Raw genomic sequence first — 72,089 nt, forward strand, 5'->3', positions numbered from 1 at the left:
CTTCCACAGCTTTTACTACATAAACAGATTCCTCCCTTTAGGAAAAAGTGAAAAAGTTCCCACCTGGAAAAAAAAACCCTAACAGATTCATACAGTTCTGAATCATCAGAAAATATAACACCAGAAATAGGTTATGAGCTACTCTTAAGTCTTTTAACCTAAATAGTATAAAAGAAAGTTACAGTGTTAGCTGAAAGAACACACAGGTTTCTCATTTGTTTTAATGGGTCTCAAAATTCTGTAACAGATTTTGGTCAAGTTGTTTCCATTAAAAAGTACTTATTTTAAAAACTAATAACTTAAAAACTGCTGTGCACACACAAAAAAAACACAAATGGTCCATAAAACAGTCTCCTTTCTTTCTGAAGGTTTTATGATGCACTGTAATCATTAACCAGTCCTTTACTATTAAACTTAAGTGGCCAATTGAGACAAACAGTTCTGACACCATTTTTCCACTACTGATTAAGACTGAGGTGGCAGGTGTTGGGGATAGTATTCATTTAGCCTTCTGAGCTTTCTGGGCAGACTTGGTGACTTTGCCAGCCCCAGCTGCCTTCTTGTCCACTACTTTGATGACACCAACAACAACTGTCTCATGTCACTAACAGCAAAGCAGCCCAGAGGAGGATAGTCAGAGAATCCCTCAATACACATGGGCTTATCAGGAACCATATCAACAATGGCAGCATCACCACATTTCAAAAACTCTGGGCAATCTTCCAGCTTTTTTACAGAGTGACAATCAATCTTCTCCTTCAGCTCAACAAACTTGAAAGCAATATGAGCTGTGCAACAATCCAGAACAGATGCATATCCAACACTAATTTAGCTTGGATGGTTGAGGATAATCACCTGAGCTGTGAAGCCGTCAGCTTCCATTGGTGGGTCACTTTTGCTATCACGCGCCACATAGCCTTGATGAACATCCTTGACAGACATGTTCTTGACATTGAGGCCCACATTGTCCTCAGGAAGAGCTTCATTCAGAGCTTCATTCAGAGCTTCATGGTGCATTTCAACAGGCTTTACTTCAGTTGTAATGTTGACTGGAGCAAAGGTGACCACCATGCCAGGTTTGAGAACACCAGTCTCCACTCCGCCCACAGGGACAGTACCAATGCTACCAATTTTGTAGACATCCTGGAGAGGCAGACACAGGGGCTTGTCAGTTGGATGAGTTGGTGGCAGGATGTAATCCAGAGCTTCAAGCAGCATGGTTCCACTGGCACTGCCACCTTTATGGGTGGCTTTCCATCTCTTGAACCAAGGCATGTTACCACTTGGCTCCAGCATGCTGTCACCTTTCAAACAAGAAATTGGCACAAATGCTAAGGTGTCAGGATTGTAGCCAATTTTCTTAATGTAGGTGCTGACTTCTATAACAATTTCATTGTATCTCTTCTGGCTGTAGGGAAGCTCAGGGGAATCCATTTTGTTAACACCAACAATCAGCTGTTTTACACCCAGTGTGTAAGCCAGAAGGGCATGCATGCTCACAGGTCTGCCCATTCTCGGAGATATCTGCTTCAAACTCACCAACACCAGGAGCAACAATTAGGACAGCACAGTCAGTCTGAGATGTCCCTGTAATCATGTTCTTGATAAAGTCTCTGTGTCCTGGGGCATCAATGATGGTCACATAATACTTGTTGGTTTCTAATTTCTACAGGGAGATATCAATGGTGATACCATGTTCATGTTCAGCTTTCAGTTTATCCAAGACCCAGGCATACTTGAAGGAGCCTTTCCCATTGCAGCAGCCTCCTTCTCAAAATTTTTGATGGTTCTTTTGTCGATCCCATCACATTTGTAGATCAGATGGCCAGTAATGGGAGACTTGCCGGAATCTATGTGTCCAATAGCCACAATCTTAGTGTCAGTCTTTTCCTTTCCCATTTTGGCTTTGATTTAGTGGTGGTTTTCTTGACACTTGTGTTCTGGCATAAAACCCATTGCAAAAAGCTGTTGTGAGATATTTTTAATGCAACAGTAAATGGGATTGTTTTCTTAGTTTTCCTTTCTGATAGTTCATTATTGGCATACAAAAAAATTCACTGATTTCTGGATATACATTTTGTATCCTGCTACTTTACTGAATCCATTTATCAGTTCTAGTAGGTTTTTTTGTTTTTGTTTGTTTTTTTTTTTTTGGTGGACTCTTTAGGGCTCTCTGTATACAGTATTATGTCATTTGACAATAACAGTTTTGCTTCTTCCTTTCTAATTTGGATGCCTTTTATTTCTTCTTTTTCTCTGATACCTGTGGCTAGGACTTCCACTACTGTGTTGGACAAAGTAGTGAAAGAAGACATCTCTGACTTATTCCTGATCTTAAGGGAAACACTTGTATTTTTTGCCTTTCAATTTGATCTTGGCTATGGATTTGTCATATATGGTCTTTCTTATATTGAGGTACATTATCTCTGTTCCCAGTTTGATGAGAAGTTTTATCACAAATGGGTGCTAGATTTTATCAAATGCTTTTACTGCATTTATTAATATGGTCATGTGATTTTTATCCTTTATTTTTGTTGTATGGTGTCTCATGTTTATTGATTTGCAGATATTGTACCAACCTTGCATTCCCAAAATAAATCCCACTTGATCATGGTAAATGATCTTTTTAATGAATTGCTGAATCTGGTTTGCTAATATTTTGTTGAAAATTTTATCATCTATGTTCATCAGGGATATTTCTTTACTTGTAGTGTCAGAGTTTTTGTTTTTGGGAGTTTATTGATTACTGCTTCAATTTCATTACCTGTAATCAGTTTATTCAGATTTTTACTCTTCCTTATTCAGTTTTAGAAAATGGTATATTTTTCAGAATTTATCCATTTCATCCAGATTGTCCAATTTGTTGGCACATAGTTGTTTATAACATCTTCTTAATCTCCTTTTATTTCTTCAAGTGAATTGTTACTTTCACTCTTTTATTTCTGATTTTATTTATTAGCGTTCTCTATTTTTTTCTTGATGAGTCTGGTTAAAGATTTGTTAATCTTGTTTATCTTTTCAAGGAACCAGCTCTTGGTTTCATTGATCAATTGTAGTGGTATTTTAGACTCTATTTCATTATTTCTGCTGTGATCTTTATTAAATTTATTGAGGCTTGTTTCATGTCCTAACATGTGGTCTATCTTAGAACATGTTTCATGTGCATCTGAATAAAATGTATATTCTGGTGCTTAGAATTGAAATGCTTTAAAGTGTATCAATTAAATCCACTTGGTCTAGTGTGTCATTTAAGGCCATCATTTCCTTGTTCATTTTCTGTCTGGAAGATCTATTCATTGATATCAATGGGGTGTTACAACCTTCTACTATGACTGTATTACTGTCAGTCTCTCCCTTTATGTTAATCAAACTTTGCTTTACATATTTAGGTGCTCCTATATTGTGTGCACAATTGTTTACAAAAGTTATATCCTCTTATTGGATGCTTTGTCTCTTATTATTGCCATTCCCTTTTCTTCATTGCTGCTTATAGAGAGAGGAAGAGAAAGACTAAGGAAAAGAGAGAAACATTGATGTGAGTAACATCAATTGGTTGTCTCCTATACATGCCCAGACCAGGTATTGTACATGCCCAGATTGAGATTGAACCCACAATCCAGTTTTGTGCAACAATCAGGAATTGAACTCACAACCCATTGGTTATGGGATGATGGCCTAACCAATGAGCCACTCTGGCCAGGGATATTGCCTTTGGTATTTTTTTTCATATTGTGTCTGATTTCTTTTTTTTAGAAATTATTCAATTGTTGTTCAATTACAGTTGTCTGTGTTTTCCTCCCACCACTCCCCCTCATCCAACCACACCTCCCTCCCTTGCTTCCACGCTCCACCTTTGTTTTGTCCATGTGTCCTTTATAGTAGTTCCTGAAAACCCTTGTCTCATTGTCCCTCCTCCCCCAGCTATTATTAGAATGTCCTTAATTTCAATGCCTCTGGTTGTATTTTGTTTGCTTTTCTCTTTTGTTGATTATGTCCCACTTAAAGGTGAGATAATATGGTATTTGTCTTTCACTGCCTAGTTTATGTCACTTAGAATAATGCTGTCCAGCTCCATCCATGCTGTTGCAAAGGGTGGGAGCTCCTTCTTTCTTTCTGCTGCATAGTGTTCTATTGTGTAAATGTACCATAGTTTTTTAATCCACTCATTTGCTGGTGGGCACTTAGGTTGCTTTCAGCACTTGGCTATTGTAAATTGTGCTGCTATGAACATTGGGGTGAATAATTTCTTTTGGATTGGTGTTCCAATGTTCCTAAGATATAATCCCACCGATGGAATTGTCAGGTCAGAAGGTAGTTCCATTTTTAGTTTTCTGAGGAAATTCCATACTGTTTTCCACAGTGGTTGCACCAGTCTGCATCCCTATCAACAGTGCACTAGGGTTCCCTTTTCTTCACAACCTCTCCAACACTTGTTTGTTGATTTGTTTATGATGCCTATTCTGACCAGTGTGAAGTGGTATCTCATTGTGGTTTTAATTTGCATCTCTCTGATGGCTAGTGATGTTGAGCATCTTTTTCTGTGTCTCTGGGCCCTGTGTATGTCCTCCTTGGAGAAGTGTCTATTCGAGTCCTTTGTCCATTTTTTGATTTTTTTTTTTTTTTGTCTTTCTGGAGTGGAGTCATGTGAGTTCTTATATATTTTGGAGATCAAACCCTTGTCCAAGATATCATTGGCAAATATGTTTTCCCAAACAGTTGGTTCTCTTTTCATTTTATTTCTCTTTTCTTTAGCCATGCAGAAGCTTTTTAACTAGATGAAGTCCCATTTGTTTATTCTTTCCTTTATGTCTCTTGTTTTAGGGGATATATCCATGAAGATGTTGGTGGATGGAATGTCTGAGATTTTTCTGACAATGTTTTCCTCTAGGACTTTATTGGTGTCACAACCTACATTTAAGTCTTTTATCCACCTTGCATTTATTTTTGTGTATGGTGTAAGTTGGTGATCAAGCTTCATTTTTTTGCATGTAGGAGTACAGATCTCCCAACACCATTTGCTGAAGAGGCCATTCTCGCTCCATTTTATGTTTCTGTTCCCTTTGTCAAATATTAATTGACTGTAGAGACTTAGGTTTGTTTCTGAGGTCTCTGTTCTGTTCCGTTGGTCTATGTGCCTGTTATTATGCCAGTAGCAGGCTGTTTTAATTACAGTGGACTTGTAATACAGTTTGGTATCAGGCATTGTGATCCCTGCTACATTGTTCTTCTTTCTCAAAATTGCTGCAGCTATTCATGCTGCAGCTAGATTTATGGTTTCATATAAATATCTGAAATATTTGTTTTATATCTGTGAAATATGTGATGGGTACTTTAATAGGGATTGCATAGAATCTATAAATCACTTTGGGTAGTATGGCCATTTCAATTATGTTAATTCTTCTGATCCATGAGCATGGTACATGGTTCCATTTGTGTCTTCCTTAATTTCTTTCTTCAGTGTTGTATTGTTTTCTGCATACATGTCTTTCACCTCTTTGGTTAAGTTTGTTCCTAGATAGTTTAATTTTCTTGTTGCTATATCAAATGGGATTTTTCCCCCTAATTTCTGCTTCTGCTATTTCATTGTTGGTATACAAAAATGCCTTTGATTTCTAAATATTGACTTTGTATCCCACTGTTTTGCCAAATTCATTTATTAGGTAGAATAGTTTTTTGATGGAGTCTCTAGGATTTTCTATGTACACTATCATGTCATCTGCAAACAATGACAGTTTTGTTCCTTCCTTTCCAATTTGGTTGCCTTTTATTGTTTTTTTTTTTCTTGTCTGATTTCTGTGGCTAAGACTTCCAGTATTATGTTGAACAGGAGTGGTGAAAGTGGACAACCTTGTCTTGTTCCTGATCTTAGTGGAAAAGCTTTTAGTTTTTGCCCATTGGGTATGATGTTGGCTGTAGGTCTCTCGTACATGGCCTTTATTATATTGAGATATCCTGGTTCTATCCCCACTATGCTGAAGGTTTTTATCATAAATGGGTGTGGTAGCATATGAAATGCTTTTTCTGCATGTATTGATATGGTCATGTGATTTGTCTTTCGTTTTGTTTATGTGGTGTATTATGTTTATTGATTTGCAAATATTGTACCATCCTTGCATCCCTGGGATGAACCTCACTTGACCATGGTGTATGATCTCTTTAATGTATTGCTGGATGCAGTTTGTCAATATTTTGTTGAGTAATTTAGCATCTATTTTCATCAGTGATATTGGCCTGAAGTTTTCTTTCTTTGTTATGTCTTTATCTGGCTTTGGGATTAGGATGATGCTGGCTTCATAAAAAGAGTTTGGGAGTCTACCATCTTCTTGAATTTTTTGAAATAATCTGTGGAAGATGAGGGTTAGCTCTCCCTCGAATGCATTGTAAAATTCTCCTGTGAAACCATGTAGTCCAGAGCTTTGGTGTGTTGGAAGGTTTTTGATTACTGTTTAATTTCATCAGGTGTTATTGGTCTGTACAGGCTTTCTGGTTTGCTTCATTGAGTTTTGGAAGATTATATTTTTCTAGAAATTTGTCCATTTCATCTAGGTTTTCAAATTTCTTGGCATTTAGTTTTTCACAGTAATTTCTTACAATCCTTTGTATATTTCCTTGGTGTCAGTTATAATCTCTCATTTTTCATTTCTGATTGTGTTTATTTGGGTCCTCTCTCCTTTTTTCTTGATGGGCCTGCTTAAAGGCTTGTCAATTTTGTTTATCTTTTCAAAAAAACTTCTCCTGGATTCATTGACCCTTAGAATTGTGCTTTTAGCCTCTATGTCATTTAATTCTGCCCTGATCTTGGCTATTTCCTTCCTTCTACTTGCTCTGGGCTGTCTTCTTGTTGCCTGTAAGTGTAGGATTAGGTTGTTTGTTTAAAATGTTTCTATCTTTTTAAGGTAGGCCTGTATCACTATGAACTTCCCTCTCAGGACTGCCTTTCCTGTGTCCTATAAGTTTTGGGTTGTTGTGAGTTCATTTTTTTTTGTTTCCAGAAACTTCTTGATTTCTTCCTTGATATCATTCTTGATCCATTCATTTTGTAATAGCATGCTATTCAATCTCTATGCTTTTGAGTGTTTTCGGGCTCTTTCCTTTAGGTTAGTTTCTAGTTCCCATCCCTTGTGGTCAGAGAGAATGCTTGACATGATTTCAATTTTCTTGAATTTGTTGAAGGTTGTTTTGTGTCCTATCATGCGGTCTATCTTTGAAAATGTTCCATGTGCATTCAAAAAGAATGTGTATTTTGCTTCTTTGGGAAGAAAGGCTCTATATATATCAGTTAATTCCATTTCATCTAGGGCATTGTTAAATGCCACAATATCTTTGTTGATATTTTGTTTGGAAGACCTGTCCATTTTTGACAGTGGGGTGTTAAAATCCCCCACTATAATTTTGTTGCTGTCAATATCTTTCTTGAAGTCCTCTAAGATTTTCTTTATGTATTTGGGTGTTCCTATGTTGGGTGCATATATATTTGCAATGTCTATGTCTTCTTGATGGATTCTTCCCTTTAGTATTATGAAGTGACCTTCTGGGTCTCTTTTTATGGCCCTGTTTTTGAAGTCTATTTTGTCTGATACGAGTATTGCTACCCTGGCTTTTTTTTTTCCTGTCCACATGCTTGGAATATTTGTTTCTAGCCTTTCACTTTCAGTCTGTGTAGGTCTTTTGTCCTGAGGTGGGTCTCCTGTAGGCATCATATGTGTGGGTCATGTTCTCTTATTCATTCTGCTGTTTTATGTGTTTTGATTGGGGCTATTCATCCATTTATGTTTAAGGTTATTATTGATAGGTACCTATTCATTGCCATTTTTTGTACCTATGTTCCTCTCTCTTTCTCTGTTTTTCTTCCTGTTCTTAAAGCAATCAGTTTAGCATCTCTTGCATAGCTCATTTGAAGGAGGTATATTCCTTGAGGCTTCTTTTGTCCAGGAAGCTCCTTATTTCACCTTCCATTTTAATTGGGAGCCTTAGTGGATAAAATAGTCTTGGTTACAGGCCTCTAGTTTTCATTACTTGGAATATTTCTTGCCATTCCCCTCTGTCTTGGAGCATTTCCATTGAGAAATCAGCTGCCAGCCTTACTGGGGCTCCCTTGTATGTTACTTCCTGCTTCTTCCTTGCTGCCTTTAAGATTCTCTCTTTATCTTGGAATTTCACCATTTTAATTATGATGTGCCTTGATGTGGGCCTCTTTGTATTCCTCTCGATTGGGACTCTCCATGTTTTCTGGACTGGTGTGGCTTTTTCTTTCATCAAATTAGGGAAGTTTTCCATCATTACTTTTTCAAACATGTTTTCTATCATTTGGTCTTCTTCTTCTCCTTCTGTTAGTCCTATTATATGGATATTATTACATTTCATGTTGTCCTGCATTTCTCTTAACTCCTCTTCATTATTTCTGAGCCTCTTTTCCTTTTCTTGCTCATTCTGGGTGTTTTTTCTACCTTGTACTCCAGCTCACTGATCCAATCTTCTCCTTTATCAAGCCTGTTTTTGTTTCCTTTTACTGTGTTTTTCAGTTCAGAAATTGTATTCTTCATCTCCTCTTGGCCCTTGTTGATAGTTTCTATTTCTTTTTTCATGTTGATGTAGTTTGCAGTGAGTTCATTGTAGTTTCCCTGTCATTTTTGGTAATTCTCTGTGAGCTCATTTAGCCTCCTGATAACCACTGCTTTGAACTCAATATCTGATAGTTGACTTGTCTCTATTTCATTTAGCATTCTTTCTGAGGCTTCCTCCTTTCCTTTCATTTGGGGTTTGTTTCTTTGTCTTCCCATTGTTTGTGAGACTCTTCTTGTTAGCCTCTGCTTTTTAAATTGATCTGTTGTGACTCCCTGGGTTTATGGTGTGAACTTCTATGGTAGAATACCTGTAAGATTCAGTGGTGCAGTATTCTTGATCTCCCAAGATCACTGGTCTTGGGCTGTCATTTATGTTGGCTCTGTGTATGTCTTTGCATTTTGATTATTGTTGGATCTTTGTTTGGTGGGTCCTTCCCACCAACTGGTTAACTGAGGGTGACTCCACCCACCAAGTCTTGTATTCTTTTGTGAGGGTGTGGGCATATTGTGCTGAAGCTTGTTCTTCAGTGTGTACAAGGTTTTGAGGATAATCTCTTGCTCTTGTTCAGTTGTTTGTTATGAGTAATTTCTCCACCATTTAGTTGTGTTTCTAGATTGGTTCTGGCTTGAGATAGTGTGGCTTCCACTCCCTCCTTCACCTTCTTCTGTTGTTATCTGTTCGTTGTTCTTTTGTTGGTGGGTTTCCTCTTCCAGAAGGCATCCTGGTTTTCACAACTTCCCTACTCTTTTTTGTGATCAGCTGGAGTGGGAAGGCAAAATGGATTAGGATGGCAGGAGTCTATTTTATGATATTTAAAGTACCAGCTGGTAGAGAGGATACAGGAAATCTTTTGGATATGGATAGTGTTAACTGAGATATTTCACACAACTAGGCACTTTTTAGAAAGGGTGGGAAGAAAAGATTCTTGTTGAGGGGGGGAAGAATTGTTAGTTGAATCTAGAAACCAGTTAGCTTGTGTGAGGCCAGATTATGAGGTAAAGAGAGTAAAGGATAAAAAATAGGTGTAGTGTGTGAGAGAACCACAATAGTAGTAAAGTTCAGGAAATAGTGAAGCATGATAAGATTTGGGAGGGGTGCTGTGTAGTATTTAAAATTGTATGGAACAGCTATTATTTACAATAATAATGGAGGAACAGTCATATGACAGAATCTATGTGGTCTGGAAAACAAGAATAGGAAATATAGTACCTAGAGTAGTGTGCTAACAGGACACAAGTGAAGCTTAAGACAGTAAGTTATCAATACACTATGAAAGAGAGAACAAGGGAAACCAGTCAAACAATGCAAATTCACCAGCAAAGAGAAGAAGATTAAACAGGAAGAAGAGAAATAAAAAAATACTATTAAAATGAAAGATATAAGAATAATGAAAAAATAATAATACAGATATACAATAAATTGCACGTTCTTTGGAGTATGAAAGTGAAATTTGTCTCACTGTCTCAGCTGGACCCCTCTTTCGGTCCAACTCTTGTCCTTTCACATTTCCAGGTTTTATTGTGGGAATTAAAAAAAAAAAGGAAGGAAGGAAGAAGATACAAAAAGGGAAAGAAAGAAAGAAGGAATAAAGAAAGAAAGAACAAAAGAGAGGAAGAAGGAGTTAAAATAAAAAATAAAAATAAAAAATAGAGAATTACTTAAAAACAAAAACAAAAACAAAAACAAAAACCCCTCCTGCTGACTTCAAACTAGCCAAACCAGTTCTGCTGATCTTCCTGGCTCCAGCAGGCTGAGGGGGGATTGGTTTTGCTTTACTCTCTTCCTGATTGGCATTTGGCATTCAACCAGCCTCCAGTCCAGTTCCCCAGCAGTCTCAGGTCCCACAGGTTCGGGTAGCACACACTCTCCCGGGGGTGTCAGGTGTTAGTGCAGGGCCTTCTGTGCCACCAGGGGAGTCGGGCATGGCTGGGTGGGGAGGAGGCCAGAGCAGCTGCTGGAGGAGAATTCCCCAAATCACTGCCAAGTGTCTGTTTTTTCATTTTTTCTTTTTGAGAGATTCCTCATGATCAAGCCTGCCGCTCCATACAAGAGCATGTCCTCTCACACAGCCTGCCTCTCCAACTAGACCAGGGACTATTCAGATCAGGGCCCTTCATGGCCCAAATCTCAATTCTTCCCAGCTGGCATCCACAGTCACTGTGGGTGCTCACAACCCCTGTGTGTTTGCGACTTCGTCCTTGTTCCCCTCTCTGCGACTTCAAGCAACCAGGTCTCTCCCAATGCTGCCCAAACCTTGTTTGGCAGGGGAGGGAGCTGTTGACTTGGCTCTCTCTCAAGAATCCTGTCGCAGACCAGGTCAGTGCTGGACCTGGGGCTGCAGCTGCCCTGGCCCCCGCACTGATCCCAGGGACCTTATTGTCCTGAAGCACTCTCCTAACTGTCTGATTTTTCAATGTCTGCTACAGTTTTTAGCCTCCAATCCTCTGGATGCTGGGGTACTGTTGGCTGTTTGCTCTGTTCTGCAGTAGATCAGCTAGGTGTTTCACCCATGTGCAGGGGGAAGTGGACTCTGCTCCCACCTATCTCACCACTATCTTCTGTCAACTCTGTTGTAGGGTTTCTTGGCCCTTTATTGAGTGGCTGACTGTGAGGATCAATCCCAACCTCAGTATATGAGCTGCTCTGCAGGTGCTGATCACACTAAGCAGAATTTGCCACAGTAGTTTCTGGTGCCAGCCAAGATCTCCCATTGGACCCGCCACTTGTGAAGTTAATTGGATATATGTTCAAACAACATCAGAACAATATCCAATTAACTTCACAAGTGGCGGGTCCAATTGTTGTTTGAAGCTAGCTACTGCATATGATAGTTCTGGGTCTCTTGGCGGGGGGACTCTGGTGCAGGTCAATATTAAATACTGCCTATGGCTGTCCATTGATAATCTGTTTGGAGCAACAAAGTGACCCACAGCGTGTATCTGCTTCCTGGGCCTTGAAGTGCATGGAAAGGACCAAGCTGCACACCAAGGCTGGCTTCTATGAACACTGAGCCTATGGACAGGTCAGCAAAAGGCCTAAGGCACACTGAGACCCACCTCCTCTACCTTTCAACTGCCTTCTAGGCTTAGTCACTGAAAGAGCCTCTGGGGGTACTCATGTTGCATGAGGTAGGTTCTCAGTGAGTCACAAAGTGATAATGGTGTTGACCAGATCAGTGCAGGTTCAAACTCAATGCCAGTGCTGGGTATGAGGCTACTCAGCAAAAGTTCTAGGGCATACCAAGTCTAGCTGCCTTTGCTTGCAAACCTTTGTGCTGGGGCAGGGTCTCAGGGAGTCAGTGATGCAGACACCAGCCCGCAGTGTCCATGGCATTATGGGTGAGACAAGACACATTCACATGGACTACCAAGTCCTGTGGAGGAAAAGGGAAGGCATGGCTACTCTCTCAAGGGGAGAGCACCCCGACCCTTGCCTTGACAGGTTTTTATTGGCTTTCAGTTTGCACAGGAATACAGGTGAAAACTCATTAATCATTGTCAGGCAGTAAGGATCAAACAATACATAGCATACGAAGAACTATGAGGGCTTATTCTGAGTCAAGGTCTGTTAACTAAAGGGCTACAAAACTTTGGGAAACAAACTCATTTCCTGCTTGGACTCTCATCATTTAATTGAGAACATTGTTAGCAAAGCATGCTTCACAGGATTTTATGTATTCTTTCTTAAGCCTAATCACCTGGGGAACCCACCCTTTCCAGCACAGTACTGCACTGCTCTCTGTCATTATTTTAGGCTTAAGTCAGGCAGGAGAAGTAAGGCAGCTAAGAGATTAAGAGACTTCTTGCAGACAGAACAAGGACTCAGGCTATGTCAAAGCTGAGGGGCAAGGATCCATCACCCCCTTTTGCTATAGCCCCCCAAGTCCTTCCCTGGGGCCTCCCCATGATTGTGCCTGTCCTAGGTTGTTCTCCCCTTGGGGATTCTTACCTGTCATTGGCTAACTGATCAAGCATTGGGGGCCAGGCAGGGTAAAGTAAAAGGAGCAGAAGCAGCACCCCTGCCAGGGAGATAAGCTTTGTCTCTTTAGTGGCTTATGGTCCGAAGGTCACTTAGTCAGCCTTAGCCATAGAGGGTTTATAGCTTCTGAAACCAGGCAGGGCAGTTCCCAACAAGTCAGTATTGTGAAGCCAGATATCAGGCCCAAACAGACCAAGATTTGGCCATGTGATGGGAAGGCTCTGCACCAGTCAGGCATGCAAGGGAATTGGCCCCCTTTTCAGAATCACACAACTCAGTCATTCCAGATTCTTCCTAGAGCCTGAGCTCAGCATGGTGAGGCCATGGTAGTCAGGAATGTGGACTAGTAGACATTCTGTGTGCTAGAGGTGCTGATATGGCTTTTGGGAAGGTGGGGCATATGGCTCCTGCCCCAGAGCCTCACAACTCAGTCTGTCTTGAATTCTAACCACACATCCTCAGTAGTTTGGGGACCCCAGGAGGTGGGAGAGGGAGCTAGCAGATCTCTTGTGAGGTGGAGTTGCCAGTTGGATTCATGGGAAAGCAGGGGAAATGGACCCTACCCCAATGCCACACATATAGTCACTGACACCCCCTGATTCTGCCTGGTCCTCTATACCCCAGACCAGGGAGCTGATTCTTCATCAAGGCATGAGCACTGCCAGGTGGGGCAATAGGGTGTACACAGAATAGAGTTATGGCTTTCCCCTAAGCTGATGCTGTAAGGAGGAAATTGCTGCATCCAAGAAGTATGGCATCAGTAGTGTGGGAGAGCTGGTCAGCACAAGGATCCTGGGGGCTGTCCCTTCTTCTCTCTCCCCATAACCACAAACCCCACTTTCTCCTCATACGACTCTAATTTATTCTGTTCTCTCTCTGTCAGAGCCCAGGGTGACAGGCTGTGAAAGAGGTTTTGTATGTTGTCTCTTTAAGAGGGCTCTTTAAGAGTCTAATGGACTGTTGTCTCTTTCTGGCAGGCAGAATCTTTACTGATTTTCACAGCCATGTGTTAAGAGGGCACCTCTTCCCAGCTTTGGTGCTCTGGACTTAGGAGCTTGGCATGGGGTTGAGACCCCATGCTCCTCAGGGGAAACTTTGCAGCAGAGATATCCCTCCAGAGTCTCAGCCACCTCCCATGGGAGCAGGGCCAACCCTTTCTGCATCTCTGACTTTCTTATGAGTCTCAATGTGGCTTCTTCTGTAAATTCTTGGTTATAAGACTTCTGTTCAACTAATCTTCAGTTGGTTATTCAGACTGATTGATCTATGTATTCATTTTAATTCCAGTTTGATCCTGGGAAGAGATGAATATACCTTCCACCTTCTCTGCCACCACTGTGGATCCCTTTATTAACTTACTTATATAATAAACCTATGGGTTATGATTTTATCAATGTGTTGTAATCTAACATTGTGTGTATATTTCAAAACAGAGATGTAATTACGAAATCAATTATTTGCATTACTTCAAAAGGTGCAATACTTTTTTTCATTTATCACTGAAATAAGTTAGCAAATAAGTTCAAACACAGCCAAATGGCAAACAAATTTACTTGAAACTCATGTAAATGGTACATCCTTGAAAAGAGGAGAAGGGTGAAAGGTTTATCCTTTTCATAAGTTTCACAAAATACAGGGTGGGGCAAAAGTAGGTTTGCAGTTGTGAGTACATGATACACAGAATTTATTCTTATATTATTATGTATTAATTTTTGTGTTTTATTTATGAACAACTGCAAATGTAGTTTTGTCACCCCCTATACTGGACCCACTCAAGTGTGAAGAGAAAGGAACTTTAAAAAAGAATTACATGTTATTTAATACAACATTTACTATTTTACTTCCTAATAACACCAGATGGGGAATGTGTTTTCCAAATGAGATCTAGAAAGTGAAATAAGCAATCAACCCATCCTTCTCTGCTAAAAGGCTGTCAACTCATTAATTTTAAAAAAACATACACAAAAAACAACACAACATTAAAAACTGTTCCATATATCCCCTAAAAAGAAAAAAGAATAAAACCAAAGTCTACTATGTATCCAAGATTACTCTCTAGAATGTAACTAGAAAGCAGTTTAACAATTCAAGCCAAGAATTTATTTATCAGAGTCATCACAAGCTTGCCTTCCTTTAAACAAACTTTTGAAATAAAACAAAAATGGTATTGATCACTTTTCTTACAATTCATTTACTGGACATTAACTAGAATTTAGACTGAGGTAGGAGGAAGAGGGGCCATCCTATGGGCCTTGTCTCACAAGGGCACAAGTGGGTGGGTACAGGCATTTGTCAAAGTTGCAACAGCAAATTTTAATTTTTAATCTTTAGTTTGATTTAAACATTGCTTTTAGTAGTATGCCAACACCATTGGCACAGAAAGGGGTCAGGAGTGACATTCAGAGCAGCACAAACAGTGGTTATATTATTTTGGAAACTTCAGGGCAGCTAGTAAGTAGTGTTTTGTCACACACACATACTCTTTGGGTCTTACTGTACAAGTGAAGAACACTCCACACACGTAACAACTTCAGGCCACAAACCTACTTGTCCGCGGTCTCCAGATGACAGGGTGTTGTTTGCTCTTAGCAAGTGTCTGAGTAGTAGAGGGATTGTTTGAAGTCAATGACAGTCCCCACAAGAAAGAAAGGGGTCTTTGGACAGTGGTGTTCCAAGTACCCACTTTTTTATTCTTAGGTGAAGACAGAGCACTGAAAAGCAGACTAGGGATGCATCCGTTCACGGACTGGCAAGAGGTCATAATCTGTCACAATTGTCTGGACTGTAGTATCAAGAAATCTGAGAGCACACAGCTGTCTAGCCATCATAACTGCCTGCACAGCAGTTATGTGTGGCTAGTATACATTCAGACAGTATTCTTGTTGTATAGGCTGCTGGATGACCTTTCCCTCCTATGGCTCTTTCACTGACAACACAGTTGTTTGCTTGTGTTGCTAAAGTATGTCTGTGTCTGCTTTACATGTTGACCTCAAGTTCTCCAATGAGGGAATCGGCAGCTATGTGTGGGGTCTCTGCTGCTAGACAGTGGCATCCCACAACATATTTAGATGTTCACACTTTTCTAGATTTGGACAGCTGGGGCCTCTTCAAGCTAGCTATTTTTTTGTCTTTTTTTATATTTTTGCATTTTCTGGAAAAAAAGTTGTGCACTTCCTAACTCAAAGATGGAATCACCTATTTCTCTAAGGAGCCCTGGTTCATTTTAGTGAAGGATGATATCTAGAAACCAAGTTTGAGCTAGTAGCATTATGTTCACTGCTACTAGGTCCTTCAATGGAAGGAAGCAGAAAATGTATGTACACACACATGTTAATGTGCACACATCTATAATATCTGTAGCTATCTCTGTCTCTATGTATTTATGTATGCATATATATTTGTGTATATGTATATATGTATGTATGTATGTATGAAAAATTCTTGAGTTAATACCAATACATCTAATTCCCATTCAGTACTAGAGTTATTTCTAGTCTTTTCCTTTCCCATGTGGGTAAATCCTTTCTCAACATGATCAGAAGGTTTTTCAATCGATATTTAAGTTGTAGGGAGAAAAGTTAAAACTGCAAGCCTAGATATTATTGATGCAATAACTATCACATGGAAATAAATTAGGACTGGCTTTCTGTCACTTGTTCATGTACAGGTCTCCTCTAAGTGCAGATACCTGGTGGCATCAAGATGGCTCAGAGTTGCATTTTTGAACAGAATAAAGCAGGGTTTGCTAGAATGGGATGTGGGGCAGTTTGGCAACAGCATGCTGAGATACAGGAGCTGATGAGGGCGAGGTCCTCTGAGGAAGGGACTCTGTACACTCATCTTCAGCATAACCCTGGAATGTTCTAGACAATGTACACCTAGAAAAGGCATCCTGCTTCTTTCCCTGTTGGGGGCATCATTCATTATCTGATAGCTGGTTTTGAAGTGAGGTTTATCAGAGTTGCTTCTTCTGGATGCATTTCCCCCCTGCTTTAGGTTCTCTCCCTCCCTGTGATGCCAGATATTCAGGGAGCACCAGAGGCTGAGACCCTCTGGTCTCTGTGAGGACTCTAATGGTGAGGAGGTTAGAGTTTCTGGAGTCACATTAGAGAATCTAAGCTGGAGTTAGAAAATGTTTAGCCTGTTGGTTGGATCTGCCCATGGATATTTTGTTTGAGCCCACTTTATAAAATTAGGAGTTTTCCAATAAAAATCCAGATTGCTAACTTTTCTTGAAAAAATGTGAAGATCTGGCAATAAGCAACCATATTCCTATGTACTGATGCTCAGCCAGAAGTTTAGAAGGGGCAAATATTCCCATAATCACTTCCCTTACTTCAGGGCTAGTGTAGGACCACCAGTCTTCTTGGAATGTTAGTCCAGCACTGGTTGAGGCCAACTCTGGGCCTATCTGGGAAGATGAGGCAGGGGAGAAATGCAGTCCAGACCAAACTTTGACTTCAAGTTCATTTTTTGAGGCAAAGTGAAAAAGAAAGCAGGGTCTCTAAGCATCTGAATCTCTATTCTATCATGTTTCTAGTGAGCAGAGGAAAAACAAAGACATGGCAGAGGGGCTCAGAGAGAGGCTGGAGCTGTGTTGCTTGCTTTTGTTTCTGGGCACACACCTAAACCACATTTCCCAGGGAATTCTCCAGTCAGAATGGGGCCATGTGACACATGCAGGTAGAAGTGATGCATGCCAGCTCTAAGTCTGGCCCTTACCCCTCCACCCTCTACATTTTACACTCAAAATCTCTTTCCTTGCTTCAAGAGTTGCAGATTCATTAGAGCATTCTGAGGTCTCACAATATGGGTATTTGACACTTTTAAATACACACTCTTCTTTTACATACTGGCCCTAGAAGTAGACTGTTTCATGTACAAACTCCACCACCACTTACTAACTGTGTGACCTTGGGCAATTAAACAGCTTCAATTAACTCAATTAGGGGCTCTTGTGAGACTTCATTAACATAATGCCAAGTGTACTGAATGAATACCATGGACAAATGCAAGAGGTCCCTGAATGTTGACCACAGCCACTAGGATGAATAGTGAGCATCTTCATTGTCTTCCTCCTTCTCTGGCTTCTCTTCTGAAATATTTTTTTGGGTCTTCTCTCTCTGCTCCCTGATTTTTATTTTTTTCAAAGGTTGTTGTCTTGAATCATTTTACATCTCACTCCTCTGACTGACAGACTTTTATTTCAGGTTCTCAATGTTGTAAAGCTTTATTTCCAATTTGCTTTCTCTCCCCCACCCCAGGGCTTTACTTTATGGCCACTGCATTGGGTATTTTTAAATATATTTTATTGATTATGCTCTTACAGTTGTCTCATTTTTTCTCTCTTCTTTTCCCCTCCACCCTGCACCACCCCTCCCACCCACATTCCCCCACCCCTTAGTTCATGTCCATGGATCATACATATGAGTTCTTTGGCTTTTCCATTTCCCATACTATTCTTAACATTCCCCTGTCTATTTTGTACCTACCATTTATGCTTATTCCCTGTGCCTTTCCCTCCCCGTTCTCCCCCTCCCCCTCCCCACTGATAACCTTCCATGTGATCTCCATTTCTGTGATTCTGTTCCTATTCTAGTTGTTTGCTTAGTTTGTTTTGTGCTTTTTTTTTTTAGGTTCAGTTGTTGATAGTTGTGAGTTTGTTCTCATTTTACTCTTCATAGTTTTGATCTTATTCTTTCCGTTAGATAAGTCCCTTTAACATTTCATATAATAAGGGCTTGATGATGATGAATTCCTTTAACTTCACCTTATCTGAGAAGCATTTTATCTGCCCTTCCATTTGAAATGAAAGCTTTGCTGGATAGCCTAATCTTGGATGGAGGTCCTTGTGTTTCTTGACTTGGAATACTTCTTTCCAGCCCCTTCTTGCCTGTAAGGTCTCTTTTGAGAAATCAGCTGACATTCTTATGAGCACTCCTTTGTAGGTAATTGTCTCCTTTTCTCTTGCTGCTTCTAAGATTCTCTCCTTCTCTTTAATCTTGACTAATGTAATTATGATGTGCCTTGGTGTGTTCCTCCTTGGGTCCAACTTGTTTGGGACTCTCTGAGCTTCCTGGACTTCCTGGAAGTCTATTTCCTTTGCCAGATAGGGAAAGTTTTCCTTCATTATTTTTTTCAAATAATTTTTCAATTTCTAGCTCTTCTTCTTCTTTTTCTGGCACCCCTGTGATTTGGATGTTAGAGTGCTTGAAGTTGTCCTGGAGGTTCCTAAGCCTCTTTTCATTTTTTTGAATTCTTGTTTCTTCATTCTGTTATGGTTGAATGATTACATCTTCATTATGCTCCAGATCGTTGATTTGAGTCCTGGGTTCCTTCTCTTTACTGTTGGTTCCCTGTATATTTTTCTCTATTTCACTTTGCATAACCTTCACTTTTTCATCCATTTTGCGAACATGATGAACCATCTGTGAGCATCCTGATTACCAGTGTTTTTTTTAAAGTATATTTATTCATTTTTAGAGAGAGGGGAAGAGAAGGAGAAAGAGAGGGAGAGAAATATCAATGTGTGGTTGCCTCTCACACGCCCCATACTGAGGATCTGGCCCACAACCTAGGCATGTGTCCTGACTGGGAATTGAACTGGCAACCCTTTGTTTCTCAGCCAGCACTCAATCTACTGAACTACTTCAGCCAGGGCTGATTACCAGTGTTTTGAACTGTGCATCTCATAGGTTGGCTATCTCTTTGACGCTTAGTCCTTTTTCTGGAGTTTTGAACTGTTCTTTCATTTGGGCCATATTTCTTTTGTCTTGGTGCACCTGTTACATTGTAAGGGTCAGAGCCTTAGATATTTGCCAGGGCAAAGTGACCCCCCATCACTGCATTGTGGCGCTGTATGTAGGGGAGGTGTCAGAGAGGGAACAATACCACTTGCTTGGCTCTCATTTGCTTTCAGTTACATCCCTTGCTACCCAGGAGCAAATTGACCCCATCTGGTGCTGATCCCTGGGTGGATTGGTTTGTGTATAATCTAGGACCCTGTGGGTCTCTCCAATAAACACTCCTGTGAAACTGGGAGCTTCTCCCACTGCCTCAATCCCCCACAGGTATTTATAGCCACAGGTTTTGAGGCTTTCTTTTCCCATGCTGGATCACTGGGTTGTGCAGTCTGTTTCATTCACAAGTTGTTCCTCCCAGCATATCTGCATGCAGATGTGAGACATCCAGCTGCCCCCTCACCCGTTTGGTCCTCCATCTGCCAACTTGCTGCACATTCACTCTGCCTTGGCTATATGTCTCTATCCCTCCTACCAGTCTGAAAGAATGTTTCTTCTTCAACTCCTTGGTGGTCAGATTTCCATACAATTCAATTTTTTGGCAATTCTGGTTGTTTTTTTTTTTTATTTTAAATTTGTTGTTTTCCTTCTTTTGCTTATGTGAGTGTAGGAGACCATTCTGCATGGTGTGGGCCCACTCCCACTTGGAGATGCACAGGACCCATGCACATGGATCAGTTCTCCTGTGGGGAATCAGGCTTGCAACGTTCCTAGACTGCTTTGAGTCTTGCTTTTGCTAAAAACCTCCCTCACCCTGAATGAAGGACATTTACCGCAAAGTAACTTCCTAAAATCCATGCTAAACCTTCCAAGGATGAGTGTAACCAGTTTCACCACTTTTGCCTTTTAATTTGCAAATATCCCTCTTCTGTGATGTGATTAGTAGCATTGGCTCCTTTGTTTCCTGTAAAAGGTAACCACCTAAAGTGAACCTGTGCATAGTAAATGAGGACCATCATGTAATGGGCAGAGAAAACCCAATAAAGGCCTGTCATGGCAGAGGCCATGGCTTTTGCTCCCCTTGAGAGAAAAGCCATGCTGTCCCTTTTCCTCCACCAGACTTGGTAGTCTGTGTGAATGTCTCATTTCATCCATAATGACGTGGACACTGTGGGCCAGTGTCTGCATCATGTGAGGAGGCAAAGTATATCTATCTATGCCTTCATTCTTGGCCGGAAGTTCTAATTTGCTTTCTTTATACCTCTTCTCCTGTGAGTCACTGAAACAATTCTACATACACAGGAATAGATCAACTGAGCTCTTTTCTCTGGGATGTGTGGCACACCCAGAGACCAGATCAAAAAGGAAGAACTCCTCAAGGACATAAATTGTGTCATGTGCTCTATGCCCTAGAACTAAGTGATTAAGCCACAGCATATCCTAATGACTTAGTAGAGATTTCTTGAAGGGATTATGAGTGAGTCCTTTACATATTTCAAGATCAAGAAGTATAGTCCATCACTCAGGGTCCTTCTCTGCTAAATACAGCCCAACATAAGATTATTTCAGTTGGTTTATTTTTCTTTTGAATGAGTATCCCAGGGAGAGATCCACAGAGTATTTGACCTAAAGGAGTTTCCTCAAAAGGGGCCTTTCAGAGTTAAGTAATTTTAGAAACATGAAACAAGTCAGAGCAGCATCTTTGTGTTGAACCCTATTTGTTGAGGTCCCTTAGCTGCCACAAGAGGGCTCAGCAGAGACACAGAGAGAAGAGTCCCAGTTGCCTAGAACCACCAAGGAGTAGTTGAGAGCAAACAGGCCAGAGAAAGTCAGCACTGTGAGAAGCAAAGAGATATGTGCAGTGTCCCAGATGTCAGGGGTTCTGAGAGATTAAAAAAAGATGGTATGCTCAACTTCATAAAATGACAAACTGTAAAACAGAACTTGTTTACTCCTACTTTGAATCATTCTATAAGAATTTTTTAAGATTTTATTTATTTATTTATTTATTTGGGGAGAGTGGGAGAAAGAGAGAGACAGAAATATCAGTGTGTAAGAGAACTTCAATTAGTTGCCTCTTGCACATCCCAAACTGGAGACCTGGTCTGTAACCCAGGCATGTGCTCTGACCAGGAATCAAACTGGCAACTTTTCAGTTTGTGAGATGATGCCAAGCCCACTGAGCCACAACAATTAGAGCAAGAATTTGTTTGATTACTAGCTTACCTAGGAATTTTGGCCAAGGTTAACTACTAAGCAGTGACCTAAACAGACATAGTTCCAGCTACTGAGATGGAAAAGGCTGGTGGGACTATGAGTATCCATGGAAAACTGAGACCCAGGTAGGGAAGCCAAGACTGATGAGGGCCATCAGGCTGAGCAGCCCTTGGGTGGCCCAAGGATGGAGTATCACGATGGAGCAGAAGCTAGCAGGAAATTAGGCTGTTCTGAGTCTTTCCTGCTAATCCTCAAAACAGAAACATGTCAGAGTAAATGGCGAAGAAGGAGAGCCAGGAACATTGGGTGTACTTCAACTATCAATAATTAGGAGAAACTTCAGAGTAATCTTGCCTTTGTTTATTGTTTCAAGTGAGTGACTCTGGGAAACAGTTATGCAGTATACTGATTACTTCCTCTCAGAGTCCACAGGAATAAATAAGGCTGCCTCTTTCCAAATGTTTTGAAAGAAATTCCACAGGGGGAAAAATCACTGTGCCATTGCAGCTGAACAGAGGGAGCATGACTTACACATGGGTTGGAGCCCTTGATGGGATTCTTGACATCTCTTAAAAATATTCCTCATGTGGCCATGGGGCAAGGCCATGGGGCAGAGGCTGCACAGAGGAGGCCCAATGTCCAGAAGAGACTGGCAGACTTGCTTTGTTTCATCTACACAGTGTTTTAAAAAAAGTTGAATTAGTTGCTGACATTTAAATATAGGGAGATTTAGCATAAAATATAGGTTTCCAGCTTCTCTAAAAAAAGTGGAGAGATGGGCACATTGACAGGGTCTGAGGAACTATTTTCCCCTCTATATGGGGCAGGTGCTATATTTCCACAAAAGGTAAAATTGTTCACTATGGCATCTGTCTCGCCCCCACAGAGGCCTGAGTTGGCTACCTCTGCTATGCAGCATTGCTGACATTGATACTATCATTTTAAATCATGTTTTCAGGCAACATTATGAAGTCTAGGTTTCTTAAATCCTTAGAACCAATAATATAAATGAAAGGTCCAATCCAGTTCCTTAATATTATTCTCTAAGAGATTCGGAATCCCTTTGGAGGTGTGTCTCATTTGCTTTTTTTTTCTTTTTGTTCCAACATATAGAAGCTACTAATACCCAATGAAATGAGTATTATGAAATGACCAAAGGTCCATCTGAACTTCATAGTGTCCTTATGACAGTTAAATGAATGAGTGTTTGTGAAGTACTCCAAACAGGGCCTGGTAAATAGTAAGTACTATATCTGTATTTATTGGATAAAACAATTCAAATGCTGTGAATGGTTAATCAGGTTTCCAACTCACATTTACCTTTTCGTATAGCTTTTTTCTCTAATCTGGGTTCAAGCTACAAAATGGCTTATTCCCAGGTCACTGTGGTTGTTCATGGTCCTAGCAAGAAATGGACCTGTCACCTTTGCATATTTTATTTCCTGTATTTGTAAGTTGCACAAGTCTACACTCTTGAGCCCTCAATGCTTTATGGAGATTTTTAGTAAAAGAGATCTATTAGTCTTTATTTGCTCTTAATTGTGCCCTCTCCTTCTGCCCTACTGTCCCCAGGCCAGGACATGAGGCCTAGACAGAAAGAATCTCAATTGTAGAGACTGGATAGCATTCAGATTTGCATTTCTCCTTCCAATGTGTAAGCTTCACACCACACTTTTCCCTTCCTATAGAAAAGGTTCTAGTGTTTTTCAGCTAGAACTTGTAGCCCAGCTCTTAGGCTAGTTCAGAAAGCCTAGCTCCTCAAAATCCAGTGAGAAACACAGTTTTGGACCCCAGGTTTGGTTCTCTTTTAAACTAAGAGTCATCTTCCAATGGCTTCTGTGCCCTAGTCATCTTCACAGTCAAAGCCACATATAGCCCCAATTTTCAGAGCATTCATTCTTTCCAAGGCAGTGGCTATTCTACCTTAGAGGGCCAGTGATCTAAGTTAGAAAAGTTTTCAGCAAGGAAATTTAATATAATCTCTATTTTCTGTCAAATCTCCCCTTGCCACTCCCATTCCAAATCATAACTAATGACCAAATACAAATTTTTCTTAGTACTCATCAGTAGTTGCTTACAGCACCAATACTATTGTTAAAGGCCACATGAAATATTAATCACTCAAGTGGGAACACTACTTTCAGGTACTAAATACGTTTTTTTCCTAAGAATAAGGAGATTCTCCTTCTCTCTTTTTCTATTTCACATTCTTGGTAGATTTTTTTTAGAATGAACACCTTTACTACATGGGTTAAGATAGAAGGGAAGAGGATTTATTTGTCTTTCCAGGGCTTGATTTTCCTTAACTAGAACATCAGCTCCTTGCCCTCTAGTACATGGTCATCTGCTTGGCCACATTGGCCTGGTCTTGGAGCCATGCATGTAAGAAGCTGGCCTGCTGGAACTTCTCTAGAATATGGCTGATTTTGGCATTCTTTTTCATCATATTGCTTCCGAATTTTCTTTGATTGTATTTTGTTTAAAATCTGTTCCTCCTCAAGGGTCAATTTGGCCCCTGTCTTGCATCCCAGAAGCAGTATCACCCCAGAGGGACTTGCACCATTGTTGGCACAGTGTGCTATCAATGAGCATGATGCAGTCTTGGTGCACACAAGTTTGTTGTTGGATGCATTGTAGATATTGGTAATCCTTGTTTTGTGTGTGCAATTCTTGGAGCCCCAGGGTAAGCTGCCCATGTCCAGCCTCAAGATAGTTCTTCTTGTTGCCTCGCAGCATGGAAACTGTGCATATGCAGTGGGGGCTAATCTCAGTGTTGGCAGCAGGGCATGACGGATTCTATTTTCACTTCTTGTGGTGGGGTTTTCTCTTGCTCCTGTCTTGCAGCACTTGTGCCTGTTGTCCTGAGAGATGCCCATGGCTTGGTGCTGGCTGGGGACAGCCTTGGTAGAATTTCTAGAGAAATTTATTCATTTCCTTGCTTGAAATATTATATTTGATTATGACTTTAGATATCGCCACAATAAAAGGATATATATGAGGTCTGTCCAGAAGGTATCCAGCCATGTAATGTGAAAAATAGAGACATTTAATGAAGAAGATACAAAAAACATTGTACATAGGACAATGATGCCTCAGTCCTCTTCAAAGTAGGCACCTTTGGACCTCATACAGTTCTTTCAATCCCCATCAGCTCCCCTGTTGCATTTTCCTGAATCTCATCGACAGTCTGAAATCTCTTCCCTTTCAAAAGTGATTTTAGTTTTGGGAAAAGCCAGAAGTCACAGGGCACCAAATCTGGGTTATAGGTGGCTGAGTCACCTGAGTGATTTGATATTTTGTCAAAAACTCTGCATGAGACAGGATGCATGAATGGGTGTGTTGATGTGATGAAGCTGCCAATCACCAGTTGCCCATAGCTGCGGCCTTCTGAATCATCTGAATAGTTTCTGTGGAGGAATGTTCAAGCTTAACTCAAAATTTGGTGCAGATTTGTTTCTCTACTTAACCATTTTGAATCTGATGGCCACAATACACATGCCCCCACTGACTAGTACAGTGAAGTTGTCATTGTTCATGCACATGCATTCCAGTCTACTTTCTTTGGCTGCCAGGTCACATCGATGTCACACGAACTGTTCTCATTATATTAACAATGGCTAGACTTTTCCCAAGAATAAAATATTATTTATAAATAATGTTTTATGTAAGACATTTATATATATAAAATATTATTTATATATAAATGTTCTATATAAAAGTTTACATATATAATGCTTTTAAAGACATGATACCTGTAACTTTGTGCACATGTTACAGGTTGTGTGTGTGTCAACACCAATGGTTGGAAACACAACCATAATAAAATGAGTGCCCCCTTGGTATTTTATTTAATTGGGTGTCCCCCTATGAGATGGATAACAATGTTTCCTTTTCATACATGAATAAACTGTTCTTTACCAAACTGAGTTACTTGCTCAAGGTCACACTATTGAAACCAGAAAAGTCAATGTTCATGCTGCCTGTCATTACCAGAACCAATAAGTAGAGACAAGGATTGAATCTTTATGGGTGCTTTATTCAGATGGCGAGAAATCTGAGAAGAAGGTGGGTTATGTACCTTCAAAACCATCTTAACATCTCTTTACAAACAAACTATTTTATAAGAAATAAAAAGGGGGGTTAAGAGGTGTGGGAAAGGGTTAATTGGATAAAAGGGTAGTAAGGGGTTTGGAAAAAATGTTAATTAGAGAAGAGTTGCAGTCTGGTGACAATTTTCCTAGTACTTCTTTATCTGTTGATTAATAATCCTTTATCTGCATCATGGACATTCCCTCTCTGGAAAACAATGGTTCAGATATTGTCTTCGTGGCTTGAATAACACCTGGGGTACAAAGGTTGAATTGCTTGTTGACCTCCTGGAGTCATGTGGTCATTCATTCAAGTTCCTGTATTAGTCACTTATGACTAGCAACTAAGACTAAAATCTTTCACTCTTGAATTCCACTATCATTATTGGTCAATGGCAGAGTTCAGATCCAACCTCTGGGTCTGTCAGGTTCTAAGTCCTTCTGTTTTGCGGCTAATGTATGGGTAAGTCTGTAGCTCTCAAGTTTAAAAAGACAAAGGCTCTGAGACATAAGACACTGTTTACAAAACACACTCTTCTAAAACCCACAGATTTTATGGGCTGGGTCTCTGTCTTATCTCCAGACAATTTGGAAAAACTTCTTTGTCAGATTCTAAGAAGGGCGTGCTAACGGCAATGCAATACAGCATTTAATATCAGAAGGAGAAAATACTCATACACTCACTTGTTCTTTTAGGAGTTGAGAAATGGATTTTTGTAGAATTTAACACAGATGAAAGCATTTTCCAAAAAGACCTTGAACCGGGGCCAGTGATGTTCTCCTTTAAAAAATACAGTTCTAGCAGACTGACTTTCAACCTCTCACTTGAGTGGTTTGTATGGAATCTCTGAGTGAGGTCAAGAACAGTTTCAGGCTCTCTGGAACAGGATGCACCAAGAGTTCCAGCCACCCATGGAAAGGCAGCTGGGTGGATCCTGGCCAGGAAGGAAACTTAGCCACATTTGGGGCATTATGGAGATTGTCAAGGAAAGTTATTATGGTGGGAAAGGACATTGTGGCCTCCAAGATGTCCTGATGTTAGAACACACTGTTCTTTCCATTGATGACAAGCTCCTTGTTCTCAGCCTTGACTGTGCTTTTGAACTTGCTATGAAAAGAATCACTCTGAAACATGTAAACCATGTAGTTGAGATCAATGAAGGGATCATTGATAGCAACAATATCCACTTTGCCAGAGTAAAAAGCAGCCCTGAAGGCCAGGCACCCAATATGGCCAAATCCATTGAGTCTTACCTTCACCATCATGTATTAGGGTTGAGGCTGACAATAAACAGGAAGACATGGCTGTCTGTTGAACAGGAGTCCTGCCAACATCAAATGGGGCGATGCTGGTGCTGAATATGTTGTGGAGTCCACTGGTGTCTTCACTGCCATGGAGAAGGATGGGGCTCACTTGAAGGGAGAAGCCAAAAGGGTCATCATCTCTGCCCCTTCTGTGGATGCCCCCATGTTTGCGATGAGTGTGAACCATGACATATGACAGCTCCATGAAGATTGTTAGCAACACCTCATGCAACACCAACCGCTTTGGCCCCTCTGGCCAAGATCTTCCATGACAACTTTGGCATTGTGGAGGGACTCATGACCATAGTCCATGCCATCACTGCCATCCAGAAGACTGGATTGCTTCTCTGGGAAGCTGTGGTGTGATGGCTGACAGCTCCCCAGAACATCATTCCTGCTTCTACAAGCTCTGCCAAGGCTGTGGGCAAGGTCATCCCTGAGCTGAATGGGAGGCTCACTAGGGTGGCCTTTCATGTCTCCACCCCCAATGTGTTGGTGTGGATGCAACCTGCCACCTGGAGAAAGTTTCCAAATATGATGACATCAAGGTAGTGAAGCAAGTGTCAGAGGGCCCCTTCAATGGCATCCTGGGCTATACTGAGGCCCATGTTGTCCTGTGACTCTGTCTTCAGTGCTGGCACAGGCATTGCCCTCAGTGACCATTATGTCAAGCTCATTTCCTAGTATGACAATGAATTTGGCTACAGCAATAGGGTGGTGGACCATATTGTCCACATGGCTTCCAAGGAGTAAGAGCCCCTGACCAACAGACCCAGCAACAGGAAGAGAGGCTCTCAGATGCTGGGGACTCCTTGCCTCAAATCGATCCCCCAACAACTGAGAATCTCTGACTCTAGTTTCCATCCTAGACCCCATGTTCCATCAATAAAGTTCATTGTACCTCCCCGCTCCCCCCCAAAAGACATGCTGTTCTAATACAAATATCAAGATGTTGCTGGATAGGAACTAGCCCAGAGAGGATTGTGCCCTGTGATGGCTTCACCTCTGGACTGTAGTGTGTGAGTTCTTGACTTGGTGCAGGAAAAATTTCACAACATGAGCCCACGTGATTCTGAGAGTACACTTACTAAAACTGATGACAGTGAAACAAGGAAGGACTTAGGATAAAAGCAGCAGAAGAGAGCCTAGACAGGGATGGATTTGCTCTATGTAAATGTTATAGGAAAGAATGAGCCTAGGTGGGGCTGCTTTGGCTCACTGGAATGTCAGAGAAAAGGGGGCCTTGCAGACAGGTCCATGGGGTTAGTCGAGGACAAGCACCTGCTGCTCATTGCTCCCTTGGTTGCAAGTCTCATGGCGACCCTTAGAGTTTAGGAGATGCTCACCTGAGAGGAAAGAAAGATATGGGCTTGTTTCTGAGGGAGAGAATGCACCCTGAGTCTTTTGTCTTGAGGGTTTTAGATGCTGGGAGTTTAGGGGAGGTCTTAGGGGAAGATCTCAATAGACTATTCATCAGCTTTATATTGATGAGCCCAAATAAGGTTTATTCCCTTAACTTTATCTGTCCTTGGGTGAGGTTGGTACAAATGACACTATTTGGATTTCTACTATCTATCTCCCTGAGTAGGGTGATTTAAGCTATTTACCCTGTGGTTGGGGAGGAAAAGTGTAAACCATTTACTCTTAAGTGTCCTTGTTTAGGTAAAATAGGATTTTGTGATTTACTAGGTAGCTATAACCTGCTTGGTCGTTTAACTTTCTGTCTCAGCTTCATATTTTACTCATCCTGGCTTACTGGCTTGTCTCAAGGACACTGCTCAGAAATCCTCAGAAATATGTTTCTGAACCAAAATGCCCAGGGCTTCTTACCTACTTCAGTCTGTGGCATCTCTGGGCCATTTGGACTTTGTTTCTTCATGTAGATTTTTACATAGTGGACAACAAACTAAACAATACCCTTGATATTAGTGATGTATACTTTCAATAATGAACACAGCAGTGTCAATCATATTATTGTTTCTTCTAATAATTGAAAATAAAAAGTCCAAACATTAAGTGAATTCTGAAAAGCAGTTTTAGAGGCAGAGATAATCTAAGATGCTCTAAATATCTAAATTTCTTCAGGCTTCATTGGATTACTCAGCATGTTTATCACATTATCTCCTTTAAATCAATATACTGTAATTCTAATTCAGCCCACACCTATAGGACTGGCAGAAAATTTAAGTTCATAATTATTGGGATGCCCCACAAGATTAAGCAGAGGCCTCCCACTGCAGTCAGGGAGCCCCCAAAAGAAGGATTTTAATGGGGTCCAGAACTCAGGGTGCCCAGGAAATATTAAAAATATGGATGTCCTCACCCCCCAAAAGTCTGAGCTGGGGATGGGATACATGGAGCAGGGCCATTGAGTTGTTTTGCATAGCAACCGTTTTGCATATAACCTCTAGAATGGTCATTTAAAATATCTATAACCTTTAACTGGTTTCACAGATATGTTAAATAGATATGTGGTCATGCTTTGAGCCGGGGAAAAGGGAGTGAATTCCACCCAAGATGAAACTGGGAGGCAACTCCCCCTGGTTACAGAGCTTGCATGAGAGCTTGGAGATGATTGGCTCCACACCACTGGGCCACGCCTGCTCAGACTTACTATGGAAGCCCAGAAACGCTGGAAAATACAATAGTGCTGGCAGATGTAGCCGATTGTGGGAGGAGTCGGAAATGGGGCTGCAGAGGAAAATTAGAGCTGGGATTTAAACCCAAGCATAGCAGCCATGACAAAAATCACCTCACAGCTTCAGTAGAGAATCGCCACGTGGCTTTGGCACGGGAGAATCACGTGGCTCTGGGGCCCCCTTTGCCATACAGCTTAGGAAGCTGGAAAGCAAGATGTAGCAGTGATGTAGACCTCTCTCTTAGCAGTTCAGAAGAATGCAGGAGAGATGCTGTAGGAAGGAAAGGGGTGAAAGGCTCTTGCTGGTGGGCCAAGAGAAGGTGCCACATGATTTTGGAATAAGAACTGGAGATCCTGGCGACACAGTGATGGTGCCAGGAACCGAAGGAGGCCCACCAGCTGAGCATGGATTACTGGAAAGAACCGAGGGGTCTCCTGAGCCATGTACTTCTATTTTTTTTTTCCCCCTGAGATATGGTATCCCAGACCCGGCAAAGCGGGGAAGGAAGGACTGTGGATATTGAGTGTTTTAAGGGACTTTGGGATTTTGATGAAGACATTAAGTCATTGCTCTTAAGTCTGTATAACTTGAATAAATAATTCCTTTCCTTTTCACCAATCTCCAGCATAGAGAGCTATAACACTCTGGCGATGGGCAAGGCAAACCTAGTACAAGGGTACCCCAGGAGAAGGAGGGGTCAATTCAGTAACATTGTGGGACCCCATTCCCTGGTGGCTAATTAGGGAAAAGCATGGGAGACCACATGCTCAGCTTTAAAGTAATACAACTACTTGCACATGTGCAGTAAAAGCCCATCAAAACTAGCCAGGAAACATTTACCCTGTAAGAATAGAGTCCCCCTAGCCCGTGATGTCAATCTCTGCTTGGAGTTGGCCTGCTCCCATGTTCTCTGCTATGAACTCTGGGTGTTCGGTTCAATTCTTTGTCTCGATCACCAAGAACCTGGTTATCTGTGCCCACCTATGACACCACCACCTTCCACAGACATGCTCTGGCCTCCATCGTGGTCCTTGCTGGTGCCTCTGTTGTGCCCTGTGATGGTTTCACCATGCACCCACTTGGCTGCTGTCCTACATCTCCCAGAATTACCTCTCTGTGTGTTTCCTGTCAGCATGAGCTATGAGGAAGATTTTCTCCTGACAGATGGAGTGTGGAAGGCAGGCAGCAGCCCTTTTGTAACGCACACACGTTGTTTGTGATCCCTTCATCATGTTGGTAGGAAGCAGCAACTTGGCCTGCAGTTGCTCTCACTTCCCCCTTCATCTTCTGGGTCTCTGACTCCTGGGTTGGGTGTGTGTATGTTCAGGTCCCTGACGAGGGACCCTGGCCTCTGTAGGATACTTGTCACCAAGGTCACAGGCAACAAAAATCCATGTGGGCCATCCTGGCCCTTGTGGGGTTCCAGCCCACTCATGACCTTCCTTTCTGACTTCCAGCCTGTAGATGTGGAGATGACTTTGGAGAGATTTTTTTAGTGACCCTCATGAATGCTTAAGGTAATTCCCTCTCTTAAGTCTGAATTAATCTATTTCTTACTGGCTATGCTTCTCTGAATTATCCTTATATACTTCCAAGCTGCTCTCTGAGGGCACAAGCCTTTGTCAAGGCTGGAATATAAGGGTCTAGGATGGAACCTGCCTACAAATACACCTGCAGGCTCTCCTCACTGAGTCTCTGTTACTCTCAGTTTAGCATGGTTCTCTTCCATGGTAAGACCTGAAACTTCTGTCCCTCTTCTAGTCTGGGAGAAATCCCACTGTGTGACTCTTTTCCATGGCTGTCACCCTTTTATAATCGACTGACATTTCATCAGTGGGTTGAGGCTTTCAGAGAAGACAGCAAGAAGGTTTGACTTCAAGCCACTTCTGCTTTCAACTCCAGTAGAAACTTACAGTGAGGCAAGCCAGGATAACCCCTTGCCATCTCAGATTTGGAGAGGAGCATGTGGGAGAAAAACTAAAAGGAAACAAGAACAAACAGTTTGCTGTCCTGCCATAGGAGGACACAGCTGAAGACAGGGACAGATATGGAACTCTTTGTCAGTAGTTCCAAAAGCCCTCAGTTGTTTCCAAATTCTATGCTTGCCAAATTATAGACTACCTAGGTGGAGCTAGGGAATTGATTTTTAATTAAAACTCTTCCCAGGGGTTCTAGTGCACAGCTATTTAAGAAGAGCTATTTTATAGCATCCTCTCTACATTAAACGTCAATCATCTGAGTGGAGTATTTGATGCTAGTGGATAACAAACAACAATAATTCTCCCCTACAAGGGGAGAATTGGTGTGTTGGCTATTCCATACAGCTAAATAGGTATTTGTGCCTTCTGGAAGCCAGAAGAGACAGAGATGGGAGTAACATTTCATTATTCAAGTTAGGAAACTTTCTTATCTAGTATTCTTATGCAATTGAGAGACAACCTTATCTGTGGGAGAACATGAGCAGTGAGGATTATAATCCAATAAAAACATGTGTTGGGGGGCATCAGGGATGGACAGTCACTATGGTTGCAGCTCATGGACTGGGGGATGTGCTGGCCAGAAAGGGGTGCAGCCTCCTCATTTGTCTGGATGCCTGCAGATGGGCTGGCCTCATGGCAGTAGTAAGGCTGCCCTGAACTGACCTGGCAGGTTTCTAGGGGCTAGAGGAGCTTCAATTCACTGAGGAAATAAACACAGGCAGAGCATGATGGTGGCTGAGATTGTCCAGTAAGAAAGCAAAGTCTGCCTGGAGCAGCGCCATGTGGGTCCTGGTGTGAGGACTCCAGGCATCGGGGTCATTTTTGCCGTCAGCACAAGAAACCTTCACTGGCAGGCAGCAGGGTCAGGAAACTGGGGAGTTGCTGTTGGAGGCTGCCAAGAGGAGGCTGCAAGACCTCGAAGACAGTGTAATTGATGAAGATGAAAAAGTTGAAGCCAACAGAAATATTAATACCCCAGTCTTGTCCAAAAACAGATTTGAAGAAAAAAATTTCATGAAGTTTTTACAAAGGAAATGATTGAGCCTGTGAACTATTCTTCCATTGGGGGTTGTATTCTGGGAACTCCTCCCCAAACTTTTTATGAGCCAAAACTGACCTATGTGCCAAAGAACTCCACAGGACAGAGCCCAGTGGACATGGGGCTGAGCAGAAGGGGTGCCTTCACAAAGGTTTTGAAAGAACTGCTCATATAGGTGAGAAGGAACTCAAGAAACTAGTTTCCAAACTAATGGTGTCAGCTTTCAACAGACCCCTGTGGCCGGGAGACTACTAGCACAAGAGCTTCATGAAGTGGGTGTAGTTACAGCTCTGTCTTGCCTCCAAAGAAAAGCCATTTTCTAGGGGGTTCTTAAATGAATATTAGATTATAGCCTTGGTATTGGCAAGGGTGGAAGTTGTAGGTAAGGATGACTAAGGTCACTTGCCACACTGTCTAAATCACTGAGACTCACTGAGAGCATTCTCTTTAAGATGAAAGAGATACCAGGAGGAAAAAGGCTGCTTCTGCTCTAATGGGACCCTGGCAGCTAAGACACAGCTCAGTCCATAGTTAGGGCCTCTATTTATAGTGGTGACTATTCATGTAATTGGTGGGTACAAATCAAGAACTTAAAAGAAGTGTAACAGGCCCTGGTGCTAGTATATTGTGAATTAAACAGTTCTGTTGGTTAAATAGCCAGTAGCATCATGACTTACCTCTTTACCTCTGAAAACATGGTAGAATACAAAGAAATAGTTTCTTCCCCTGAAGAATTATTTATCTTACACTAGTGTTGTTCCTGTTTTTCCTGCATAATTGACAAGCCTGGCTATTCTGTGTGTTGGCATGTTAATGTTGAGCAATCAGTACAAAGATGGGGGGGTGAGTCAGGCACAGACTGCCTATGGAAGTGCAGCCCAGTTAATCCTGAAGAAGTGCCGAGTCAGCCAAATGCAGCATTAAAGACTCCTGTAGTTAACAGAAAGTTACACCTCCATGGAGAGTTGAATTTTTTGTTGAGGGTTATTTTAGAAAATGAATAAATTCTTAACTGAGAATGTATTGGCAAGTGACATTGAGATTTACTGAGACTGTCAACTTGCTAGGTGCTTAAAGTATTGTGTAGTAATCCTAACCTTGGTGGAGATTGGCTAGCTGACTCAGACTCTCAGGTGTCCTTCAAAGGATTAGAGAATTAAAGTTTTTACTTTCTCAGGAAGAGCTCTTGTGTGTGGAAAGAACTGTCATGAAAAGTGAAATGACAATTTCTTTACTGCTACAACTTTGAAAAGCTGGCCCTTGAATCACATGACAAAAGACCATCCCAATTTTTTTGTTCTATATTTCATTCAGAATCAAATATTTGTGTAGAAAAAAATGGCTTATGCCAAGTAGAGATGAATTTTTAGAAAGCATCTCTCAGGCCTTTTTGAAACCTATACTGAGCTCTCTTCCCTGTTGCTGGTGGTATAGATGAGTCACAAGCTTATTAATTCTACTGGTTTGGGGCCCTGTTCTCAGCTTTTGTCTGCATAGTCAGGAACACTTTGAATGTTTGATATTTGAGGGAAGTATTTTTTTTTAAGATTTTATTTTTTATTTATTTATTTTTAGAGAGGGAAGGGGGGGAGAGAGAGAGAGAGAGAGAGAGAGAGAGAGAGAGAGAGAGAGAGAGAGAGAGAAACATTAATGTGCGGTTGCTGGGGGTTATGGCCTGCAACCCAGGAATGTACTCTGGCTGGGAATCAAACCTGGGACACTTTGTTTCCCAGCCGGTGCCCAATCCACTGAGCTACGCCAGCCAGGGCTTTGAGGGAAGTATTTAATATCTATACAGTAAAACTATTTTAACTTCCAAAACCAGTATTGAAACCAGTTGTAAACCAGCTAATGGTTTCTTTTTTAATTAAAAAAAAATTAAAATTGTTGTTCAAGTACAGTTGTCTCCATTTCCCTCCACTATTCCCCCTACCCCAGCCATCCCCACTTCCCACCCTTGATTCTACCCCCCTTTGGTTTTGTCCATATGTCCTTTATACATGTTTCTGAAAACCCTTCTCCCCTTCCCCCCATCATCCCCTCCCACCTCCCTCTGCTTACTGTCATTTTGGTCTTAATTTCAATGTCTCTGGTTGTATTTTGCTTGCTTGTTTGTTTTGTTGACTAGGTTCCACTTATAGGTAAGATCATATGGTATTTGTCTTTCGCCATGTGGCTTATTCCACTTAGTATAATGCTCTCCAGTTCCATCTATGCTGTCACAAAAGGTAGGAACTCCTTCTTTCTTTCTGTTGTGTAGTATTCCATTGTGTTAATATACCATAGTTTTTTTGATCCATTTACTGATCAGATTTAGAGATGAATGTAAACTGTATTTTTCTGAAGTGTGTTTGAACAACTCCTGCCTCAAGATCATTGTTTAAAGGATTCAACTTTCAAAGTTGTCTCAGAGCTAAAATGCTTATTCTGGTACAAGACAAAAACATGGAGAGCCTGTCCAGAGTCAGAAGGTGTGGTGGTATCTTTCTAAAATATGACTAAAATTGTGTTTTATACTGAACTATGATATTATTCCCATAGAAGTTACATGAAGAGGAGAAAACTCAAGGCTCTCCAATTGTTAGTAAAGATTATTGGGGAGATTTAAGATCCAAACAGAACTTGTTTCAACAGACTTTACCTAACACGATATTTATTTTATGCCAAAAATATATTAATGTCCTGTTTTGAACTCTATCTTCATTCATGTTTTTTTTTTTTTTGCAAAGATTGTTTCCTTCTTCCCCATGATCTTTTATTACTTGTTTCATTTAGTATGACTTCTACAGCATGAATTAGATGTTGGCTCACTATGTTAATGGTGGAAGAGAAGAAAAATAATCTAAACCAGATTAACTTCAATGAACAAATGTAAATTTTCTTTAAGTTATAGAGTAAAATTTGGTTTGATTTCTTTATTGTTGTTTTTAACATAAAGAAAGTGAGTCCAGTTCTCATAAATATTAAAGAAAAAGCTGCTACTTATTGAAATGATATGGATGTAAACTTTACAAAAATAACAAGGGTGGCCTCAGAAACATAAGAATATTTACAAGGAAGGTATATTTGTTAGTTAGGATCTAAAACATATTTTTCTTTTGTTTGTTTTTTAAATAGTGATGAGAATTGTGCAGTACTGGGGAAGTTCTTGAAGAGAGTGTCAATTTTACTTAAAAATGAGAATATAGTGTTTCTGTATGTTATATTTTTTCAATGAAAAATGTTAAGTAATTTTTTGGGGGAAAAATCTAGTTTCAGTTCCCCTCATTTTTACCAGTGATTCTAGGCACACATTAGGGATACTTGGGGCCACGGTCCAAGTTTAAAGTCAAGGCCGGAGTAGTCTGGATTCAGGACAGAGTTGTGGACCAAATTCAGATGCTAGTCAGAGAGACTGCCTCAACAATATTTGAGCCAATCCTGCTTCTCACAGTGACTGAGGATTTTTTATTTTTTGAATATTGTGGTTGAATATCCAGTATTATGAATTTATATATTCAATATATTTTAATCAATTCCAGCCATTCTGGTGCTCAGAATGTCCTAGATTTGACCAATGGGTGCCCCTTAAATTGCTGTGTTTTCTTTTGACATGACCTGGAAGTATCTGGGCACTTCTTTGCTTTCTGTATCAAGGATCACCTTCTTCATTTTCTACCCCACACCTGGAATCTGTCAAGTTTTGTTTAGTAGCATGACAGCAAGATGGTATTTTGAAACCAAATCTTGACACTGACGGGATGACATATGAATAACATGGCATGACCAATATCATACATTCATCAAAATGTTGAAGTTAAATATGGCCAAGCATTAGAACTTACTTTTAGTACACTGGAAATACAAGGAGTAGAGGAACAAGTTAAATGCCATGATGATAAAGAAAGACATCTAGCTTGTTTTTTTTTTCAACAAGTAAGCATCATAAACAAAGTGAGGAGGACTGTTGTAGATTTGAAGAGACTGAAGAGACATAACAAAAGCAATGTGGGGTCATTATTTAAATGCTATTTTGAAGAAAAACTATAAAATAATTCTGGAAACTGTTAAGAAAATTCTAATATTATTAGATGGTATTAGTTAATTTTTAATATTTTTTCATTATTTTTTGACATTATTGCAGATGTTCCATATTTCTCCCTCTGCCCCCTTCTGCCAGCCCCTGCTCGTCCTTCCCTGTGGCCATCAGTACACTATTGTCTGTGTCCATGGGTTATACATATATGTTCTTTGGCTAAATCCTTCACCCTCTTTTATCCAGTTCCCCCTCCACCCTCCCCTCTGACAGCTGTTAGTCTGTTCCATGTATCCATGCCTCTGTTTCTATTTTGTTCATCAGTTTATTTTTTTTGTTATACTCCACATATGAGATCATATGGTATTTCTCTTTCTCTGACTGCTTTATTTCACTTAGCATAATAATTTCCAGGTTCATCCCCGCTGTTGTAAAAGATACATGTGACAATGGTATTGTGATTGTTTACCTAAGTATTTTTTGGTGATACAGGCTAAAGTGTTTAAAGGTAAATATAATGAGGAGGAAGATGGTGGCAAGGTAAGAGAGAGAAGATTCCACTCCCCACTATACACATGAGAAAATTCTAGCTGATCTATGGAGGAACAGAGCAAACAGTCAACAGTACCCCAGCATATATGAAAATAAGAGACCAAAAATTCTAGCAGACACTGAAAAACCAGACAGTAAGGAGAATGCTTCAGGACAATAAGGTCCCAGGGACCAGCGTGGGGACCAGGGGAGCTGCAGCCCCAGGCCCAGTGCCCACCACCACAGGGCCTTGGGAGAGAGCCAGGTCAACTGCTCCCTCCCCAGCCAAACAAGGATTGAACAGCACCAGAAGAGACCTCACTGCTTGAAGTCACAGAGAGGGGAATAAGGACAAAGGGGCAAACACACAGGAACTGTGAACACCCACGGAGTCTGTGGATGCTGGTTGGAGAGAGTTGAAGGTCACACAGTGATAGGCCCTGACGCCAATAGTCCTTGGTCTGGCTGGAGAATTGGGCTGTGCCAGAGGTCAGGCCACTGTACACAGTGGCAGGCTTGAGTAGGAGGAATTTCTCAAAAAGAAAAAGTGAAAGGAGAGACACTGTTTGGGGAATTCTCCTCCAGCAGCTGCTGGGGCTACCTCCCCACCCAATCTGGCAGCGATCCTGAGGTTGTACGGAAAGCCTTATACATCCTCGTAACACTGGGAAGGGTGCACACCAAAGCCCATGGGACCCAGGCAGTCTGGCTGAGTGTGTGCACCCGCACCCCATCCCACAGTGGTAACCCCTGGGAAAGCGAGCTCTGAGGAAGACTTGGATCCTATACCCAAGGTGCTGGGGAGAGATACTAGGCTAGCTTTGGGGAGAGTGCATGAAGCTGACTGAGTGAAGATCAGGAAGGGAGAAAAGCCATACCAATTGCCCTTCAGCCTGCTGCAGTCAGTAAGACCAGGAAAACTGGTTTGGCCAGTTGGAAACCAAAAAGAGGTTCTTTTTTTCTTCTTTTTTCTTTTTAAGTAATTTTTTATCTTTTTAATTTTTTTTACTTTTTTTATCTTTTAATTCCTTTTTCCTCTCTTTCCTTCTGTCTTGTTTAATTTCTTCTTTCTTTCTTTCCAATTTTATCTCCTCTGCCTTCCTTCTTCTGCCTTTTTTTTGTTTTAATACCCACAAGTGAGACAAAAAAATGTGGAAATGTGAAAAGACCAGAGTAGGACCCAAAAAAGGGGCATCCAAACAGCTGAGACAGTGAGACAAATTTCATTTTGCTATTACAGAGAACCTACAAGTTATTAAATATTATTATTATAATTATTTTAATTACATGAATTAATTAATTTCAATAATAATTATTATTTTTCATTACTCTTACATCTTTTAATAGTATTTTTCTATTCCTCTTCCTTCTGTATAGTCTTCTTTGCTTAGCTGGTTATATCATATCACTTGACAGGTTTCCCCTGTTCTCTCTTTCATAGTGTATTGCTAATTTACTGTCCTTCACTTCACTTGTGTTCCATTAGCACACTACTCAAGGTCCTATACTTCCTATTCTTATTATCCAGATCACGTCGATTATGTCATATGATTATTGCTCTAATATTATTGTACATAATAGCTGGTCCATACAATTGTGAATACTTCACAACACCCCTCCCAGATCTTAGCCCACTTCACAGTGGCCTGAACTCTATTACTGTAGTGGTTAACTTTATTCTATCACACACTATACCTATTTACTGTCCTTTACTCTCTTCTTACCTCAGATTCTGACTCTCCACAACTTCACTGCATTCTAGATCCTACTCACAATCCTTCCCTCCCCCAAAAGAGTCATATCTTCTTACCATCCTTTATTAAAAGTGGCTAGTTGAGTGGAAGATCATGGTTAACAATACACATAGCCAAAGGATCTCCTATCTCTTCTCTACTGGCTGCTACTGTAAATATCATAGAATACTCTCTTGCTATCTTAAACCATTTTGCCTCCCTCCTCCAACTGATCACAAAAAAGAGTAGGTGTAAGTGGTGAACACCAGGATACCCACTGGAAGAGAAAACTCAACAACAAAGGAAGCACTAACAGATAACAACATAAGAAGGTGAAGGATGGAGTGGAAACCACACAAACCTCAATCCAGGACCAATCTGGAAACACAACTAAAATAGTGGAGAAATTACTCAGAACAAACAACTGAACAGGAGCAAGAGAGAATCTTCAAAACCTTGTAAACATGGAAGAACGAGCTTCAACACAACCTGCCCTCACCAGCACAGCAAAATACAAGAGGTGGTGGACAGAGTGACCCCTAGTTAACCAGAAGGTAGGAGGACCCACAAAAGGAAGATCCAACAACAATTAAAACCCAAAGAAAAACACAGAGCCAATGTAACGACAGCCCAAGAACAGTGAGCTTGGAAGATAAGGAGACTGCACCACTGAATCTCACAGATATTCTACTACAGAAGTTCACTCCATAAAACCAGGGAGCCAGAGGATCAATTTAAGAAACTGAGGCTAACAAGAAGAGTCTCACAAACAGTGGGAAGATAAAGAAAAAGACCCCAAATGAAAGGAAAGGAGGAAGCCTCAGAAAGAATGCTGAATGAAATAGAGGCAACTCAATGATCAGATATTGAGTTCAAAGCAATGGTTATCAGGAAACTCAGTGAGCTCAACATGAACTACCAGAAACTACAAGGAAACTATAACGAACTCACTGCAAATTATATCAACATGAAAAAGGAAATAGAAACTATCAACAAGGGCCAAGAGGAAATAAAGAATACAATTTCTGAACTGAAAAACACAGTAGAAGGAATCAAAAGCAGCGTCAATGAAGCAGAAGATCAGATCAGCGAGCAAGAGGACAAAGTAAAAAAAAAAAAAAAAAACACACCCACACACCCAGAAAGAGCAAGAAAAGGAAAAGAGACTCAGAAAGAATGAAGAAGGATTAAGAGAAATGCAAGGCCATATGAAATGTAATAATATCTGTATAATAGGGATACCAGAAGGAGAAGAAGAGCAAGGAATAGAAAATCTGTTTGAAAAACTAATGATAGAAATCTTCCTTACTTTGATGAGAGAAAAAAATCACACCAGTCCAGAAAACATGGAGAATCCCAATCAAAAGGAACCCAAAGAGGCCCACTTCAAGACACATCATAATTAAAATGGGAAAATTCCAAGACAAAGAGAGAATCTTAAAGGCAGCTACGGAGAAGCAGGAAGTAACATACAAGGGAGCCCCGATAAGGTTAGCAGCTGATTTCTCAATGGAAATGCTCCAAGCCAGAAGAGAATGGCAAGAAATATTCCAAGTAATGAGAACCAGAGGCCTGCAATGAAGGCTACTTTACCCAGTAAGTCTCTCAATCAAGATAGAAGGTGAACTAAGGAACTTCCCAGGCTAAGAAGTCTAAAGGAATACACCTCCACCAAACCAGCTCTGCAAGAGATGCTAAAGGGACTACTCTAAGGAAAGGCAGGAAAAGAGAGAGAGAAAGGAACACAAGTACAAAAATGGCAATGAAAAAGTACCTATCAATAATAACTTTAAATGTAAATGGATTAAATGCTCCAATCAAAAGACATTGAATAGCTGAATGGATAAGAGAGCATGACCCACACATATGCTGCCTATAGGAGACCCACCTCAGGACAAAAGACCTACACAGAGTGAAAGTGAAGGGCTGGAAACAAATTTTCCAAGCAAATGGACAGAAAAAAAAAAGCCCAGGTAGCAATAATCATATCAGACAAAATAGAATTCAAAAAAGGGGCCATAAGGAGAGACCCAGAAGAAAACTTCATAATACCCAAGGGAAGAATCCACCAAGAAGACATAAACATTGTAAATATATATGCACCCAACATAGGAACGCCCAAATACATAAAGAAAATCTTAGAGGACTTCAAGAAAGATATTGACAGCAACAAAATTATAGTAGGGGATTTTAACACCCCACTGTCAAAACCGGACAGGTCTTCCAAACAAAATATCAACAAAGATATTGTGGCATTTAACAATGTCTTAGAGGAAATGAACTTAATCGATATATATAGAGCCCTTCATCCCAAAGAAGCTAAATACACATTCTTTTCAAATGCACATGGAACATTTTCAAAGATAGACCACATGATAGGACACAAAACAACCCTCAACAAATTCAAGAAAATTGAAATCATACCAAGCATTTTCTCCAACCACAAAGGACTGAAACTAGAAACCAACCCCAAGGGAAAACAAACCTGAAACATTCCAAATCATGGAGATTGAATAGCATGCTACTGAACAAAGAATGGGTCAAGAATGAGATCAAGGAAGAAATCAAAAAGTTTCTGGAAACAAAAAAATGAACTCACAACAACCCAAAACTGATGGGACACAGCAAAGGCAGTCTTGAGAAAGAAGTTCATAGTGATACAGGCCTACGTTAAAAAGATAGAAACATTTCAAACAAACAACCTAACCCTATTCCTACAAGAACTCGAGGAACAACAACAAAGACAACCCAGAGCAAGTAGAAGGAAGGAAATAGCCAAGATGAGAGAAGAATTAAATGACATAGAGATCTAAAAGCACAATTCTAAGGATCAATGAATCCAGGAGCTGGTTTTTTGAAAAGATAAACAAAATCAACAAGCCTTTAAACAGGCCCATCAAGGAAAAAAAAAGAGAGAGGACCCAAATGAACACAATCAGAAATGAAAGAGGAGAGATTACAACTGACACCACAGAAATACAAAGGATTGTAAGAAATTACTATGAAGAATTGTATGCCAAGAAATATGAAAACCTGGGTGAAATGAAGAAATTTCTAGAAAAATATAATCTTCCAAAACTCAGTGAAGAAGCAGAAAGCCTGAAGAGATCAATAGCAGCAGATGAAATTGAAGCAGTAATCAAAAAGCTCCTGACACACAAAAGCCCTGGACCAGATGGTTTCACAGGACAATTCTGCAAAGCATTTAGGGAAGAGCTAACCCCTATCCTTCACAGACTAATCCAAAAAACCCAGATGATGGAAGACTCCCAAACTCTTTATGAAGCCAGCATCATCCTAATCCCAAAACCAGATAAAGACACAATAAAGAAAGAAAACCTCAGGCCAATATCATTGATGAATATAGATGCTAAAATCCTCAACAAAATATTGGCAAATCGCATCCAACAATACATTAAAAAGATCATACACCATGACCAAGTGGGATTCATCCCAGGGATGCAAGGATGGTTCAATATTTGCAAATCAGTAAATGTAATACATCACATAAACAAAGGCAAAGATAATATCACATGATCATATCAATAGATGTGGAAAAAGCATTTGCTAAAGTACAGCACCCATTTATGATGAAAACACTCGGCAAAGTGGGAATAGAGGGAGCATTCCTCAACATCATAAAGGCCATATATGAGAGACCTACAGCCAACATCATACTTGAATAGGCAAAAACTAAAATCTTTTCCACTAAGATCAGGAACAAGACAAGGTTGTCCACTTTCATCACTTCTATTCAATATAGTATTGGAAGTTTTAGCCACAGCCATGAGACAAGAAAAGGAAATGAAAGGCATACAAATTGGAAAGAAGGAAACAAAACTGTCATTGTTTGCTGATGACATGATAGTGTACATAGAAAATCCTATAGACTTGACCAAAAAAACTGCTCACCTAATAAATGAATTTGGCAAAACAGCAGAATACAAAGTCAATATTCAGAAATTAAAGGCATTTTTGTATACCAGCAATGAAACAGCAGAAGCAGAAATCAAGAAAAAAATCCCATTTGATAAAGCAACAAGAAAAATAAACTACTGAGAAATAAACCTAACCAAAGAGGTAAAAGACTTATATGCAGAAAACTATACAACACTGAAGAAAGAAATCAAGGAAGATATAAACAAGTGGAAACATACACCGTGTTCATGAATTGGAAGAATTAACATCATCAAAATGTCCATACTACCCAAGGCAATTTACAGATTCAATACAATACCTATTAAAGTACCAATGGCATATTTCACAGACATAGAACAAACACTTCAAAAATGTATATGGAACCATAAATGACCCCAAATTGCTGCTGCAATTTTGAGACCAAAGTAGAGCAAAGAAGAGCAAAGTAGGAGGGATCACAATACCTGATACCAACTGTATTACAAGACTACTGTAATGAAAACAGCCTGGTACTGTCCTAAAAACAGACACATGGACCAGTGGAACAGGACAGAGAGCCCAGGAATAAACCTAAGTCTGTACAGTCAATTAATATTTGACAAAGGGGGAAGCAACATAAAATAGAGTAAAAATAGGCTGTCTCTTCAACAAATGGTGTTGGGAGAACTGGGCAGCTATGTGCAAAAAAAATAAAACTTGAGCACCAACTTACACCATACAGGAAAATAAATTCAAGGTGTATAAAAGATTTAAATATAAGCTGTGACACCATTAAAGTCCTAGAGGAGAACATAGGCAAGAAAATCTCAGATATTTCAAGCAGCAACACTTTTACTGATATGTCTCCTAGAGCAAGGGACATAAAGAAAAGAATAAACAAATGGGACCTCATCAAAATAAGAAGCTTCTGCACTGCTAAAGAAAACAGTATCGAAATAAAAAAAGAACCAACTCTATGGGAAACCATATTTGCCCATGATACCTCAGACAAGGGTTTAATCTCCAAAATATATAAAGAAATTACACGACTCTACTCTAAGAAGACAAGCAACCCAATTAAAAAATGGGCAAAGGACTTGAATATACACTTCTCCAAGGAGGACATACAGAGGATACAGAGACACATGAAAAGATGCTCAGTATCACTAGCTATCAGAGAGATGCAAATTAAAACCACAATGAGATACCACTTCACACCAGTGAGAATGGCCATCATAAACAAAACAACAAACAAGTGTTGGAGAGGTTGTGGAGAGAAGGGGACCCTAGTGTACTGTTGGTGGGATCGCAGACTGGTACAACCACTATGGAAAACAGTATGGAATTTCTCAGAAAACTAAAAATGGAGCTGTGTTTTGATCCACCAATTCCACTGCTAGGATTATATTCTAAGAACCGTGAAACATCAATCCAAAACAACCTGTGCACCCCAATGTTCATAGCAGCACAATTTACAATAGTGAAGTGTTGGAAGTAACCTAGGTGACCATCAGTAAAGGAATGGATCAAAAAACCATGGTACATTTACACAGTGGAACTCTATGTTGCAGAAAGAAAGAAGGAGCTTCTACCCTTTGCAACAGCATGGATAGAACTGGAAAGCATTATGCTAAGGAAAGTAAGTCAGGCTGTGAAATACAAATACCATATGATATGGTATTAACAGGAACCTTTAACAGGAACCTAAACAACAAAACAACCAAACAAGCAAAATATAACCAAAGACACTGAAATAGAGAACAGGTTGACAGTGACCAGAGTGGAGAGGAGAGGGAATTTCAGGGGAAAACGGGAATGATTTTCTGGAAGAAATATAAAGGACACATGGACAAAAACTAGGGGGGTTGTAAATGGGAGGGAGTTGGGTAGGGCTGGGGCCTGGGCTGGGATTGGAGTAAAGGACAGAAAACTGTAGTGGAATAACAATTCAAATAAAATAAAATAAAAAAGGAATTGGGAAGTGGGTTAAAAATAAAGTGATAATGGGTTAGGGTTAGGGTTAGGATTAGGGTTAGGGTGTTAAGAGTTTCTATTTCACTGAACCCTCACAAATGAGATAAGTGCCAACATTTCCACCCTCCCTACCCATGTCTGTCACTCCCCCCACCCTCTCCTGCCCTCTCCACTCTTCCTTTTTGTCCTTTCTTCCTTCCACACATATTTCAATGCCAAGACTGGGAGAGCATCCCTATTTTACAGATGAGTAGACTGAGTTGTAGAAGAAATAAGTTGTCGGTCCATGTGCATGAAACCAGTTCAATGGAGTTCCCAGTGTGTAACTCTGAAGCTGATGTGTATAACAATGTACTGTACCTTTTTCTTAGTATCATAGCATTTAGTGCTCATTAAGTGTTTGTAAAATGAATGAATGAATGAACAAATCTGAGTAAATTAAGTTAAAATGAGGAAAAGAAGGACACATGGGTGGGGGTGTGATGAACTCAGGTTTGGACATTGACACAATGTGTTCTGAACATCCAGGAGAGTAGCCTGTCCAGGAGATGTTTGGGAAGTACAGGCTCAATGTCAAGCCATGAGTGTGCAAAACAAACAAAGGAGACTCTCAAGGACATTTGTACCAGTTCTTTAAAAGCCAGTTTTGCATTTTGCTGAGAATTCACATTAAACTGAGTGACCTGGGTCAAAATCTTAATTTTCTTCCCTTGTGGTGAATAATCAGCACTTTTGGGGGGGATCCAACCTTGTCCTCCATAGTTACTCAAATATTATTCAATTTCCAGGATCATATCCCAAGTTTCCTCATGATTTTAATTCTTTTGAGCGAGATTTCAAATAATTAGCTGTTGGAAGTTCTCTTGTTACTTTTAGAGTTACATGTCTTTTTTACTACTCTCTCTGGGATTTTCCAGTTTTAAATTCATTTTGGTGGTGCCTGGAGAAAGGCTAGTTTCTGTTCTGGTAGTGGGCAGAAGGCCAATTCACTCCATCAGAGGAACCTTCCTTGACTATCCTATTTGGCTTAGTCCCCTAACCCTCATCACTGCCATATTATCCTACATTCAGCCATAATAGCATTCACTGTCTTAGAAATGATCTTAAGCCATTAAATAAACACTGCATGTTTCCAGTCCCAATCAGGATTTAAACTGTAGGGAGGCAGAGACTAGCGTATCCCATTTACAATTAGGCTTTTGTTACTTTTGTTACAAGTGTGTTGAGGTGGCCAATAGATAGTTGTTGAGTAAATGAAATGAAGATGCAAGTGACGAAAAAAAACAAGACAAAAAAGAGGAGTGAAAGGAGGAAAGAGCCTTGATATGCTTTCAGCATGCTGTACTTACTGCTACCAAAGCACCTTTTTCAGTGCACTGTTTCCTACTTTAATAAAAAATAAAATAATTTCCTATCTTATCATTCTATTGTTTCCTATACTATCTTGGACTCCCTGTTGGCCTGTGGGTTCTGAGAGTTTGGTAACCCTTGCTAACATTTTCATTTCATTCATTCATTCATTCCCTGCATTCACTCATACAAAATCTACCGAGTTTGACTGTAGCGTAGGCATTATTCTGGGAGCTGGAGGCCCTTATTTGGTTGGATGACAAAGGAAGAGAGACCAGATGTTCTAAGACTATTTTGACTACATAATTTTTCTTCATAATAAGCCTGCAGCACCAGAGAAATATCCCCCCTCTTTTTTGCCAGGAAGCTGTGGGCTGCGGGAGAGTGTAGGTGGACAGGACTAGATTTATTTTATTTGTTTAACCACTCTCAAAAACATTGTATATATCACACTTATTTTTTTAAAATGAGGCTTGTAGTTTATATTCCTTTGCATTATAAGTAGAGTAGTTTGTGTGTTTTAAAATTGAATATAGATAATAGTCTAAATTTAATTATGACAACATGCTTTTCATTGTTCAGTGTGTTGGTAGTAAACATTTAATTTAAAAGTTGTTTTTGTTTAAAATATTTGTTTAGGTTAAAAAGATCTACCATGCTCAAGATATGTGAAATATTGAAGGAAAATTTTACTTCTCCTAAGAGAGCAACTGTTAGTATAAAACAATATTCTCACCTATGAACAAAACATAAGAATGTATCAGGAGCTTACTTCAAAGGTGAAATTTATGTTTAGTATTAAAAATGTTATGCCTAAAGCATCTACCAAGAATAATCATGTAATTTATGAGTTTCTTTTGTTTGTTTTAATATATTTTATTGATTATGCTATTACAGTTGTCCCATTTCCCCCCACCCCCTTATTTCCTTCTGCCCTGCACACCCCCTCCCACCCACATCCCCCCACTTTAGTTCATGTCCATGGGTCATACATATAAGTTCTTCAGTTTCTACATATCCTACACTATTCTCAACTTCCCCCTGTGCATTTTCTATCTACCACCCATGCTACTCATTCTCTGTACCTTTTCCTTCCCTCTCCCCTGCTGATAACCCTCTATGTGATCTCCATTTCTGTGACTCTGTTCCTTTTCTAGTTGTTTGCTTAGTTTGTTTTTGGTTTTGTTTTTGTTTTAGGTGTGGCTGTTAATAACTGTGAGTTTGCTGTTACTTTACTGCTTATATTTTTTATCTTCTTTTTCTTAGATAAATCTCTTTAACATTTCATATAATAAGGGCTTGGTGATGATGAACTCCTTTAACTTCACCTTATCTGAGAAGCATTTTATCTGCCCTTCCATTCTAAATGAAAGCTTTGCTGGATAGCCTAATCTTGGATGGAGGTCCTTGTCTTTCTTGACTTGGAATACTTCTTTCCAGCCCCTTCTTGCCCACAAGGTCTCTTTTGAGAAATCAGCTGACATTCTTATGAGCACTCCTTTGTAGGTAACTGTCTCCTTTTCTCTTGCTGCTTCTCAGATTCTCTCCTTATCTTTAATCTTGGCTAATGTAATTATGATGTGCCTTGGTGTGTTCCTCCTTGGGTCCAACTTGTTTGGGACTCTCTGAGCTTCCTGGACTTCCTGAAAGTCTATTTCCTTTGCCAGATTGGGGAAGTTCTCCTTCATGATTTGTTCAGGTAAGTTTTCAGTTTCTTGCTCTTCCTCTTCTCCTTGTGGCACCCCTATGATTTGGATGTTGGAATGTTTAAAGATGTCCTGGAGGTTCCTAAGCCTCTCATTTTTTTGAATTCTTGTTTCTTCATTTTGTTCTGGTTAAATGTTTTTCTTCCTTCTTCTCCAAACCATTGATCTGAGTCCTGGTTTCCTTCCCATCACTGTTGGTTCCCTGTGCATTTTCTTTTATTTCACTTAGCATAGCCTTCAATTTTTCATCTAATTTGCTACCCTATTCAACCAATTTTGTGAGCATCCTGATCACTAGTGTTTTGAACTGTGCATCTGATAGGTTGTCTACCTCTTTGTCACTTAGTTGTATTTTTTCTGGAGCTTTGATCTGTTCTTTCATTTGGGTCATTTTGTTTTATCTCAGCAAGCCTGTTACATAGTAAGGGGTGGAGCCTTAGGTATTCACCAGGGTGGGGCAACCCACTTTTCTGTGTTGTGACACTGTATGTGGGGGAGGGGTCTTAGAGGGAACAATGGTGCTTGCTTTGCTCTCTAATGGTTTTCGGTCACTTTCCTGGCTACTCACAAGCAAATTGGGCCCTTCTGGTGCTGATTCCCGGGTGTGTGGGTTTGTGTACAGTCTAGGAGGCTGTGAGTCTCTCCAACAAACTCTTGTGTGAGGCTAGGAGTTTCTCCCAGTGCTGCCTCAACCCCCACTGGTGTTTTCAATCAGTGGTGTGAGGCTTTATTTTCCCAAGCTGGAGCCCTGGGTTGTGAGGTTTGTCTCACTCCCCAAATGTTTCTCCCAGTTTATCAGCACGTGCATATGGGACCACCTAGTCCATAAGCCACTGCCTTGCAGGCCAGCTGCAGCCTTGCCTTCCCCACTCCACAATCTGCAGCCTCACTGGATCTGTCAGCTGCTGCCTTGCCTGGTCCTCCAACTGCTACTGCCTTGTCACAGTCCTCTCTGCCCAGCTGCCTGTCTCTGCCTCTCCTACCGGTTTGGATGAATGTTTCTTCTTTAACTCCTTGGTTGTCAGACTTCCATACAGTCCAATTTTTCATCAGTTCTGGTTGCTTTTTGTTTTTAAATTGTTGTCCTTCTTTTAGTTGTGTGAAGAGGCACAGTGTTTCTACCTATGCTTACATCTTGGCTGGAGGTCCCTGGTTGTTTTTAAAAATTATCTTATACATCCACCGTCTCTTCCATATGAACCTCTACAATTCCCACTCCCCCTATAGCTGCCTCCTCCGTCATAACTTCTCATTGTGCCCCCCTCCCCTTCCTTAGAAATCCATTCTTTGCCATTGTATTCCTTCACCTCTGCCCATCTCCCAAGCCACCGCTTCTTATCCTTCTCTACACCTCCCCTCTCGACCTCCACCATCACAACCAAGCACCCTCCCAACATCTCCACCTTGCATTTTTTTCTATGTGGGCTTTTCCTCAGATGGTGGGTCATGTCACTCAGCAATCCTACCTGCCAGGCATGCTTCTCACTTACTCTTTGTTAACAGTGAATGAAATCTAGCTAGTGCCACTGCATGTCCTAGTACCTGTCATGAGGGACACAAAGATGGGCCAATGTAACTTTTGTCTTTGTTGGCAAAGCTTAGGCTGGTATATTCTCTCCATGTCATTTGTCTTCACCTTTGCTCTAGCCCAAAAGTCTGTGCTACCATATCTAATTTTTTCATTAATATCTAAATATGATGTTCATTTTCATAAAAAAGGAGAATCATTGATTTTGTTCACTTGTTTCACCTTGTTTGAATTTAAAGTTTTGCTATTATTTTTTTCAAATAGCTGGAATACTTTGTTGCATTACAGTATTTTCATCAAATTGAGAATTTTTGTTTCTTATTCCACATTTGCAAGGGCTAAAGCTTTGTTCTTAAAAACAAGTTTATAACCACCCCTTTACAGAATGGTCTTTACTATTTTCTGATATGGCATCAGAATATGGACATCATGCCATGTCTTTTCAAAAACCACTTTTCCCAAGCCCAGAGCTTTCTGTGTCACCTCCTCTGGCTGAAACTATCCTTCCTCTTAGCTCACACAACAGGTTTACTTGGGAGACTAACCAAATGTGTGCTTTACATTCAGGGGACAGTCCGCCTCTGTTGCTCTGAAGAGGGCATGCTCTTTGGTAGTGGCTTTTTACACACCAGAACCTCTAGTGTATCCAGCAAGACCTGTCCATCATGGGTGTAGCACCCAGCTCTGCAATCTTATAGTCCTTTAGAGTGGACATTTTTCCTAAAAAGGGGGTATGGTATGGGCAGCTCAGGGAAAAGAGTTCTATGATCAAATAAGCATTTATTTGGACCACAACAAATATCCTCACATTCCTCCCCCAGTGTAGACAGCTGGGATTCAACTTAAAGTTCCTGAGTATCTTTCTTGGGGACACACCCATGCAGCTGTGAGAGGTAGATTTATTCCAATTCATCTGAGGCCCAAATCTGAGTCAAAAATCATATAATTTCTAAGTAAGAAACTAATGACTGTAAGATTTCCATAATGAAGATATGCAAAGGACCTATCAAGCAATTTATATAAAGGTCTCACAAGGAAGGACAGTGGGCAGGAAGTGACTAACAAAAATAACTCAGAATGTGTGCCCTTTCCAACTGGGAGAATGGAATTTTAATTTTGATTTTGTTTGATTTTAATTTGAATCTGGGTATCTTACAGCCAATCTCTTCTTAATGCACAGGTCAATTTCTTTTTAAAATAGGGTCCATGCCATGACACACCCAAGAGATAATGTGATAGTCCCCAATGCCTTAGTGTCCCCATACTCTTCCTTGCCTCTCCTTCCCCCCAAGTACACTTTCTTCCAACCTAGGCCTCTAGAGTAAAGCAATTTAGGGAATTGCAAAGACCTTTTACATTAAAACTTTATCTTGTTATTGCACTGACTAAAACCCTTTCCATAGCTCCTTGTTGCCCATGGAAGTCCAAGCTCCTTTTCCTGGCAGGCCCACCTGTCACCCACCATCTGCCCTGCTCACTGCTCTGATCCTGAGACACATCACATGACCCAGACCTTCTTCACCTGAAGGGCCACATTGACATTCTCAACCTTTAGGAATGTCACTCTGTTTCCTCTTCCCCTTCCACCTTACTCATTCTTCATTATTCAATTTAGATGTCCTTTCTTGTCTTGCAGTGCTTGGTTACACACCTTCCCACTACATCGAGGCGTTTATCACAGCAGCATTATGTTCACCCTCTTGTTTGTTTAGTCCCAGGAGGCAAGGACTGTGTTTTAATTCATTATGTCCCAGGGTCTGGCATGAAATTATTTGTTGAATGGATAAACCATTGATGTATAGAGGAGAGGCATGCTGGGTTCAGTGCCTCCTGAGGGTCTCTTGAGAGGAAAAAGAAAGAGGCCATAAATAGGTGAGGCAATGGGACAAAGTGAGTAGGAATTTGGTTGATTAGTCCTTATCCCAGGTGACAAACTAACACAATCAGAAAAATAAGATTCAGACTAGTCACCATGCTGAGATTAAAGACTTGGTGGACCAATGAGTGTGCCCGAAAGCCCTGGAGATACCTCAAGTACTATACTGAGGGGTGAAGATCAGGAAAGATGTGGAGCTGAACTCACAGCTGGGGTCTTCAGTCCTGCATCTGAGTGTGGCTGGAGTGGACCAGCAGGGAGGCTGCTTCAAAACACACATCCTCTGAGGAGAATTATGCAGAGTTTCATTAACCCATTTTTTTCACATTTGCGACTAAAAAACAAAGTTATTGGGCATACATAGGTGGCCCGTGTAGTGAGATAAAAAAGGGTGTGAGATTTATATAGGTCTTGAAACCAAAGGTTTGCACTGAGTGCTATCCAACTCCTACAGAGACAAATGGCTATGGGAAATGTTTGAAAATAATTCAAAATATGGACATATATAACAAGGGGAAGGGCATCTCTAGGAAAGGACACTCTACAGCCTTGGTGTAATTCTCAGGGTTAATAGAGTTTCTCTGTTGGCAATATTTCTCTAACACCTGTAGGAGAACTCACTTTAGAAGCAATATGGCTCTAGCAGCAAAGGAGTCTGAGAAATCTTGTACTTTATTTAATTCTCTGTGACTGTTTAACTCTCTGTAGCCTCAGGCTGGGCTGACTAGCCAGAAAACTTGAATACCCAAAGATAATGGGCATTCTTGCCCCTAGGAAGGAGGTTAATGAATGTATAGAGTATGATAACTCTCTGATGTTAAATGTTAGCTTAGGAATGCATTGTTCTTTCTGGTGGTCCTTGACTACACACCATATGGTTTTACTATTGACCCCCATACAAAGGGATCCTGTCCTGGGAGGGGTGTGGATTCTTCCAGGCTGCCAACCTCTGGGAGTAGCTGTGTTGCCCATGTAGTGTACGTAAGCTTCTCCTACTAAAGCTCTTGTAAATTCAAATAAGGCTACCCATCAGTTCTTCAGAATTGATCCTTAATTTAGACTTTTGGGGCTTTCCTCCAACTCATGTGTTAGGGCCTTCTGGAGATTCCAGCATTGTAGCTCATGAGAGGTCCTGAAAAGGTGAGAATCTCACAGAGAAGAGGGGGTTTAAGGACTGTTGGATAGGCTGACCTGACCCCCCACATAAATCTCACCATTCTCTAGTCACTATCAGGCTAATTAACTCACTCTTACTAAGTGAGGAGAACTGTGGGAGAAAAATAATAAAAAAACACCCCACCTTGATTGGTGGTTCAGTCAGGAAGTCTGCACCAATCTGAGCTTAGCTACAATCATGCAACCACAGGAAAGAGCAAAAATGAAGGAGCAATATAACCCAGAGCCTTTCACTCCAAAGTTGCCAGTTCACCAGGCTTTTTGGGCAAATGACCGGCTGCCCATTCCCTCCTTAAACCCTGCATTCACTTCCTTAAGCCCACTCACTCCCGGTTTCCTGTCCACCCCTCTAACCGCTCATCTCCAGAGCTCATTACAGGCTCATCTTCCATTCCTACTGGATGTCCATCCTCCCTGTATCTCTGTTCGGGCAGCCTCTTCATTCTATGTTTGCCCACTGGGCTATTTCACACAGAGCATGACTTCAGCTTGCATCTATATATTGATGACTCCTCAGATCTGTGTGCTGAATTCCTGGCAAGCAGAACTATCCAACTAAATATTCCACAGGCACCTCCCTTATTTCCTGTCACCCCAAGACCTAGATCGCTGTACCCTCAGACCCAGCCTTTCTTGGTAAAACTAGTGAATGACACTCATGTGCTGAATTCTTCAAAGGAGTTTGCCACTGGTTACCCTGAATCCCTACCCCTCCTTTGTCCTCTCCTTCATCAGGTATCAAACAGCAACTTCTCTTGTTTTTACCTTTTAACAGTCAGCTTCCTTGCTGGTTTCTGACATCCAGAATCACTGTCTCTGCTCTATCTGTACTGGTACCTTTGTGAATTTTCTAACCTAAAATTTCATGTCACAAGTGGCTTTCTAGCTACATTCAGTGCAGAGTTCCTGCTATCAACCCTCTTACATGAGGGTAGCATATGGACTCCCATGATGATAACGGCTTGCTGCTTTCCCACTTTTTCTCAAAAACTCCAATACTACCTTTCTTGTTCTTTCATTGGCATGTGTTACAAATCCATATCAGACCACCATGAACTTGAATGTGAACAGCATGATGTTATTTTTAAATACTGAATTCAACTTCCCTCTTGAGAACAGGTAACTCATTTTCCCATTTTGTCATATTCAGTCTAATCCAGGGATTTTTTTCAGCTATACTCAAATATCATTTTCTCAATCATTGTCAAGTTCAAAGCTTATCATGGTGGGGTAAATGTTGTTTCCTGGGGTTTCTTTTCTCTTCACTTTAACTTGCCTTTCTTTTCAGAGGTGATATTAAGTGCCTGGGGAAAAACGGGCTAATGTGCTTTCTGACACTGGAAAAGGAGTGTCTTGTCCCCAGTGACATTGCTGTCTGTCCTTGCAGTATCTGCTGAGTGTGGCTCTGTGGCCTGAGCATCAGGCACGTGGTGCTGGGATCCATTAAGTTGTAGATCCCCTGCCCTCGGATGATTACCAAAGTCATTATCATTGTCCTCTTTTAAAACTCAGACCCCTTCTAGGTCACTTTTTCTCCCAGAGATCCAAAGCCTCCTTGAGGATCCAGGAACGTTAGTTTGCTTTTTCCCCATCTGATGGAAGCAGTGACCTTGTGAGGTTCCTCTGCTTGGCTGTTGCTGTGGCTACTCTCCCTTCTCCTACCACAATCAGTCAGTATCACATCAAATATGGAGTAAGCCCTTAGAATAATCAACCCTTCACAAATTTTACCTATTTTCTGTAGGCTTATGGATCTGTCATTTGAAAAGATGTCTTCAGCAGTGATAATCCAAGCTCCATGGTTTACATACTGTTTTGCACACTTTCAGGATGCATGTGTATTGAAGTGGTCACAAATCTCAGAACTATATCTTTCAATTTTATCTTTGAAGTTGCCAATCTGACAGGATGATGGGAAGACTATCCTACTCAAATCAGGGATTCTAATGCATTTGGCTCAGGGTCTTGACTAAGTTCCAGGGGTTTTACCAAAGGGCCAGGAGGGTCCAATAGTTCTCCCTGTAATTTGTCTGCACGTATGTACTGCAAAGTCCATCAGTGCACTAGGCCCACAGTTACTGAGTGATTACCACATGTTGGACATTTTCCAAAAGCATTATACAAATTAGCCTATTTAACCTTCACAATCTCTGTATGAGGTAAGGCTATGACTGTCATCCTCCTTTTCTCAGATGACGATACTGAGATGCCCTAAGGTACGTTGCCTGAAATGGTGCAGTGGGTGGCAGAGCTGGGACTCAGACCCTGACAGAGAACCTGCAGTCCCTGGTCTAAACTTCACAACAACCCTGCTGGTGCCTTTTGTCTAGGTCTAGCACTGTAGTGTACAAAGAACTGGCCTTGTCATCTACTCTTGGCTTAAGCTCAGGGAAGCTGCTCCAACAACTTTTGTACCAAAATGTTCCTAAGGCCAGAGGACAAGGAATATACATTGTTCCCCCATCCCTGGGCACCAAGCACACTCTTCCCAATCTTACCTTGGGCCTGCCCAAAGCCACCCAGAAACATTGACTCTGTTCTTGAAATCTCATGATTTGTCTTAAAATTCAGGCACTTTTATATCAGTTTATATTTGTACTCCTCATTGACAAATGGCAATGATAGCTTCAGGCTGATTGGCTGGACATGGATTGATAGACTGGGCACAAGATCAAAGCTTCTCTGAAGGATAAAGATGCCTGGGCAAACAGGGTAGACAGCAGAACACAGCCGCAACCCCATGACAGATGGAGGTACAGAGCACAGGAACACTGTTCCCCTCAAGCCTTGTAGACTGGGAGCACATGTTGGCAGCCCTCCCCAGCACAAGGTGCCTGCTACTGCTCTCACCACATTAATATGAGGGGGAGGCACAGACACTTGGGTGTGAATATCCTCCCGACTTGTCATTCTAAGTCATTCCAAGCCCATTCTGCCTGAAATCTTTTCTGACCCTAGAGCTGTGAACTTGAACAAGTAAGTCTCAGATACCCAGAGTCTCTTAGAATTGTACAATAGGAATAATCCTGTAATTTTAACAATATTTAATTGAATATTTTAGGAAAATGTATGTATTTTCTCTAGTGGCTTGTATACCCTCAGCCTTCTGCCACTTGTATCCAGACCTAAGCACCCTGATTTTGGGGAAGCATGGGGATGGCATTATAGTACTGGGATTATGAACATAGAAGTTCTCAGGAAGCAGATGAGACACTGTGGAGTAAAAGTTCCCACAGGACCCATCAACTTGGCTCAAGCACTGAGTCACTGGCAGTCACTCACATTCCCCTTACACAGCTGTCCTGCCTTGTCTGTGCAGCAGGAGCCAAGGATTGAAAGAATGGTTCAACTGTCCCTAGTCCCCAGATGCTGAGTTGTTTTTCCAGGTTGTCAGAAACTGCATCCCACCAGCTATGGTTCTCCAGGAGTCACCAGAACACAGGGACTGTCCAAGTTACAGCTCCTTAGGGGCAGAGGGACTATTGCACAGGAACTTGAGTGGTAGACTAATACATCTATTAAAGCCAGAAGCCAAGCCAGGGACCACAGAAGGAATCAGTCGTGTATGGGATTCTGATATACCATTTAACAAAAATAAAAACCATTTCAAGTGCTTTAAACTCTTCCAGCCATAATACATTTCAGGCACTTTCCTTTTTATCTTTATATCAAAACACACTTTCATGAGCAATTAAAATTATCACATGTAATTATGCACATCTTACCAGCACCTTCTTTAAAGTCTGCTGGCAATGAAGTCCACATCTTCAGATTACAATCTCATAAAATGACCCTTCTCCAAACTCCTGTCCAAGATTAGCATGACAATGAGATTTTGTGTGAGTAACCCTGCCAGGAGCAAGCTCACTCAGATGGCATTCTTTTAGTCACCTGCTCATGCAGCAAATGAAAAAATTAAATGACCTCGTCAGTGAATTAAATATCTTGTTAATGTTAGTGTACAGCACATAGTTAAGATCAAGCCAAATCGAACACAGAGAGATGGCTGAGACTTCCAATCTCATTAATGTTCAATTAAAGACATGGACAGAACACTTTAAATTTGAAACAAGTTATTTCATAATATGTCAAACATTTAAACTGACTTTGGATGGGGGGGCAGAAATAAAGACAAAAATAAGACAGTGTTTAGAATTACATGTTGGCCTTTGAAATCACTACAGATTTGTAGTGTGTAACAGTTAAATCTTGGTCTTCACCAAATGCATTCATGTTTACATGTTTGTGCAAACACACATACTGAAGTCTACGTTAAAGGTGTGTATGAGATAGAAGCAGTAGGAGGAGGAAACAAAATGCTGGAGATGCTGAGACAAGAGTGAAGAGGACAAAGGGATTGTCAGTAGAGCTGGAAAGCAGAGGACGTGTGTGGAGATGATGGGCAGTGATTGATGGGAAAGATAGGAAATTGGAGAAATAATCCTGGGCCGAATCCTGTAGGGTCTGCAGGCCAAGATAAGGAATTTGGATTTAATCCTAAGAGCAATGGAGGGCTTTTGATGAATTTTAAATAGTAGAGTGACATGATCAGAGTAGCAGGGCATACATGGATAACAAAGTGCTCAGTCAAGAGACAGATGTGGCAGATTTAGAAAGAAAACCTAAGGCTGGCACACACTCAAAGGGGCTGGTCAGTATGCTCTCTTTTCCTCTATTTTAATTCAATACTTATGTAATTAATGTGACTGTGTCAGGCAATATAAATTTAAAAGAAATGTAAGAATCATTCTTCTATTGCCCTGAAACTTTTAATGAGTGGGAAAGCAAGACCCATATGAAGTTAAATAAGACTATGAAAATAAGTAGACTATTTTGAGTATATAGAGTGAGGAGGACAGTTGCTTTTCCAGGAGGAAAGAGGAAAGGTAATGAGGAGATTTTGAAGAAATTATAGTGGAGTCTTGGTTTATAGACAGAAGAGAGAGAAGGAACAGCAACATAAGCAATAATACAAGAGGCATGAGAGTATTCAGCATTTTCAAGGCTTTTGGAAGGAGTAATTAGAGTGGGAGGAAGTGAGAGGGAATCACATTGTAAAGGGAAGCTAGGGCCGTATTGAGAATTTCATCCAAGAACTTTGATTTCATTTGTTGACAATGGGGTATCATCTAAGGTTTTACATGGGAGAGTGCCATTCACCCACTAAAATATACATTTTTAAAATTCAAATTCTTTTTAAATTAAAAATAAGAATCAAAAGAGAAAAAGATAACAAAATGAGGCTGCTCTTGCATCAGACTTTAATGTCTTTTTTTTTTTTTAGTAGGAAGGTTTCTACTGGATGCCTCTCAACATGCTAGGAGACACAATGGTAAAAAAAAAAAGAAGCAGATAGAGGGAAATGCACTTTGCTGGATGAAGTAAAGGAATCTCAGGATTCTTTGAGAGATCCTGAGAGTCTTGGAAGCAAATAGCTTCATAAATTGTAGAGGTTAGGAGACACACACACACAAAAACATCAGCATCAAGAGTTTTCCTATACCACACACATGTGGCAGGCATTATAAAGCTTAGCATAGAGCTAACACCCTCAGCCTGAACTATCTCAGCACCTCCCTCCTGCTGGTCTTGCTGACCCACAGATTTTCCAGGTATTACTCTCTTCAACTTTCCCCTATTCTCCCTGAAATCTGGATAAAGAACCATGGTTAGAAAGTAAGTGACCTGACCAAATTCACCCAGCCAACCCAGCAGAATAAGAACCAGAAGTTGTGTACTTTTCTTAATGTCATGGGGCCAAAGATGTCACCTTCCATTCCAAGGGGCTCTACAGCTCCAGAAACCTGAATTTCCAAACTCTGCATGTGTCCACATTGAGTTATGGTGTCTACTTTCCCCTCATAACTTCAACTTCTGAAGTTGATCTTGACTGCACCTTTCAGACCCTTCTTCTTGTGCAGACAGACTCCTGGTATCTGGGTCCTGCTGGCCCTCAGAGGGGACAACAGGAGGAGCAGCAAGAGTCTAGACCAAGTAGGTAATGAGGTTACCTACAGATGAGGTATCAGGCTACCAGATGGCAAGTTAAGAAACAAAAAAACAAAATGACCAGAGGTGGGTAGTGAAGTCTGTGGACTTACTCTGTGGAGGTTTGCCATAGTTACAGGCAGAAAATTGGTAAAATGTATTTGCCATTAGCTACTATGACAAGAAAATGGGTGGGAGCCTGGCTGGTGTAGCTCAGTGGATTGAGCATGGGCCTGTGAACCAAAGGGTCCCTGGTTTGATTCCAAGTTAAGGCACATGCTTGGGTTGCAGGCCAAGTCCCCAGTAGGGGGCACATGAGAGGCAACTACACACTGATGTTTCTCTCCTTCTCTTTCTTCCTCCCTTCCACTCTCTCAAAAAATAAATAAATAAAATCTAAAAAAAAAAGAAGAAAATGGGTGGGAGGCTAGAGAGAGACTTCCTGTCTATAACTGCATAAGAAATGGATTGGTGTCCATATTCTGGACTAGTGGAGAAGACTTTCCACCACAAATTTCAAGTAAGAGCTGACCTTTAAGTTGCAACTTTAACCCCATCCCCACTTTTCCTGTAATAGGGATACTTTTGAGCTGATATTCAACCATTGAGCTGGATTTAAAACACCTCTCTGATTTCCATAGCTTGTAAGAATAGAAGAAAGCAACTACCAGAGACAATATAGAACCAACACATCAGACTTGGGCTGGAGATGAAGGGCAGCCACCATGCCACAGTAAATTGCACCCAGCATTAGTATAGGGAAGCAGAGCCCATTGCAACATAAATGGAAAGAAACTTAGAGTCTGTTCTGCAAGAAACTGCCTAAGCTGTGTCCAGGTGTGAGAAATAAAGGCGCCACAGCAAGAGGGGGATACCCAGTGAAGATCAGATCTACAGGACATGGATACATGGGACATAAGAGGATCCACACTGGACTAAGCTTTATCATCCATTCCTTAGTGGGAAAAATTCCAAATTTATACCAGATCCCATTATCCACTCTTTTTGACTGATAGTCAGTCTCATTTGTCACTGAGGTCATACATGTCACTTGTCCCCCTCATGATCCCTCTTGCAAAATGTTCCTTAGGATTCCTAAATGTGTTTTCACTTGTAATCTGAATATCTATCCTTCTACTTCTAAGAAAGCTCATTTTTCTTCCAAGAGTACATGGAAGAAGTCATAGGGACTTCCATCATAAAAACACAGTTGAATGCTTTGAAATCCCTTTGTCTCCAGCTCCTTGCAGGTCTCCTCTCACACAGGCAACTCCCCACACTGCTGGCTATCCACTCTGATTACCATGTTCCTGGGACCACAGCCTCTCCTTTCAGGAGCACACTCTGCCCCTGGGGAAGGGGAGGAGAGACTGGGAGGATAGAAGAGCTGGCCCAGGGAGGCCTGGGACAGCCCTGCTCTCAGAGATGTGCATTGACCTGCTCTGTCAGGTCCTATCAGCTAAATTTCATTCATGGGGATGTTCTCTCAGGGCTCCTATACTTCCCCCTTCACACTAATTATCTTTTGGACTTTAGTCCAGTGGAGATATCTGAATATACATGGGTTCAAATGTTCCTACAGGGTTCCTGCTCTATCAGGTGCATCGGGAGATAATGCTGGACACTGCTATCAGTGACAGTTAAGAACTTCTCCAGTGTTCTACAACAGTTACCAAGCAGGTCTACCTGAGCATTGTAGCTGACCTTTGGGTCAGAGGTCATGAGTTCCTCAGGTTCCTCAGCTCAGGCCTCAATCAAAACACCCTTTTTATGTGTTCTTATTTTATTATTTTTGTGAGAGACATTGGTTTGTAGTTTTCTTTTCATAGTATTTCTGTCTGGTTTTGGTATCAGGTTAATACCAGCATCAAAAAACTTGTTGGGAAGTGTTCCCTTATCTTCTACTTCCTGAAAAAGATTATAGAATTGGAGTTAACTCTTCAAGCATTTGGTTGAATTCTGACATGAAATAATCAAGGCCTGGAGATTTCTTTCTTTAGGAGTTGTTAATGTTACAAATTCAATTTCTTTATTAATTACAAGGATATTCAAATTATCCATTTCATATTGGGTGTAATTTGCTAGTTTGTGCTTTTATTTTTTAATATAGAGGTATAATTGACATATATTAGTTGCAGTTGTACAACATAATTATTCAATATTTATATATATTGCTAAATAATCACAAGTCTAGTTAACATCTATCACTTTTTTTATTTGTGATGAGACTTTTAAGATTTACTTTCTTAGTAATTTTCAAATATGCAATATAGTATTATTTACTATAGTCACCATGCTGTATATTATATCTCCATGACTTATTCACTCTATAATTAGAAATTTCTATCTTTTGACACCTTTACCCATTTTACCCACCCCTCACTCCCTACCTCTGTTAACCACCAATCTGTTCTCTGTACCTATGAGCTTGGTTTTTGTTTGTTTGTTTTTTAGGTTTCACAAATAAGTGAGATCATACAGTACTTGTCTTTATCTGCCTGGCTTATTTCACTTAGCATAATGCCCTCAATGTCTACCCATGTTGTTGCAAGTGGTATGATTTCATTATTTATTATGACTGAATAATATTCTATTTCATATATATAACATTTCCTTTATCCATTCATTCATTGATGAACACTTTAGGTTGTTTCTATATCTTGGCTATTGTGAATAATGCTGCAGTGAACATAAGGAAGATTATATCTTTTTGAGTTAGTGTTTTTGTCTTCTTAAGATAAATACCTAGAAGTAGGATTGCTGGGTATTTATATAGATAATACAAATAGATCATATGGTATATATATTTTTAATTTTTTGAAGCTCCTCCATATTATTTTCCATAGCTCCTGTACCAATTTATAATCTCACCAAAAGTGCATGAGGGGTCTCTTTTCTCCACATTCATGCCACCATTTTTATCTCTCTCTCTTTTTTTATAATTGCCATTTTGACAGGTGTGAGGTAATAACTCTGTGGTTTTGATCTGCATTTCCCCGATGATTAGTGATGTTGAGCACATTTTAATGTACCTGTTGTTTTGTATGTCTTATCTGGAAAAGTGCTTATTTAGATTTTCTGCTCATTTTTAAATAGAATCATGTGTTTTGTTTTGTTTTGTTTTGCTATTGAGTTGTGTGGGTTCTTTTTATATTTTGGATATTAACCCGTTACTAGATATATTATTTGCAAATATTTGCTCCTATTCAGTAGGCTCTCTTTTCATTTTGTTGATGGGTGACATAACTTTAAAAATGCTAAAACTTGACTATTTTTCTCATCATAGAATTATTTTTACCTTTGATATCTAATGCAGAAGAATACATAAAACTATCCATATGGTTTAAACAATAATAATATTAAACAAGCACTATAAACTAAATATGTATTTTATTTCTTTGTTTTTAGCCAATAATATTGTAATGACTATATGGTGCTATGTGGGCACCTAAAACATCAGGAGGACCATGCTGCAAAGGTATACGACTGTCCAACCACAATGCTGCACATCTGAAACCATCACAATGCAGTACCAAATGTAAACTATATTTGAAAAGCAAAACTAAACAAATACAGTCTGCATGTTTTTATCTCATCTTTCTTTACCTGTGGTTGCTCTGGCATGTAAACAGGTTGTAGTTTTGGTAAAATCTTACCGTTACACCAGGACCATCTTTGTCCTCACCTCTAGTCTTTGGCTGATCCTCTTCCTGGAGAACAGCTTCTGGGGCAGACCCTGCATCTTGTATTTCAAAGCATTCTAAGTTTGGTAAATTTTCCCTGTTGACATCAGGACTGTCTCTTCCCTCACCCTCAGTATTTGGGTGAGCTACTTCTTGGAGTTTAGCATACAGGTCAGGATCCCGAACCTCAGGTGCTGTGCATCTTCTTTGTCATGATCAGGTGTAGTATCCTGACTCTCAGTTGGTGGCTCCTCTTGTTGATGTTGTTCATCACTGGGCTGCTGGGCAACCCTGAGTCCAACTGTCTGGGAAGACTCTCCATGTTGTAGTATTTTTTTCCATATGGATTGTGATCTCACATGCACACTTATATTTCATAGTTGAATCTCACCTAGTGAGAAAGAATCAAGACAGAAAAAACATAACTGCCTCTGGCCCAGCTCTCTACATATATGCTTTTATAAAGGAAGAGTATAGTTCTTGAATTTGACTGATGTGGACCTTGCAGGGCAGATGTGGAAAGTTTACTAGAATATATAAATGTGCAATGGTATGGATTTAGGTGAGCAGAAAGGAGGTGGTGGGGTAATTGCATGTGATTACTTTGGGGTGTATACCTTCAAAGGCCTGAAAAGACATTCAGCAGCATGGAGACATTCAAAGCATGAAGCCAGAAGCAGTGAACCAGGTTCTCCGTCAATGATATTAACTCTACATTAGTATAAATAATCCAGGTTTGATTGTAACTGAAAAGAAAACTATGAATGGCATCACATACTCAATGATACCCATAGAATATCATAAAAATGATAGTCTTACCCACTGAGAAAAGGTAATAATTAGAACATTATTATAGCAATTTTTTCTTATAAACTTGGCATTCTTAAGTTTCAAATACCAATTTAAAGTCACTTTGATTCATTTGGCATCACAGCATCACAATTTCATTTACAATCCCTGGAGTATCAAAGATACTCCGTGCTTTAAGTTAAAAGTTCTGTTCTCAGGTGTAGACTTTCTTCCTTCCTCCTTCCCTCTTTTTTTCCTTCCTTCCTTCCCTCCTTCCTTCCTGCCTGCCTGCCTGCCTTCCTTTCTTCCTCTTTTGTCAGCTAACCGCAGGAAACCTTTTTGTCATTTCCTTTCAGTGTTGCAAAGAGCACTGCCATGTGGCCCTTCAGTTGTCATTGTTATGGATTTCCCACCAGGGGTTATAAAGGGAATCTATCCAGAAACACCATAGTCAGACACCACATTTGAGAGAAGCTCAAATGAAAAATGTGAGACTTTTACATCTTATTGAATGTCATCCTTTTTAAAGTTGGTAAGAGTCTTTGAAAAAAAAGCGCACCTTGTGAAATGACACAGTTCTATTTACTCCTTTTTTTTGGAGGAATAAACTACATTTTCATTTATGTAGTTTATTAGAAAAACTAATTGCTATATATTTAAAGCCAGTGGGCTTTTTAAAATTTTAAATGTCTATTTCTAATGTTCTAAATTTAAAATGGCCATGCAGCAATATTTCACTGATACATCTTCTAGGGCAAGGGATATAAAGGAAAGCTAAACAAATTGGACTACTAAACTACAAAGCACCTGCACAGCTGAAGAAAATATCAACAAAATGAAAAGGGAACCAGCTGTATGGGAAAACATATTTGCAATGATACCTCAGACAAGGGTTTGATCTCTCACATGACTCCACAGCAGGAAGACAAACAATGTGATTTAAAAATGGGCAAAGGACCTGAACAGACACTTCTCCAAGGAGGACAATACAGAGGACCCGCAAACACACGAAAAAATGTTAAACATCACTAGCCATTAGGGAGATGTAAATTAAAACCACAATGAGATACCACTTCACACCTGTCAGCATGACTATCATTAATAAATCAGCCCAGGAAAAAACACACACTTGCAAAAATAACCCACATCCACAATAACACTATCAACAGCAAATGAGCCAGTATTAATAAGAGTATAAAGAGATGAAGACTATTATAAGGAAGGAGAAACCAATATGAGATGACTAACTGAAAGAAAAATGATTTTAAGAGACTAGAGGGAGGAGCAATAATGAGTAGGGAATTGGTACAAGGCAAAGAGAGAAAGTAAAATTTACATTGTAAACAGAAAAGGGAATGGAGACAGCAGAATGGAGCAAGAAAAGGGAAGCATATAGTATTAGGTTTAAATAGAAATTTAAAAATATATAATGAGAGAGAGAAAGAAAAAGAGAAAAATAAGTAAATACATAAAAAACAGGAACTAAATTGAAGGAAAAGATCTACCACAGCACTGTCAACAACAAATGAGCTAAGATGGGATGGGATAGGTGGGATGGGAATAAAAGGGGAAAAGAAAGAAAGAAAAGCTTCAGAGTTGTCTAGAGGCAACAGAAGTGATTTTGAGATGATAGAGGGAAAAGAATGACTAAGAGTGAGGAACTAAAACCAGGCTAAGACTGGGAAAAATTAAATTTAAAATAAAAGAAGAAAGGGTAGGAAGAAGGCAGAATGGAGTAGGAGAGGGGAACAGTAAAATTTGAGATTTGAAATACCAAAATAGTGAAGACCTAGAGATAAAATTGAAGAAATGCAACAACCACCACCCTATCCACAACTAATGAGCAAGGACTCATAAAGGTGGAGAGAAAACAATGGTATTTTAAGAGTGAGAGAAAGAATGTGAGATGACAAATGACAAGAAAAATGGTTTTCAGAGGCTGAAGGAGAACAAATAGTAAGAGTGTGAAATGGAAACAAGTCGTAGTAAGAGAAAAAATATTTGAGATGAACATAAGAAGAGGAAAAAAGGTAAAATGGGGTAAGAGAAGGGAGGAGCAAAGTATGGGATTTGAAATAAACTGTAATATAAAATTTAGTGACTTAAAATGCACAAACTTGATGGAAAAAATGAATGTTAAAAAGCTATGCAGGAGAGAAAATAATGCAAATCATGAAGACCCCACTGGAATTTGTCTTGGTACCATGTAATATATGTAGTATTTACCACTGTTTTTACTTTCTGGTTCCAACTCTGGTGATGTCAGATCTGGTGGTGTTCTAGTCTGGCCTTAGCTAAGTAGCCTGTTTGAAACTACCAGTGTTCTACAATCTATGGCTGACTCCTTCAGTTATCAATTTAGTCACTGTATAATCAGCAGTCAGGCTTAAGCACCACAGGGTGGGGCAGAGTGACTCCTGTGAACGATGCTATTGCTTCCCCTTAAGCTGATGCCACTTGGAGGGGAGTGATCTGTGTGAGCATTATGGCTCCTACAGTATGGGGAATGACTCAGCACCACGATCCTGGCAGCTGCTCCCCCAGTTCTCTCCATTCCAAAGCCACCATCCCCAGTCTTTTCTCAGGTGCCTCTAGTCCACTCTGACCCTCCCCTTTGCTGGGGCCCAGGGTAAGCAGCTGCAAATGATGTTTTATGCATTGGCCCATTAAAAGACTATCTGTGACTCCAGCTTTCTGTCCCTGGCAGAGAAAAACCCTGCTGCTTTCATAGCTGGGTGTTATATGGGTTCTTTTTGGGCTTGGTGCTATAGGATGGGGAGCCCAGCTTGGGGCTTAGACCCCACACTTCTCAGGGGGAATACCCTGGCACCTGAAATATTCTATCAGCCCTTTAGCTGCCACCCATGGGGACCCAGCCAGGACTCTTGCATCTCTTCTGCACTCTGTACCAGTCATGTTGTAGTGAAGTTGTTTCTTCTGTCTGTCCGTGGTTATAAGTCTTCTCCCCCACTATTGTGCAGTTATTTATTCTGGATGATTTCTCTGCAATTTAGTTGTAATTCCAGATTGATCCTGGGAGGAGGTTAGAGTAGCTTCCACTTACTACTCCATGATCTTGGATCCCCACCCTAAATGTAAATGTTCTAAGCACACTTGAAAAAAGATAGTGATCAATAGATTGGGCAATGATCTCCACCCCCCCCAACCCCCGGATAAGACTGAAAGAGATGCTATCAAGAAACCCACTTGAAATATCATGATATAAAGAAGCTGAAAGGATAATAATGAAACAATACACACCATACAAACACTTATCAAAAGAAAGCGCATTGTGTCTATTAATATTACTCAAAGTAGACTTTAGAACAACAAAAATGCCACAGAGACATCATTATGTGATGATAAGAGAGTCAAAACTCTAAGATACACAGCCTTTAATATGTAGGCATACACAGGGAATAAATAACAAAAAGGTATTAAAATCTATATGAAAAAATTGCAAGGAGAAATAAACAAATCTACTATTATAGTTGAAGCCTTTCAGTAACAGAATAACAAGCAGATATAAAAAATCAACACAACCACAAAAGACTGAACACCTCCACTGCACCAGAGAACAGCAGAATCCATGTACTATTCAAGGGCACATGGAACACCTCAAGATAGACCATATACTGGGTCATACAACCTTAACATATTTAAAAGTATTGGAACCACACAAACTATATCCTCTGGCCATAATAGAAGTAATCTAGCAGAAAAATCTATGGGAAATCCCCAAATTCTTAGATATTAAATAATGTACCTTTAAGAAACAAATTGGTCAAAGATCAAATCTCAAAGGAAATTAGAAAATATTTTGAACTGGGGTGAAAAGGATAATGCAACATATCACAATTTGTGAGGTAAAGTGAAAGCAATGCTTAGAAGGAAATGCCATTAAATGGATATTTCAAAAAGGGAGTCCTGAAATTAATGTGATAATTCCACCTTGGGGAACAAAAAAAAAAAAGGAGAGCAAAATGACCAACTTGTCAGAAGGAAATGAGTAATAAAGAGCAGAAACCCATAAAATTGAAAACAGAAAAAAATACAGAAATCAGTAAAACTGAAACTGGTTTTTGGAATTGATCAATAAAATTGATAAACCCCTAAACAGACGAAGAAAATAAAGAGTAGAAATATGCTCTGGCTGGTGTGGCTCAGTGAATTGAGTGCTGGCCTGCGAACCAAAGGGTTACTGGTTCGATTCCCAGCCAGGGCACATGCCTGGGTTGCAGGCCAGGTCCCCTGTAGGGGGCGCACAAGAGGCAACTGCACATTGATGTTTCTCTCTCTTTCTCCCTCTCTTCCCTCTCTCTAGAAATAAATAAATGAAATCTTTAAAAAAATAAAGAAAATAAAAGTAGAAATAAATGACAATATCAGGAATAAAAGATGATATCATTGCAGATTCAACATACATTAGTGTAATAAAAGAATACAAGGAAGTAATCTATGCACATACATTCAAAAGCTTAGATGAAATGGAATAATTCCTTGGAGGAAACAAATTACTAAAACTCACCAAAGAAGAAATAGATCACCTGAATAATTCTATATCTATTGAATAAATTGAATTCATAGTAAAATGTACAAAACTCCTGAGATTTTTGGTTGTTAATTTATTTGATGAAGGGTGTTGAGTAGTAGGTGAGGAGCTGTAGGTTTTGAGCAAATGTCTTGAAATAGAATAATATGATGGATAGCTCACAAGGTCTTAATTTCCTTAAATTAGGGAGATTTTGGCAAAAATGTTTTGGAATAGACATCTGATTAGATGAGATGGCTGCTACAGACAGGGATACTAACCAGGAGGAGACTACTGAAATGTAGTGGTAAAGATTAGATCTAAGCAGGCACAAACAGAAATGTAAGCAATAAATCTAAGAATTGGTATCGTTTATACATAACCATGTTTATTTTTCTCCAAGTAAGGTATTTTTCTACATAAGATAATATAGAGCTATGCTATTTGTGTGAAAGGCAATACATATTGAACATTTCTGAAGCATCTGGAAAGAGCTGCCTGGCTCAATACCTCTTTCCCCATCTGCTTAAACATTCTTAGACCAATTGCATTCCCCACAATAGTTTCTTTGGACATTAAAGTGACTGAATTTTCCAAGCAGAAAATGAACACCCTGAAATAGAGGCAGAATAGTAAGAGTTACTTCTGTTCAATCAAATACAGAATTTAAACACACGATTAAATTGCATGTGTTTATGTGCTTAAAATTTACATTTTCTTACCCCATGCTATAATTGAAATTACCAGAAGGAAAACAACCAATTTGAGACTAAATAAAAGGGCCTGGTGGTCTCAAGGATGAGTGCATCTGATCTAGTAGTGGTGGCAAAATTCATTTTTTTGTGTAATTTTAAGAGTAAGCCTCTAGGTCATCACTGAATCTGTGCTTATATGAGAGCTAAAGCACGTGGCCAAGGAGAGCAGTTACAGTGTGATGTTCTCACCATTTCCAGCATCAGCTCCATCTGTTAGGAAATATCTGCATCAGTGCCCAAATAGCCTGTTGATAACATTAATGTATTTTCAAGGGGCAGGACCCAAAAAAAACCAGAATGGTCTTCTAAGCTCTTGTGACTTGGTGTGTGGTTCATTGATAAGGGGTAGACATACCTGGAGAGTGTGCTGGAAATGCAGACCTAAATTAATTTTTTAAAAAAGGAGAAAGAGATAATAAATGCAGACCTAATGAATCAAAAAGTTATTTTATCACCATCTCCAGGGGATTGATATTCAAATTAGAAACATTGTGTTGAGACTCTTTGAACAGGTTTTTGTTGGAGGGGGTGGGTTGGAGAATGAGAGGGTTACATGTTTTAAGAGAATTGTTGATTCTGTATGTAGTGTTTTAGCATTACAGCAATGCAATAAACCAGTGTGTGCAGGAAAAACACGGAGAGGAAAAAAAGGCCTCTTTGAGACCTCAGTCTCTTCTGGCACCGGTGATGAGAGGACTGACCCCTCCTGTGGTACAGCAGAGCTCCTGGAGGCATGTGAGACACTTAACAAGTTTAAAGGCAAGAGTTTCAATATCAGTTAGGTGGCATCAATGCTTTCTTCACATATACGCAAATCTATCTGTTTTTATAAGTATGCATTTATGAAGTAATAACCACTTCCAGGGGGCCAATCCTTCAGCACTTTATCAAACCAAGAAAAAATGATTAGATCTGTAAACAGCCTAACTTTTTAATCACACAAAAAACATCTCCTTCCCACAGTCAGGACACAGAGTGAAAAGACCTGGAGAGATGCAAGCTAAGTGATGTACCAGGGTCCAAATACATTCATGTTCTAATTTCCAAAGTGCAGTCCTGGCCCAAACTTCTGGACATGTTTAGAACTCTGCCAGTAACACTCCGTGCTGGAGGAGAAAACACTTCCCATTTCAAGTCTCTGGCAGGCAGGACCCCTCTGCTTTGTTTCAAGACTAATTTCTTCATTAAATCTTTATGCTTTTTATTCTCAAAAATCTTAATGGGGAGAACAGACAGATCTGGATGATTCAGATGGGCTTGGCCAGGCGATGTCACACTGGATGCTAAGCTTGGGGAGGAGGGGGAGCTCTCCGTCATTTCCCCTCTTGGGTTTCTTCGTCTCCTTCCTGTAGCAACTATTTTCATGACCTTAGTTGGCTCATCAATGTGACTCCATTTATAAATGACTCTTCAAAGTGATACCTCAGTCACTTGTTCTTGTCATACCTTCTGAAGTTGTGACATGTCTTTGTCTTGTGTTTTCAGTGCAATTGTAATGGGGTTCAGCCCCCCCAAATGAAGGATTTGAAATGGGGTCCAGAACTTGGGGTGTCCAGGAAATATAGAAATATAGGATATCCCCAGCCCCATAAGTCTGGACTGGAGAATGGACCCCATGGAGCAGGGACAGTGAGAGTTATTTTGCATATTAACAACCCGGCAGCCTCATACCTGATATGTAGAAATGGTTATTTTGTATATCAATAACAGGCTAGCTAGGAAGGAGGGCATGACTTTGACCTGTGATATAACTGGGAGGCAGCTCCCCTTACAGTGCCTGTGTAAGAGCTTGGAGATGGTTTGTTCCATGCCATGGGGCCATGCCAGCCTGGACTAACTATGGCAGCCAAGAAAGGCAGAGAATATAGGAGTGCTGGCAGGTGTAGCCAGTTGTGGGAGGAGTTGGAAATGGGGTTACATAGGAAGATTCATGGGGAATTTAAACCCAGGTGCAATAGCCATGGTGGTTCTAACCACAGGGTTTTGGAGATGGAGAGGGGCCTCCCTTGACCACATGGCTTAGGAAGCAGGAAAGCAAGAAGCAGCATCAATGCAGAGCTCCCTCTTAAGGGTTTGAAAGAATGCAGGAGAGATAATGCAGGACTAGAGACAGGGACGATACAGGGCAGGGAGGACAATGCAAGACCTTTCAGGAAGGAAAGGGGTGAAAGGACTCTTGCTGGTGGGCCATGAGAAGCTGCCATGTGGTTATGGATTAAGAACTGGAGATCATGGCAGTGACCAGCTGGTGGTGCTGAGAACCTCAGAAGGCCTGCCAGCTGAGCATGGATTAGCAGGAGGAATTGGGAATTTTGCCAAGCTATAGACTTCTATATTTTCCTGAGATATGGTAGCCCTGACTGGCCTGATTGGGCAAAGGAGGGAAGGAAGGATTGTGTGTTTGTGAGTGTTTTAAGGGACTTTGGTATTTTAACAGCAACATTCTGCCATTACTCTAAACTTGTAACTTTTGAATAGTTCCTTTCATTTTAATCAAACTCTGGCATTGAGAGCCACAGTTCTGAAGGTTGGTGGGCAAAGAACCATAGTACAGAGACCCTGGAGGAGAGGGCTTATTAAAATAACAGTATCTGGGCCCCCGCCATGGGTCCATTCAGTAACACAATGATGATGCTTATGATAGTATTCATAACGTCTTAGGTCTTGTACCACTCCCTGTGTGGCAACTGACTTCCACCCTGTGAATCTTTGATCTTCCCTTGGAAAATCTACTAGCCACCAGGCCTGCACTTCAATATTACCCCCAACGTCTCCCTGAATGTTTTGAAGCACCCGAGGCACTGTCACCCATGCACCCTTTGTTATATTGTAAATCAGTCTTGAACCCCAAGAATATGTGAGAATAGGAGAGATATCAGAGAGTTAAAGCTCATTCTGACTGGGGAAAGCACCCAATAGGAAGCAAGCTTATGGGCTGAGGGATTATGAGAGAACTTTACTGATCATACCTACTCTATATAAGAAAATATTTTTTATAGGTTGAAAAAGTTGGGTATTGATAATTTCATATACTTCCAAATGTTTGTATTTTTTTCTCACTGTAGTAAGTTTATCTAGTCTCTAAATATTTTTAATAAGAAAACTTCCACACAAAAACTGAATAGTTGTGTTGGCAAGTTAACCTCTCTGTGACTCAGTGTTCTCTTTTGCAAATAGGAGATGGATGAGATCATGTTCATAAATTCCAATTCTGGTTATATAAAAAACATGGTATATATTGAGAATTATTATTATTATTAAACAAATGACTTTTAATGTAGAGGAGTTTTATAGTCTGTTACAAAGCAGCCGTTAGATTCTAAAAACCAACAAAATGTCCAAACTCCAGGAATAATACATTTTTTCTTTGTATTAGAATAGTATAGTATTGGGGAATCCAAGATGGATGCAGTATAGCATCTGGGAACTCTGTACCCTTGCTTCTAGACCCAGACCCACACCCAGACCAATCTTGCAGCTAAACTATGGTACAATCAACTCAAAAATCTAGCTGAGGTGAGTGAGATCATGTGTGAGTGAATGTGTATGTGGATGAGTGTGTGGGGCATGTATGTGACTGGACAAAAGCCTGCCCACATGCAAGGCACTGGGGTACAGGTAGCCTGGGCTATCCTACCAGAGCAGCTGCCCAAACTGGCCCTTCTGGCCATGCAGATTTGGGAAGCCATTCTGAGGAAGTTAAAATATCACTCTCAAGAAGAAGCCTCTGAGTGCCTGCACCTCAGTGCCCAGACCTGTCTCGCTGTCTGCTGCCCTGGCAGGATCAAGTACTGGCAGCAGGACCTGAGGACTGTGGTAAGTACTGGGGAAGGGGCTGTCACCTCTCTGGCCCCAGGCTCCACGGGAGCCTCGAATGGGATAGAATCTGACTGAAGAGGCTGTGGTTTGGCTCAGGAGCCATGAACTCTGGAGGGGGGGTGGGGAGAGACAACTGGGGTGGTGGTAGCTGCAGAAACAACGAGGTAGGAGCAGGCTGGCCTTAGGCT

General features: G+C 40.5%; 3 pseudogenes; 1 reads left to right on the plus strand and 2 right to left on the minus strand.

Annotated features, from left to right (window-relative positions):
• Positions 1–375: 375 nt before the first annotated feature.
• Positions 376–1,914, minus strand: LOC114513646 (annotated as a pseudogene).
• Positions 1,915–23,773: 21,859 nt separating this feature from the next.
• Positions 23,774–24,376, minus strand: LOC118498722 (annotated as a pseudogene).
• A 1,604-nt stretch (positions 24,377–25,980) lies between these two features.
• Positions 25,981–27,734, plus strand: LOC118498378 (annotated as a pseudogene).
• Positions 27,735–72,089: the final 44,355 nt, after the last annotated feature.

The sequence above is a fragment of the Phyllostomus discolor genome, chromosome 2 (assembly GCF_004126475.2).
Source record: "Phyllostomus discolor isolate MPI-MPIP mPhyDis1 chromosome 2, mPhyDis1.pri.v3, whole genome shotgun sequence".
Classification (NCBI taxonomy): domain Eukaryota; kingdom Metazoa; phylum Chordata; class Mammalia; order Chiroptera; family Phyllostomidae; genus Phyllostomus; species Phyllostomus discolor.